Consider the following 72,089-nt stretch of genomic DNA (forward strand, 5'->3'; position numbering starts at 1 on the left):
TCCCGGACTATTCGATCTATCATTAGAGCCTTTAGCACAATATATAAGACAATCCCAATCCATAGAACCAATCATAATCAAGGGCACACTGTAGGAAAGCCCTGCTAATAAGACTACTTTGTTCTGTACTGACCCTTTAAGAGTTCCTCCCCTTTAATGTGAGCGAGCTGGTCTCAGTGTTATTGTCTGACGACTACTTTGTTCTGTACCGGTCCTCTAAGAGTTCCTCCCCTTTAACGTGAGCGAGCCGGTCTCAGTGTTATTGTCTAACGACGTGCTGTAGTAGTTTACCCTGTCCCCATGGGATAACGTGTGCGTCAATGAACGTGAGTACTGTACCTGCGTTTAGTTCGTTCATTCAGTTTACTCTGTACTTAGTGCGTCCCCGCTGATCCATTCCTGTTGACGTCATTCCCCCCGTTACTGAAACACTGCGCCGTTAGCTTAGCTACACGTTAGCCAACTTACGTTGCCCCTCCTATGATATGCTGCTGCGTTGCGTGGCTAGCTTAGACGCACGTTAGCTAGCCTAAGCTATAACTATAACTCACTCATTACCCCTAGTGAACTGAATGTATCTTACACCTGGTTTACAGTCCACCTACCTATACTGTTTACATGCACTGAAGGAGTAATTCCCTACATAGGTTATGTAGGTTATGTATATTAACTCTGGTTAAGTGAATGCTCTAGTTACTATTTGCATTATACTACTAATGGATATTCTTGTTTATGTACATCACTACTGTGTTATTAATGTATACTGTATTGTATTCCTCTGTAGACAACCACACCTGGAAATCTATCAAATAACAACCAGTAACTGCAGCACGCCTCTGTGTAATTCTTTAACGGGTGTTACAACCCCATAGTGTCCGCCAGTTCCATCAAACGCACCCTGTGGAGGCCCTAGCCCTCCGTTTCACACACAACACAAAATTAGTTTATATGCGGACGACGTAATACTGTTCATGCAAAACCCCAACACAGCATTGCCTCAGCTTCTCAAGCTGATTGAGGACTTTGGAGATCTATCGGGATTTAGGATAAATTGGCCGAAGTCGGCCTTCCTCCCACTTAACGCCCCTGCAAAAAGAAATCTAACCCTCCCAAAAGAGATACAGATGGTAAAACAATTTAGATGTTTGGGAGTTGAGATATTCCCCACCATAAGCCAAACGGTGAAGCACAATTACATAAAAATCCAAAACAAAATCAAATACGACCTTGTCAGGTGGTCGAAACTTAAAAACTCAGTACAGGCACGTATATCAATAATCAAGATGGACGTCCTACCTAGAATCAACTTCTTCAGCTCAATGCTACCGTTACCCCCTCCAAAGGGTTACTGGAAAGAATTACACTCCTCCACATACAAATTTATTTGGAATAACAAACCACCACGTATAAAAAGATCCACCGCACAGAGAAACAAAGCAGACGGAGGTATGGCATTTCCAGATTTCTACCACTACTTTAAGGCGTACACTTTAAGACCACTAACAACATGGTTTGATCCCCAAGCATTAGTATCCTGGAGAAATTTAGAAGAAAATATAGTAGCTCCACACAAGCTGAAGGGCATAGTATACACCAAATTACCAATTAAGCAATGCAAATGGAAATTTGGCCCCATAATCACTCATGCAATCCGGATATGGCGCGAAACACAAAAAAAATATTCGACCCTACATAAATGGCATAATCATACTCCCTTATTCAATAACAATGCACTCTGGATAGGAAAACAACCTATAAGATTCCCTAGATGGGAAAAGCAAGGCATACACTCATTAGGAGACGTCTTCAATAAACAGGGTTTTTGTAGTTTCAAGGAAATACGCAAAAAATGTAATCTCACCAAGTCCACATATTACTTTTACGCACAGTTATTGGCATGTTTGAAGGCTCACGGTGTTCCATTAAATATACCAATTGTACACCACAGATACCACAAATTCTTCTATGAAAGAGAGACATCAATAGGTTTTGTTTCAGATTTTTATCATCAATTACTAACGTCCTCATATGAAACCCTCCACCTAGACTCCGTCTGGAGGAGGGATATACCAGACCTGGAAAGTGATTTTGATTGGCAAGAAGCCTGGGCAAATATTCGATTCACATCAAGGAACCCGGACCATCAACAAATCAATCTTAACTATATTCACAGGACATACTTGACTCCTATAAGACTGAAAAAAATGGGTCTTATACAAGACTCCAAATGCTCCTTATGTACAAATGGGGACGAGGGGACATTTATGCACATGTACTGGGACTGCCCACCAGTTAAGATATTCTGGAAAGAGGTGACCCAGCAACTATCAAATCTCTTAACTTGGAATATACCTGTACACCCCTCTGTACTACAGCTGAATGATGTTTTTGAGTGTGCAGTACATCCACAGCTAAAGAGATTGGTTTTATCGGGTATCACAGTGGCTAAAAAGCTGATAGCATCACGATGGTTCCAACCGGAAAAAATTTGCCAAAAGGTCTGGATTATTACATATCTCAATGTGATCTATCAAGAAATATCTACAGCAAGAATTTTGGGTCTCAATGAATCCAAAATGACATTGTGGTTAGAAGTGGTGGAGAAAATAAAAGCTAGCATATAATGGTAATGTCTGGTTAGGAGCGAGGGAAAGTGGATGGATTATCCAATGGGGGGTCCGGAAGGGGGGGGGGTACGAGCTGGAGCATATGTGTGTAGGTTTTTAGATAACAGGTATTAAGGGTATATCCTATATAAGACAATTAACTAAAATGTGATTTCATTGGATGTGCACTGACAACTAATGCTTGTATATCTTATCGTGTGTTGTCATGTTTGTTTATGTGTTTGTTTAAAAAACAAAACAAAAAAAAAAATACTTGGCAGGTCATTGGATCTTCTAAACCATGCCCATAACTGTCAGTAGTTTCTCAAAGGATGCTTGACTTGATTGGTCTGAAGTGAACCACTGTGGTTTGAGCACAAAGGCATGATTTAAAGCAGGGGTAGGAAACCCTAGGCACGCATGCCTGCATAGGCACGCGGGGGCATTTTCATAGGCACAGGGGGCAGCATTAAAAAAAGTATAATAAAAAAAGTATATATATATATATTTTTTTTTTGCTTTGAAATATTATAGTGAAATATTTTGCACTGTTGTCGCATTTATCTTGTTGAAATCCTCCCACAGGTTCTTTTTACTACCACATATTTAATCGAGACCCTTTATTTGTTTATTATTTCAATTTAGCTGGAAATACATTGCTACATCATTCAGTAAAATTTGCAGAGCCTTATAACAAAAACATTATTACGGTCACCATTGTGACCAGTGGGATTAATAAACAAATTTTATTATTTATTTTTCTATTTCATTGAACATTGCACATGTTAAAAGCCATTTTTTTTACTCAAAATGTGAGTATTACCAAGTCAACTTGTGTTCTTAAAACAATGACAATAAACATAGTTTTATTAGGTTGAAATAATGTGGTTGTGTACTTATTTTTCTGTTAACTTATTATGGATTGAAAACTGAAAACCTTAATGCACAGTAACTGAACTCAATATTTGTAAGTTCTGGTAACTTATTATTATTCTTTTTTTACAGTGTAGTCTTGAGATCAATCAAAACTTATTTACAGGATATACCTCACATTCACCCTCCATTCACATCCTGGTGTTCTCCTGGTGTTCTCCATTAGGCCTGTAGGTGGAGCTATGACAGCACACGTACAGTTCGGTGTGTGTGTCCAAAAATGAATGGGCAAATGTGAGTGAAATGGTCGCACTGTATGCAGCTGTTTGTCTGCATTGCATCCCCCCCCCCCCCCCAACTCAGATTTAGGGTTGATACAACCATCATAATAATATTGTTAATAATAACAATAACAATAATGATGTAATAATGTAAATATTATCATTAAAAATACCTGATTATGAGAAAAATAAATTACGGTGCATGGAATATTGTTGAGGCACACTAGTTACAACTATATTTCAAACAGGCACTCCATGTCAAAAAGGTTGCTGACCCCTGATTTAAAGCTGTAAAAAATAAATAAATAAAATCACGGGAAATGCACTGTATTATTTGACAGATTACTTTTGTTTTTCTACTTTAAGTGTAAATGCCATAAAAATACAGTAAATTACCTTTTATCAAAATATTAACCATTAAATAAAGGTTGTAATCTGTAAATGTATTTGATTTTACTGTAATTTGACAGTAAGTATTTGGCAACCATTGATGCCAGACATTTACCGTTTTCTTGCAGCTTTTTTTTTTTTTTTTTTCTTACAGTAATTACCAGAGCTGCGCTCAGAAGACTGTAAAAGAACGGTAAATGTCTGGCAGCAACGGTTTCCAAATACTTACTGTCAAATTACAGTGAAATCAAATACATTTACAGATTACAACCATTATTTAATGGTTAATATTTTTATTACATGTAATTTACTGTATTTTTATGGTATTTACACTTAAAGTAGAAAAACAAAGGTAATCTGTAAAATAATACAGTGAATTTCCTGCGACAAAACAAAAAAAAATTACAGTGTAGGGAACACTGTTGTTGTCTGGTTTGTCCTGTCTGACTTGTTTGTTGGTAGCTCTAGCAACACCAATTGTCCCCACATAGTTTGTGCCCCGGCCGACCTGCTCACTTCTGCTGACATGGACCTCGGTATGTCTGACTCGATGAGGACATTTATGGATTTGAGAAGTTTTATGCAACCTTACAGAAGCTCAGCTGGAAGGGATAGGGTTAACTTTTACAACGTCTGGGCAGAGAACTATGACAAGGTAAGAGCTCTGTGAGATTCCTCACATGAATGCTGCTGTTCTTTTATGGATAATAAAACATAAGCTATTAACCCTAATGATAAGGATACATGTTCAATGAAGAAACTCACTCCCATTGCCAAAAGAAAGTCTAACATGCCTATAAATATTTATGTATAGGCATTACACACTACAACTGTATTATGTGGCCCATAATGTCCCCCAAACAGCATTGCCAACTTCAACAGACTATACATATTTACTGATTACATGTTTTCAAAGGGATTTACTAATCCTAATGAAGTGATTAAAGGTTATTACACATGTACATACCCCTACAACACAACACCATGTAGTGTAGACAACAACGTGGAGGGAATAATATTTTTAGATTTCTTTTCTTGAGTGTTATGAATGAGTTTATTTTTTTTACGTAATCTGAAAGTAGGCTGGTGTTTGTCAAAACAAATTCCAACAGGTAAACAATTTCAAGGTTCAGTATGTGAGTTACGAGCTGAGATAAAGACAGATAAAGTATTTCTATTCTATTCTATTTGACTTCAACAGGATCTGGCCATCCTTGACTCTAATGCTGCAAGTCTGGCAGTAAACCATCTATCCTCCATTTACTGTGGGGATCGTGAGAGGGCACTGGTGCTGGATGTTGCCTGTGGTACAGGACTGGTTGGTCAACTGGTGAGCTTGCAAACATGCCTCATTCTATTTCAACATACCTTCAATGTTGTTTTTTTATTGGATTCTATTATATGTTGTACCACTGTATTGCACATCGATTAAAACTCTTGACTTGACTTGACTTGAACATGATGGTTGAGAGCTCCTCAGGGTAGGAGAGTAGAAGAAATTCAATAAGAAAAAAGGAAAATGACACTTGCCTTATCTTTTAAGCCTATATACATTACTAAAACATAATGCTAATGGAAAGAAAATGATATAAAATAATAATACTATTGTTCTAACTCTATAGCCATGCTGGTTCTGTAGGTGACTTCTATAGTAACTGCTGCGGTAGTAACATTTTATTACAAGACTTCTTGTCAGGCAGGAGGTACAAGTCATGCTGCAAACAGGACCTGTTGGTTTAACACATTGGGTCTCATTCCCCAACGGATTTACGACAAGAAATTTGCTCTCAGGCCGATTTGCAACATATTAGGGCTGGTAGAGAGATTCCCCAAATGTCCCTAAGATTGGATTCGGCCGTGGCTGAGAGCAGAATTTACGAGTGCTGAGGAGCACACTTAACTTGACAGACTGTGTGCTCCATGTTCTTAATGGCTTTATTTGGGAGGAATTATAGTGATTCCTTCATGTCAACCCTACAAGCCTCCTTGGAATTAATTAATTAATCATAATTTCAATAAATATGACAATATTTGTACGATAAAAAATTATGCATTTGATGTCGGAAAAATAAATAATATGGATTCATCTGATCACAGGGCAACTGGATTAACCATATCTGAACCAGCTATTTTGGACAATTGTATAATTACTTTAATTACTCAGATATTCAAACACAATTATGCAATTATTGTGAATGATTGAAAATAAAAATTATTTAATGCCTTCTGTGGAATTTGTATTTCTTATTTGTTACATATCTGTTTTATTGATTAATTTTACATTTGAAATAATGCAGGTTATAGCCAACATGCAATATATCCCATTGATTGGTAATGGGATAGACATTTGTTTTATATAGCTATAACCTGCATTCTTTCAAATATATCATTAATCAATAAAACAGATATTGGAATACACTATGTAGCCTACGTGTCTAATGAATTAACAGTAGGCTTATATTATTCTAATTACTTGTTTAATTAGGATTTAGTAGATAATATATATGCTCTGCCCTAGTAAGTACAGTACACATATTAAGGCCGCCAGAGTCGGGCAGCGGACTGGTGGACTGTACTACTATAGGCAACGCAGTATCTATGTGATTTCCTAATAAAACAAGTCATTAGAATAATATACGCCTACTGCGTTCATTCATTACTATACAGTACTGCGAGCGTGTGTGTGTGTGTGTGTGTGTGTGTGCGCACGCTGCGGCAGGTGGCCACGAGCTGTAGTAGCCTGTATATGATGACAATACATTAATCTAATCTCATTTTGATCGGTCGCAAAGCGCTTCCACCACCATTTTTACACGGCTGCATGCATCAATTGCATTTAATGAGCTGGACAGGTGTGTCTAAACTCTCGACTTTTTGCCACTTAATTTGCACACGACACAGAGCCTGGCTTATAAGGAGCTCTCGGAGGCGTGTCTGACCTAGACGAGAATGCGCGTTCATAGTGACATTCCTCATCGCCGGCATACCAGCTGTGATCGTTTGAGCCACTTAAGACATCTTCCCCATGCGTTGGGGACTCAGAGTGAACTTGTCGTCGATTCTGTCTCAGTCGGTTCCAAGATGGTTGCCCTAAGAGAAGTGTTGAGATCAGAGGTTCTGTGTAGGATTGTTAGTAACTGTCTAACTGTACATATATCTGTTCCCACTAGAGGGCGCACCTTGTGGCGTGTATAAAAGCAATTGTATCCTCCCACTTCGTTCTCTCCCCCAATGTTTCTCAGTGAGAGAAGACCACTATGTTACTGCTGCTCTTTCCATGTGAATAAAAGAAATCACGCCAGTTCAGGCTCAAGATAGAAACCATGCCTCTTGACCACATTATTGTCGCCCTATAGCCGAGTTAACAAGAAGTCTTTGGAAAATATTGAGGAATGAGACCCATTGGGCCTCATTCAACAATACTCACTTATTATTTTTCTTATATTCTTGCTTACCTGTCTGTTAAGAGAACAATAAGAAAAGCCACGCCACATTCATCAAGCCGTTCTTAACGTCCAAATCTGTTCCTACCCAGGTATGTTGCATGATGAATCCCACTCATTCTTAAATTCAAATGCTAGTCCGGCCGTCCGCGCTAAATTAATTTGCATACAGACATGCCCACCATCACCTTATAAGGCGAATGAGGCGTGTGTAAAACAGCCGAGTTTCGGCATCTGATCGCTGTCTGATCCATTCAACAGGAAGTGATTTGCGACTGATCTCAAAATGACACAAACACACACACGTCTCACGACTCGCAACTCGGTGCATGTGTGTGTGTTCCTGTTGGTCACTCATCATCGCATGTGTGTTAATCTGATGACAAATAAAGACTTATACTTGTAATTATACATATACGTACTGTAGGTATAGTGCGAAATAAATCGTTCCAGCAAAGTAGGCTTTGTCAATACTGAATGAACGACTGCGCACTTGTCAACAACCAATCGCGCACTAGGTTGGGAAATACTGGATCTGTCAGCTGTCATCTCTCTCTGAAAGGTCCCTGTGGCTAAAACCCAGAATGCGCTCAGAATTTGTAGGAGCAGAGTTAAGAGAAGAGAGGAGATGTTGTAAATATGCATTCTATGCATACGCCTGGGCAGCCAGCATCTAACTGTTCTGTGCAGAACGTACGCAATAAGTTATAATAATAATAATCATTATTGAAAAGTTCTGGGTTTATAAAGTCGTATTTGGGGGCAATTGGCCAATGGTTTGCTTTCAACCCATGAACTCCTTCCTCTCTCACCTTTTATATATATATTTTTTTTATTGTATCTACTAAAACTATTGTATTGTATTGTTTGTTTTGTAAAGTGTCTTTGAGCATTAGGAAAAGCGCTATATAAATCTGATGTATTATTATTATTAGGAATGGTAGACTTTTTTAAATGTTTCTCATCTGGGTAAGTGTTTCTTATCTGGGTAAGAGTGCTCTTGACCACTCTTAGAATTTGGTCTTGCCTGAGAGAAAAGCAACAATAAGAAAACATTGCTGAATCCCAGGTAAGAACAAAATAAGAGGAAATGCTAGTTAAGAACGAAATCTGTTCTTATATCGCTTCATGAATGAGGCCTATTGTCTTTTCTTCCTGTTTTGCATGTAGATGGAGAAGTTGGGCTTCAGCCATTTTGTGGGAATTGACGGGAGTAAAGCCATGTTGGAACACGGCAGTAAGACAGGCCTCTATCAGGACCTCAGGCTGTGCTTGCTGGGAACAGAACCGATGCCTGCTCAAGCTGGTACAGTTGTACAATACAGGGGTTGAACAACCCACATCCTTTACCCTTAACCCTCGTGTGGTGTTCACATTTTTTTTACTCAATGTTCACGATCTGCTGGACCCACACCATTATTCGAATTTTAAAACAATGCCAAAAAAATTCATGTAAAAATACTTAAAAGATGCTAAATGACAAACAATCTAGACAGCATACATTATAAAATAATAATGTTTATTTACATAAGGCAACACAGGGATCAAGGAGGACTATCAGTGGCACCAAATGAAATACAAAAACAAATGATAACCCACCCCCCTTGACAGGTGCTAGGCACCCATAAAACAGTGGGTGGTGCTCACTCTAACCTATGTAACAGGTCAACTGTGATGCTAGATGTAGACCAGTGGCGTCGTTAGCCCTGGGCTTCCGGGGCTTTAGCCCTGGGCTTCCGGGGCTTTAGCCCCGGATGTTTTTCTCCTAGCCCCGGATAAAAAAAATAAAAATAAATTACATTTTTTATTTGTATTTTTTTTACTTATTTTTTTTAAGGTGTCAGCATCCCCATTGTCTGTGCTGAATGTTTGTTATTGTTTGGTATTTTTGTTTTTAGTACTTTTAAACATCCATTTTTAGTAAGTAGTTTTCATTTGATCCTATAATTTTTTGGCTGGTAGTATGTTCCTCAATCCAAAGGCCATTACATATGGCCTTTGTCCTGTCATACATGTCCACTGCCATCTCTGAGGTGCAATAACCTTTGAGTGTGTCCTGCACTGTGCTTTTAAATAGTACAGATAGGTATTGAAGATGTGCACTTTAACGCAGCAGCACCTGGAGCCATCCATACCCATGTCCAGTGTCCACTGACAAAGACATGCTCATGATACTGTGATAAACTATAATAAGCTTTAATCGAACCCTGGTTCATTTCCTCGGATAGTCCGGTTGGTTTGGGGTGGTGTGAAAGCTCATTCACTCTTGCAAGTGAACCCTGCTGCGGTTCATTTGAGATGTGAATGCAAAGCGTACCAAAGGCAGGAAAATACCCCAAAATCGAATATTTTTTTTATGAGAAGACTGAAACATATGTATGTAATGAAACACACAATACAGTTTTCTTTCGATTGCTTAAGCATGATTTTGAAAAGCATGATAGCACAACCACACACACAATTATCAGAACACCTCAGATCCTTTGCTAAATTAAACACTTGTCAAAACCATACACTAATTTATAAAAACTACATTTTGTTACCATATGAAACACACGTTTCATATGACTTAATTCTGTTTGAACCAGTTACACACACTGCTGTGCTTAACCTAAAACACATTGTTACAACCCCAGTATGTCTAGGGGAAGGGGTGAATAACATAAAAGATGATTGTGTTGTAATTAGTGATAAATGAACCAAATGATAAATAATTCAATGCCCACAACAAGTTTAGGTGAAAGAAAGTAATATATTGTGCCTTTTATATATACAAACAAAACAGACTAATAGACAATGACAATGGTGGATTTGATACACACAACCAAGGGGAAAAAGGGGGGGGGGGGGGGGAGAAGGGAAAAGGAGCTTGAATGATGCCAAAGGAATAAACTAAATAAAACAAAACACAACTAACTCAGTAAGGAATATCTTGTCTACCTATATACAAACACAAAGGTCAAATAAAACCTACTGCTCACTACCTACACTGACTAACCAAACATATGTCCAAAACATACAATGAGTGGCATCACTCCTGACCTAGTGTGTCTAGACAATACTATCACTACGTGTAGCACCAAATGTGTTGGGCCCCTTACCTGCTCCAATTCCCAACCCACACACACACATACACTTGTACCAAGTTGGCTAAATATATCAGTCAAACATTTAACCAACAGCATAGAGACAAAAAGAAGGGGGGAAACAGGAAGTGCTACATGGGTTTTAAAACAAGAGGAGGGCTTCCGATTGGTCAACTGGTGATTTGCTTGATGGCTGGGATGACTGGCTGGTTTCCAATTAGTGTCCTGATGAAGGACAGGAACCTGGATCAGAGTATAGCAGGTGGAGAGAGTGGGAGAGAAGGAGAGATAGAGAGAAAGGGGGGGGCACAAAAGTACAAACAACATACAACAGCCACATGCTGGAACGTAACACCCCCATACACAAAAACAAACCCATTACCCAAAAAATAAAAAGAGTGAGGTTGGTACAACAACCACTCGGGTCGATTACGACGATTCGACAGCAACAGGGAATGAGTCTACGGCAAACGGAACAAGTCGACAGCAACAGAGAACGAATTGACGGCAACAGGAAACTAGTCAGCGGCAACAGAAAACGAGTCGACAGAAACAGATAACGAGTCGACAGCAACAGAAAAAGAAAAGTAACCCAACCAGTAGACACTGGAGCAAACACACTATTTGTTGTGAAGGGCCAGATTAAACCGAATATATATATTTATTTATATATATATATTTAATTGTATTTGTATATTCTCTAATATTCCTTGATATCCCTTGTATATTCCTTGTACAATATGCATTGAATATCCATTCTAGCCTACTGAACATCCCATAATAGTCTCCATTCTACTATTGGTCGAGACCTTGGTGCCAGGCTGCCATACCCCCAGACCCAGTTCAAACGTACCGCTCAACATGTACGAACAAGTCCTGGTTCCGCGTAGGAATCTGGCTACCGCACCACTAATGGGACTATTTGTTCATAGTGCGTATATATACTGCGCTACTAAAGTAGGACTTCCTTTTCAGTCCAGTTTCTTACCCTCCAATAGAGTCACAGACGTAAAGCCTCCCCGCGACGCCACGTGTGGGAGTAAGGCCAAGTTCGGCTTACCATCGGTATTGAGACATCGTGTATATTAATATTTGAATAGTCATATTTGGCACTATATCGTCGAGTTGGACGTAGTCTATTAAGCTAATAATAGTCTGTTAATATATAGTGCTTCGTGCGGTGAGAATACTACCGTAGTCAGTACCCCATCGTTTCGGGCAGAGAACTGGCTGCTTATCCAGGGTGGTTGACCCCACGTGAAGCTGCACCCGAGGAGCCCCAGAGCCGACGAGCGAGTGGACCTGCATACCGGATTATTCTACCGACGACAGCCCGCCTTCCCAGGCACGGATTATGCTTTGTATACGTTGATTATTCCATGGATAAAGACCCCCGACACTGCCGTGTGTTGGAACCCCCCCCCCTGGAGAGGACGCAAGGTGAGGAGACGCTCTGCAAGACGAGGTCGCTTCACGTCTCTCCTCCGTGGACCGGAGGACGCCGGCCCACAAAGAGTCCACCTGCTTTCATCTGTGGTCCAAGGATCGCCGGCGCATTGAACGGCACTACAGTGGGTTCACCTGGGATACCCTTGGCCGGATGAGGCAGCCGGATTCTACCCCCCCCCCCCTTCCTACTCCTGTCGGCTTACAAGCGACCGGATTAACCCCCCCTAGTGTATCCAGCCTATAATCATTGAAGTATCATTGCTGTTATTCCTTAAACTATTCCAGGTCGTATATGTACCACCTGCGCCTTCAGAGATTGGACATTCTCTATTGATATACCGACGAATACTCTTGCCATAAAAGTGCATACTAATTCCCATTCATAAATGTGATTGATTTGATTAAGTGCTTGCTCTACACACCATCGCTGTGTAGAAATAAAGACCTATTTCTAATTCGTACATTTGTGTTGGATCCGTTTCATCTACGTGACAGTGTTCATCATAATATATTTATGCCGTGTACTGGGTGGCCGAATATTAAGTACAAAGGTAGTGGTAGTAAGTATCATATCTAGTAATACAGTCAGGGAATTGTACCCCTCAGTTACACTATTGTTTAGTGGTTTGTCATCAACATCATCAGTAACACCAGAAGCAATCACCTGAACTGAAGCAACTGAGGTGGTTGCCTTTCCCTCTACCTCCTCTGGCTGAGGGTTCCCTCTAAGGTGATACAACTTCAACATGTTAACATGGCAAACACGAGTCTTGTGCTTGCGGTCAGGGGTACTTATCAAAAGGCCTACAACCTTTTCACGAGTCACAGGTAACTGGAATACAGCCACTCTTGGTCTGGTCTGTAGAGTTTGGGTGACCTTTGGTCTCTTCCAGTGGTGGGCACCTGGAGACATCAGGGCTAGCAGTTAGAATATCATCACTAACAAAAAAGGATGTTACCACAGAGTCAGCCAGATTAACCATATCACCCATTTCTTCCCCTTTTCGTAACTGAGCGTGGGTGTCCACGCAGGCAGGGAAGGCCTCAGGGAATAACTGACCAAGGTCTAACACAGGACACTGCTCTGGCTGATCCAATACTTCTAGCACTGGCATCACTTTTCCTCCAGCTATGTCATTACCCATAATGAAGGCAACACCTTCGATTGGCAATGCATGACGCACAGCAATATCAAAGAACCCAGAAGCCAAAGCTGACTGGACGTGGACCTTATGCAACGGCACAGGAATGAAACCCATTTCAATTCCCTGCACTATAACACTAGAGCCACAGGACGTTTGGTCAGAAAATGGCAGAACGTTAGCAAGCAGGAAGGACTGCTTAGCACCAGTGTCCCTTAGGATATGAACAGACTTCTGATCACTCGGATTTCCAGTGAGCGAAATTAACCCATCAAAAATGAATGGCTTAAAACTAGGATCCGGTTCGGTGGGCTGACCTGAGGCAGACGGCCTAATTGTCTTAACAAAGCCTACCCCTTTTGTCTGGCCTGAACTCTGACCTTTCCGGTTACGTTTAAGAATGTGGCAGTCAGCAATGAGATGCCCAGTCTTATGGCAGTAATAACATTCACGTCGGTTTTTGAGTGGGCAGGTGGCAGTGTCATATGGATTGATCAACACAGTGTTTATGCAATTGACCCCCCTCCAACCCCCCCCCCTCCCCCGGGCTGAAGCCCCCAATGTTTTCTAACCCTAAAAACGCCCCTGATGTAGACCCCATGGTATCTTCCTGTCCTCATTTGTCCCTGTGTGCAAAAACAAATGTGAATACACAGAAATATAACCACAGTAGGCTGGGTTAAATTAAATACAAACAATTATACAAATGTTAGCTTTGAAACAAGACTTGGTAAATGGATAACAAAAGTCAAGCTTCACCTAAATAACACAGCACAAAATACCAGAGCTCTGCCACCAGCTCTACACACAACATACCCAAAAAGGAAGAACACAAAGGGGACTATATAAAGGGTGTGGGAATGCTTGATTGTTGATTTGGAAGGAGAACTGAAACTATCTGTGCATCTGAGGAAAGGATAAGTAGAAACAGAAGATGGAGACAAAATCACAAAACAGAACCAAACAAGATATGCCTACATACACAGCATACATAAACCCCATAAATAAACCCCATACATAACACATGCATCTCATTGGATTTATTTGTGTTGTAAAAGTGAGTGAGTGAGGGCGGCCGGGTAGCACAGCGGACTAAGTGTCTGTCTACCACCGCAGAGACACTGGTATCGAATCCGGCTGTCAGCGGTGCCTCCGGCTTGACCGGTCGTCATACTGGCACAATTGGCAGTGTCAGCAGGAGGGAAGCCGGTGGGTGGTAATCTGGTCGTTGTAAACAGCAACTCCTACAGGTCGGTCAGGGCGCCTGCACAGCGAGGGAGGGAAATGGTGAAGGTATGTGACCTCCCACGCGTTACACTTCACCAATGAGAGTCCTCGCTGCCAGGTGAAAAGAGGCTGCTGGCTGTCTCCTATATGTATCGGAGGAAGCATGTGATAGACTTCAGGGCTCCCTAGACTGACCAGTGGGGGGCACATGCGCGCAACGACCAGTAAGGGGAGGGGGGGAATTGGCATAACGACTAAATTGGGATGGGAGGAAAATACAGAAAATAGGAGGGAAAAGTGGATAAAAAAAAAGAAGTGAGTGAGTGACAGCAGTGCTAGTCCTCCAGGCTGCCTGTCAGACCAGGGATAATACAATGTTCAAGATTAAAGTAATCCAGAAGTGTTCATATCGACTTCTCTTTAATTGCATGCATATTTGTATTAACATGAGAACATGTATGAAAAAGTGGAGACAAAATGAATCTCCTTCCTTTTCTTCATCCTCCACATCCTCTCCTCACCATCCTATGCTACTCCCATCCCCCACAGGGTGCTTCGACGTGGTGATGATCGTGGGCGGCCTCTGTGTTGGTCATGTGCCTGTGAGTGTCGTCAGGGAACTGTGCCAAGCCACCAAACCAGGTAATGCTACTATGGGGTGACAGTGGCTTGGGAGGTAGAGCAGTCGTCTGGTTCGATTCCCACTCCTCCCGGGCAGTGTGTCGAAGTGTCCTTGAGCAAATCTAACTGCTCCCAATGAGCAGTTAGATGGTGCATGGTTGCCTCCGCTGTCGGTGTGTGAGTGGGTAAAATGTGAGGAACAAATTGTAAAGCGCTTTGGATAAAAGCTCTATATAAATGCAGTGCATTTACTAATGTAGTAACATGTAGTACGTATTCTAGAAAATAGTTTCTACATGAAACTATAGTTCCTACATGGAACTGCTCACAGCAACAAGGAGTAACAAGGTCATGATTTCTGGAAAGAGACAATATTCCATGTGTCAATATATGATCCGCAGGCGATACATCTGCTACTGTGAACAAAAAAAAATTACTTACTGCTTGTAACTGAGGGGTACAATTCCCTGACTGTATTGAGAGTATGGTATTATTAAACCACTACTTAGTTATGTACTTTAATTACTGGCCATACAGTACATGAATATATCTGGTGAACACCCACACAAGAATACGGCAATGACACATAAAGTTCTATTTGGAGGGATTTATTATTATTAGAGCAACAACGGTAGGTTACAGATTGAGAATTATACTTGCGCTTGTAAGGCGAAGAACACTTAAAGTAGGTCAAGAGCGTAAGTCCATGAGAATAGTAAGATGGGTATAAACTGACGCCACCTGTAGCATAGCAATTACATAAGGCACACTAGTAGTCAGCTGGAGGCACTGGGGGGTTCCCTCCGGTTGTAAGCCGGCAGGGTAGAGGAATGTTCGGGTGCAAAGTCTGGGTCAACGAGGAATAAAGAGGCTCCAGCTACGGGAGTCGATGCATGTACTCCCCTTGATCGGCAGACAAAGCAACAGCTATAATCCAGTATGCTCGACAGCATGGATGAAAGCTAGCCAGCCTCTGGTCCTAGAGGCGGGCTCGAGGGTGCTCCTCACAGGGGTAGATCCCACACGATAGTGGGGTAGACGGTTCTCTGCTCCAGCAGTCACGGTACCAAAGCAATAAAATCCAACCAGAAAATGGTTCTGCATTCGCCGGTGTAGATTCTCCTGTGCACTATCCTTCACATTAAACTAGGTTGAACTTGACGTTACTTCACCAAACTATGACACTTTACTATCCTAGTTCAAGTTTCAAGTTCAAGTTTCAAGTTTCTTTAATAGTTGTCATACAGAAGTACAGAATACTTTCATACAAAATGCTTCTTACTGTTACGCTCCAGAGACTGTGCTAGACAAGATAGTATCAAATAACATAGTATAGCATGTAATTTAGAAGAAGAAAATGTGGTCACAGTGTTCGGTATAGACATATGTACAATGTTCTGAGTTACCATATAATATACAATACTATGCAGTGTACTAATGTACAGTACTATATAGTGCAAAGCAGAAATGGGATGAGGTACAATTTAGGTACAATTTACAGTAAGGTGTACGAGTTGTAGTGCAATCCTTCATCAATAAATATAAAGTGTGGGGAGTGGGTGCTACAGTGTGTTTGTTTAAAGTGGGTGTGTGCTATAAAGTGTGTGGAGTGGGTGCTACAGTGTGTTTGTTTAAAGTGAGTGTGTGCGTGTGGATGTGTGTGCTATGTGCGTTTGGTGGTTGTTGTGTAGTGTTCATTGTTCGTTTAGCAGCCTGATGGCCTGGGGATAGAAGCTTCTTCTGAGTCTTTCTGTGCTCGCCTTGAGACTCCGGTATCGCTTGCCTGACCACAGCAGTTCAAAGAGGCAGTTGTTCGGGTGACTGGAGTCTTTAATGATTCTCTTAGCCTTGCCCTTGCAACGCTTGTTGTAAATGTTCTGGAGGGTGGGGAGCCCCCCTCCAATTGTGCGTTCGGCTGAACGTGTCACTCTTTGTAGTCTGCTTCGGTCTTGTGCAGTGCTATTCCCAAACCAGGAGGTGATGTTGCCGGTCAAGATGCTCTCTATTGTACATGAGTAGAAGTTCTTAAGGATCTTCTGACTGACTTGGAACTTCCTTAGGCGCCTGAGGAAGTAGAGGCGTTGTCGTGCCTTCTTCACAACACTGTCAATGTGTGTGGTCCATGTCAAGTCCTCGGATATGTAGGCTCCGAGGTACTTAAAGCTGTTGACTCTCTCAACCGGTGCCCCGTCGATGCTGAGGGGGCTGTAGTCCTTGACCCCCGACCTCCTGAAGTCGACAATCATCTCCTTTGTTTTGCTGACGTTCAGGGAGAGGCTGTTTTCCTGGCACCATCCCGCCAGGACCTTGACCTCTTCCAGGTAGGCCCTCTCGTCGTTGGCAGAGATCAGGCCCACCACCACTGTGTCATCAGCAAATTTGATGATTGTATTGCTACTCCGCTGAGCCACACAGTCGTGTGTGTACAGGGAGTAGAGGAGGGGACTCAGAACACAGCCCTGGGGGGCCCCTATGTTGAGGGTGATGGATGAGGAGGTGCAGTTGCCTGCTCTCACCACCTGGGGTCTGCCAGTCAGGAAGTCCAAGACCCACTGGCAGAGGTCATAGTTCAAGCCCAGGTCCCTGAGCTTGGCTATGAGTATGGAGGGGACTATGGTATTGAATGCCGAGCTGTAGTCGATGAATAGCATTCTCACATAGTTCCCCTGCCTCTTGTCCAGGTGTGATGCTGCTGTGTGCAGCACATGGGCTATGGCGTCCTCCGTGGACCTGTTGGGGCGGTATGCAAATTGCAGGGGGTCCATGTTGATGGGGAGGGAGGAGCAGATGTAGCCCTTTACTAGCTTCTCAAAGCACTTCATGGCTATGGAGGTGAGAGCTACAGGGCGGTAGTCGTTGAGGCAAGCAGGCTTGGATTTTTTGGGTACAGGGATAATAGTGGACTTCTTCAGGCAGGTGGGGATGACAGCCTGTTCTAAGGACAGGTTAAATATGTCAGTGAATACTGGGGCCAGTTGGTCGGCACAGACTTTTAGGACGCGGCCGGGGATGCCGTCCGGACCTGCTGCCTTCCTGATATTCACTTTTTTAAAGGTCCGCCTCACCTCATGTTCTGTTACCCTGAACACTGCGCCTCCATCAGCAGCCGACCCCCCCCCCCCCCCCCCCCCCCCCATTGCCGTGGCTTGTGAGCTGGTGTTGTTATTACCAGCATCAAACCTCGCATAGAAGGTATTGAGGTCATTTGCTAAGGAGATGTCACTGTTCAGTTTGAGGGAGGCGCCTTTGTAGTCTGTCATCGTTTTGAGCCCCTGCCACATAGCTCTAGAGTCAGCTTGTTCAAACTGGAGTTCAATTTTATCCCTGTAGCGCCGTTTGGCCTCTGACACTGTCCTCCTTACGTTGTATCGCGCCACCTTGTGGTCATTCATGTTGCCTGCCACTAGGCCGTCGTTGTATGCTTTGGTGCGCTCTCTCAGAGCTTCACGGACGGATTTGTCTACCCAGGGTTTTTGATTTGGGTAAACTCTCATTTTGGTAGTGGGGATTGTTTCTTCCACCATAGTACAAACATAGTCCAGCACTGTCTCCGTGTAGACATTAATGTTATCTGTGTCGCGGAACACATTCCAGTCTGTGCAGTCAAACGCAGACTGGAGCGTCTCCTCTGACGTCAAATCCCATTTCTGCACCTCTCGCGAGACTACAGGAGTACTTTTGATTCTCTGTTTGTACATTGGTGAAAGAAAGATGGACGCATGATCTGATTTACCAAAGCCACTATCAGAATGAGCCTTGTAGCCACCTTTAAATTGCGTGTAACAGTGATCTAGGATGTTACCGCCTCTGGTGTTGCAAGTCACATGCTGATAGAAGTCAGGTAATACCTTTCTCAGATTGGCGCTATTGAAATCACCCAGCACTAAAATGGCGGCGTTAACGTTCGCCGCTTGTATTCTATTTACCTCGTCGTGGAGTCTGGAGAGCGCGACGTTGTTACTGGCTTGCGGTGGAATATACACTCCTACAAGGATGATCGCCGTTAACTCCCTCGGGAGGAAGAAAGGACGACACTTGATGGTTATATATTCCAGGTCTGGGCAGCAGTGGTTGGATAGTTCCTTCACGTTAGTTGGATCGCTCCAATTGTTGTTAAACATGAAGGCAATACCTCCTCCACGTTGTTTACCGGACTCTGCTGCACGATCCTTGCGGTGGATAAAGAAGTGTTCGGCTGGTTGGATTGCATGGTCTGGAACGTCTGGCGTGAGCCACGTTTCGGTGAAGCAGAGAACGTTGCAGTCTCTGACGTCTCTTTGGTATTGAATCCTTGCTCGGATGTCATCCAGTTTATTGTCAATTGATTGTACATTGGCTAGCAATATACTGGGCAATGGCGTTCGGTGGCGTCTGGATCTCAGCCTGTTACGGATCCCAGCTCTCTTCCCACGCCGTCTGGTTCCTTTGTTCCTGGGATCAAGGAACAAAGGATCTGGTCCCAATCTCCGGAGAATCTCCTCAGGCCATTGTTGCGGTTCGGAAAGCTGGTCCAGTGAGTAATCCAATCGGTAAATTTCCCGTAATCCGATGTCTATAAGTGACTGACGGTCATACACATTAAATGCACCTACTGTTGGTACAGACAAAACTCTTAAAACTATAAATATTAACAAAAGTAAGCACAGTCTCGACGGAGCGAACAGAAAGGCAGCCGGACGTTGCAGCGCCATTCTCCACCTCCTATTCGCACATGTTCTAAGTGCTCTATTTAGACGCAAAGTTGCCCACTTCACGGCACGTTGTCTCGTGGTGAAGGCTTTACTAGTAATGAACGAATTGCTGCTGTTTCCACCTGCGCCGTATTTATACGTAAGGTGAATTATCTAGTGCCAACCTCAGTTCTGTCTCGTATTACTGCGCAAACCTGGACATGTTGAGACATGCCTTGGCGTTGCCTTTGAACTTGCCATTGGGGGTATGGTCGTTGGCGCCTAGGGGTCGCTGTCCAATAGGAGAACGAATATTATGGTCTGGTTTGTACCCAGGTAAAGGGATATTCCGTGTATATATACAAAGAATATACAAGGGATATCAAACGATATACAAATATTATACAAGGGATCTCAAGCAGTAAATATATATATTCGGTTTAATCTGACCCTTTGTAACACTGCTCGTTCTCAACAGGTGGCTACGTTTGCATAGCGAGAGCCTCATATGACGGGACAGAGGACTTCAAGCGAGCTCTGGAGAGTGAGCTGGAGCTCATGGAGGAAGAGGGGCTCTGGGGTCGTGTAGAGGTCAAAGAGGTGGAAAAGTATATAAGAAACATATCACAACCGGATAAGGGATACGTTAGTGGGACCACTTATCTGTACAGGAGGTCCTTCAAGTAACTCTAAATTACTGTATGATATAGGTACTGTACTACATAGTTACTGTATATACTATAGATATAGTTGCTATATATACTACAGATACAGCTACTGTATACTACAGATATAGGTACGTAAGTACTGTACTACATATAATTACTGTATACATTACAGATATAGTTACTGTATACTACTTAGTTGGAAGCTACTTCTACAACTCAATTGTCTCTTGATTCTGCTCCAAGACAGACAGACTGTTGAACTTTCACCAGCTTCTACATGACGTTCATGTTTCAACCTGCACCAGTGAAATATCACACTCCTCCTGGTTACATCTGCCATAGTAAAAAAAAGAAGAAAAGCACAGTATATATATATTATCCCGCCACCACCACCATATATATATACAATATATATATATTTTTTAATTTAAAGTAGAATTAGAATATAATGGAAATACCATGGTATTTTTTTGTAAAAAGAAAGAGGGGTATATGTGGGAATTTGTTAAGATAATAAATCAATAAAGCGTAGATTTACAACATAATTTGGTTTTACTTGAATTTTCCATGGTTGTGTGTGTGTGTTTACTCTTACATTTGAACTTGCTCTACAAATGTTTCCGACGTCCATCAAACTCCACCATGATGGATTTATTTGTCATTTCCCTAAAGCCTTCTTCAAGCTTTGACCTATCCTCATGGCTGATATAAACCAGTGTCACAACATTCGCCATAATACTTGAAAACTCATCTACATTTAAACAGTTTTGACAGAATTTGGATGAATGATTAATTTGAAAACTAGCAAAAATTTCTATAGCAAAGTTGCAGCAGCTGATGAGTGCCCAAGATGAGACATCTGATTGATTGATTGATTGATTGATTGATTGATTGATTGATTGATGACTTTATTAACAGATTGCAGAATGGATATAATACAGTACGGCTCAATACAAACAATTGTTAAGGGGATGCAGACCAGAAAAATGCTTTCGTGTTGTTTACATCAGGGTCCCCCATTTTCAATTAATCAAGACATTTACGACATACAGATATACAGTACTGTTTCATCAAGACATTTATGACATGCAAGACATACAAATATACAGTACTGTTTAAGAGAAAGAGATCATAAAGAAAATATATACATTCGAAGGGGATAAAACTGTATATTGGAAGGGGTTGGGTGGGGGGGGGGGTTGGACATTTACCGGGGCCAGTTTCTAATTGCAGCCACCCGTAGGTGCTCTTTGAGAGCGGTTTTGAACGAGGGTAGGGATTCACATTTTCTTTACGGCTGTGGGTAGGGCATTCCACATTGTTGTGGCATAATTGCGAAACATGTTTAGTCCCTTGTTTGAGCCGAATCTGGGTTGAACATGATTTGTGGAACTCCCGCTGGTGTTGTGGTCGTGGTATTCACTGACCTTTGGGAAGTATTTCGACATGTAGGCTACATGGGTATCTTAGTGGTGTAGTGTATCTTGTAGACCAGGCCCATTGCAAGTTGCTATAGTCTGTCGTCTACTCTAAGCCATCCTAGGTTGTCAAAATGGGCATTAACACCAGGCAGGAGGCAGTACTGGGTCTGTCTCTCAACTAGGTCTATTTGAAAGGTGTTTGCTCTTTTGGCCTGGGCCACGTTATTATAGAAAAATCATATGTTCACCCTCTTACTGCTTTGTTAACCTTTACTCCATTTCATATGTTCACTCTCTTAATGCTTTGTTACCCTGTATTCCATTTACGAGGAATTAGCTTACTATGCAATGCTCTGACATACAGATAACATGTTTTGTCTTGAACCACTCCACTTCTCTTACTGTATAAAGTTCAGGGTTACCCAGAACCCGGGGCTAACCCAAAGCTGAGGCTAGTGCTACTGATAAAATTATGGATATACTGTCATTATATTCTAATTCAGAGATGCTAGTGCTGGGTGATTTTAACTTGGACTGGCGAAATGCTGCTTCTAGTTACCTGAAGGAGGTGAGTGGTAACCTCTGCCTTACTCAGTTGATTACTGAGAGCACTAGACCAAACCCTAAAGATCATGCTAAATCCACTCTCATTGACTTGATATTTTCTAACAGATGTGACAGGATCTCTGCTAGTGGTGTTTTTGATTTAGGCATTAGTGATCATTGTCCTACGGTCTGTGTTAGATCCACAAAGCTGCTGAAATCAAGACCGCATATTGTTCAAAGGAGAAATCTTAAAATCTTTAACCCCCAAACCTTTTTGGAGGACATTGCTACTAATAATAGTCTATGTTTAGCAGGGTCTGATAATGTGCAAACTGCACTGGATTCTTTTATAAAGACATTTAATTGCTTTGTAGATAAACATGCTCCTTATAAAAGGACTAGGATTAAGGATAGGGTGGCACCGTGGTTCTCAAGTGAGCTGTCAGCATTATTTTCTGAGCGGAACTCTGCATGGTCACGTGCTAGACGCACTGGGGATACGCAAGACTGGCTTTCCTTCAGACAACTTAGAAATAGAACTACTGCAGCTGTGAGGAAGGCTAAATCTGATTACTTTTTAGACTTAGTCTCGAATTCCTACTCTAACCCAGCTAAATTCTGGGGTGCAGTAAACCTGTCAAAAAATAACCCTGCTACATTGCCATTGTGTATTAATGTGGCTGATTGTAAAATCTCTGATCCTCAGGAAATTTGTCTTGCTTTCAATAAACACTTCATTGAGGCTGGGTCCTTATTTGACAGGTTGCCTACTGGGCTGGCTCCACTGGATGTTGACTCTGACCCTAGCCCAATCTTCGATCATGCCTTGTGTGTACCTACATTTTCCTTCCAGCCATTTTCATCTAGTGAAACTCTCAATATCTTGCAATCCATAGACCCTAAGTGTTCTACTGGTGTGGACAATTTAGACTATTTTTTTATAAAACTGGCAGCCCCTGTCATTTGTGAGCCATTGTCACACATCTTTAACCTTTCTATTGCATCTGGCATAGTCCCGCAAGTGTGGAAATCTGCCAAGGTGCTCCCCTTGCATAAAGGGGGGGATAGGGATAAGATGGATAACTATCGTCCTATCTCCAAACTATCATGCCTAGCCAAAGCACTGGAGACCTTGGTAAACAACCAATTAAAAACCTTTTTCTCAAGTTGCTCAGTGCTAAGTACGCACCAATCAGGTTTCAGAGCAAATCATAGTACTATTACAGCTGTTACTTTGGTCACTAATGACATTATTTCAGCCCTGGACAATGGGAAGCATTGTGCAGTTCTCTTTGTAGACCTCTCAAAGGCGTTTGATACAGTAGACCATCACTTGCTTTTGAATAGTCTAGCTAGCATTGGCCTGGATAAAGCCGCTTGTGCTTGGTTTCAGGACTATTTATCTTCAAGGTGTCAATCTGTGAATTCAGGTAACTTTCAATCTGATTTCCTGCCATTGTCTAAGGGTGTACCACAGGGTTCGGTATTGGGGCCGGTCCTCTTTACAATCTATATTAATGATATTGTTTCTAGTCTTTCAGCACTAGCAGGTTGTCAGGCTCATCTTTATGCGGATGATACAGTTGTCTACTGCATTGCGGATACTGTTCAGGAAGCTATTGTGAACCTGCAGCTTGCGTTTGACACTCTCCAAAATGCTCTAGCTAAGCTCAAGTTAGTGCTTAATGCTAGTAAAACCAAGTCTATGATGTTTTCTAGAGCCAGGGTTATAGATTATGACATGCTACACCTAACAACAGCAAATGGTTTGTATATTGAAAGAGTTAGTGAGTATAAATATCTTGGTATATGGCTGGATGATAAACTTTCTTTTAAATTCCATATAGATAACCTAGCTACAAAATTACGGCAAAAGATTGGTTTCTTGTACCGTAACCGCGCTAGTTTTCCTATGTTCTGTAGGAAAATAATTATACAGGCTGTTTTTTTGTCAATATTGGACTATGGTGATGTCATTTACAGGCATGCGTCTGCGTCTACATTAAGGCCTTTGGATTCTGCCTACCACTCCGCCCTAAGATTTATTACGGGTGACAAATATGATACTCACCATTGTCTTTTGTATGAGAGGGTAGGCTGGCCAGCTCTCTCGTTGCGACGTAGTTATCATGGGTATCTTTTTATCTACAAAGCAATTATTGGCAAACTTCCACCTTATATTACATCTTTGTTGGTCTGGAGTGCTGTCACCTACCAAACTCGTTCGAATGATCGGCTTGTGCTCAGGGTGCCTCGAGTTCGGTCTGAGCTTGGAAAGTCTGCCTTCTCCTACGATGCTCCGTACACATGGAATACCCTGCAAAAGACTCTAAAGCTTGGAACATTCCCGTCATTCATGGAGTTTAAAGGCATTGCACTTGACCTATGTACTGAATCATGTAATTGTTTTTAATCCATCATTGTAGTAATTGTAATTCATTGTAATTATTAACTGTTATGATATTTGTGTCCTTTGTTAACTCGTCATCACTGTAAATGAGGGAAACCTCAGTGCTTTCACGAGTATAAATAAAGGTTTGAAATGAAATGAAATGAACTTCTCACATTGTCTTGCACACCCTGCTTTGAACTGAGATTGTGCGCAGAATAAACTATTTTCTTTTCTATCCTTTTGACTGGATCAAAAAATTTCTTAACCCATAAGGACACACTGTGATACAGGTGTCACATGTCCTTTAAATGTTCTTGAAATTTCCATATAAAGCTTTATTCTTGATTTTAACTCATGAAGTCCTAAAGTGACACCGACGGAAAATCCCGGTGGGTCATGGGGCAGCTCCCATAACCACCTTTCCACAATGCTGATTGATGGTGGTGACTGATCTGACAGAAGTAGCTAGATTTCAAAAACTACATTTTTGTTGCTAAAAGGTAAGATTCACCCATTTAAGAATTATAATGCTTACATAACATGTTCTTTATTATATGCAACCTGTTGTGAACAAAAAAAACAATAGATACAAATCATTGTGACATGTACGGGCATTTCACCTTAAAATGGTCATGAAAACCTAATGTGACATATGTCACAATAAGAACAATTATGATCTGCTCAGTATGATGATATTTAGTTAATATGTTATATTGTTCAAAGCATATTAAAACAAAGAGTAATTATTTTTTTTCTATTCAGATCAAATTGTATTGCCTATACTTATATATTTCTACTATTACCTTGCCTCCCCCCCCCCCACCTCCCCCATGCTGCTATTTCGCCCAGATTTTCCCAGGGGGGTCAATAAAGGAATATCTTATCTTATCTTATATTATAAAAAAATACTAAAAACATAACTTGGCATGGGAGGTGACGTTGTGGTCAAATTGTGTGAAACTCACCCATCAAAACACAACTGCAAAGACAACTTGTTTTCTTCAGCACCACTGGAGCTTGAGCTTCTTCAGAGACAGATCTGCTTCACAGGAACACTCTGCAGCAATCGCTTGGCTGGTTGTCAGTTTGAAGATGACAAAAGTCTTGCCAAGAGAGGCAGAGGATCTGTGGATGCCAGGGTGGAAAAAGAGGGATCCATGGCCATTGTCAAGTGGTATGACAACAGATCTGTTACCCTGAACTCTTCCTACTGTGCAGTTGAAGCTTGACGCTGCAAGTCAGACAAAGCATTTGTGGAAGCAGGCCACACATTGTCAAGGAGTAAAACACCTTCATGGGGGGGGGGGGGGGGGGGTAGACCTCCTAGATGCATGCATCGCAACAGAGGTGGTTCTGGCAAACCATAATGCTAGGCCTTGTTAACGCAAGGCTGATCTACCGCCGTGTTGGCAAACTACTTGGTGTCCAAAAGCCACTGAAACAAAGGAGCTTCCAGGCAGAGGTCGCAGCACGCCACATCTCCACCAGCACCTCCCAAGAGAAGTGAAATCGAAATAGTTTGAGGAAATGCAAATGAAAAGAAAGATTTGTCAGCTTATAAACAGGAATACGTTTAATGATTAACGCCCAATGTGACATATATGTAACATTTTTGTTTAACCATTAATGCCCAATGTGACATATGTAACATTTCAGATATTTGCCAGTAGGGGGTGGTATTTTAAAAACAATGTCAGAAATTTGTTCTTTGTGGTCTATTTAATATGTGTTATGCCCCTCATAATTCTCCTTGGAGAAATGGGTTGCGTATGGGTACTTATGGGTTAAACTCACCAGACTTGGTCAAACAACTTTTCCACAACAATGTTTACATTTATTTTCTCAATGAAATAAAGAGCTGTGAATTCCTCTAACAAAGGAGAAAAAAAAATAAAAAAAAGCTCAGAGCGTTTTCCTGAGTCTCGCGACTGCCGCGGCTCCGCCACTTCCTCGATGTTGATTAGTCGGTCGAAAAGAGTTACCTTGATGAAAAGTTGAACTAGTTTCAACTTTATGCCCCAAACGCTGCCGCCGAGGCGTGGCGCTGGGAAAAGGAGCGTGCCTGTCGCATAGAAATGAATGACAGAAAGGAGCTGACAACTCATAAAACGTCCCCGGTCGACACGGGCCATAGGCTTAGGGTGACCAGATCCCAATAAACCAAATGTGGGACAAATGGTATGTTTGTGAGGGACAATGTGGGACCCCCCCTCCCCCCCAGTGCAGCCCCTCCCCTTTTTTTGGTGGACTGTCCCTGTCGCCTCCTTCAAGGCTCATCCACCACTGTCCTCATTAAAATGACCCACAAGCCTAATATGTTTTGCCCTTATTCATATTTTCTTTTTTTCCCCTTTTGTCTCTAATGGGTGTTAAGTACTCAAAATAAATAAAATTACCACCTAGACTTACTATCACTTATGATTATAGGTCTGGACCTGCAGTCTTATCACACACGCACACGCGCACACACACACACACACACACACACAGCTCTCCCCCCTCTCTCTTACTCTGCCCCCCCCCAGATTCTGGACTAACCCCCTCTGACACACAAAGTAAAGTGTCTGTGTGTGTACTGCCACTTTACTTTACTGCCATTAATTAGTTTATTTATTTAGTGTACATCGTATTAGTTTACTGCCATATCCATCATCTCACTGCCACTTTACTGCCATTATTGTATTTTACTGCCATTATTTATTATTCATACTTACTATGTACCACTGCTGCTAAAAGTGTTGCACTAAGTTCTCGTTTACCTCTATTTACATTCACTCATACATTCACTTTTTTTTAGCTACTGTCTACATTGTATATAGTCCTGTATACTGTCCATATGTTACTTTATAGTGTACTATGTTACTTTATGTTTATAGTGTACTATATGTTACTTTATGTTTATATTAGATCTTGTTCTTTATATACACCGTGGGAAGGGGGAAATGCAATTTAATTTATCTGTATGTCTTGCACATTACGAGAGGTGACAATAAAGCTGACTTTGACTTTTGACTAACAAAAGTAACTCACCAAAACAACTCACAAGTCCAGGGATTCACACTGGCACTGCAGTGATGAGAGCAGGAACAGTAATGGCACAATAATAAAGTACAGAATACAATTATCTTCCACCTGCACTGATTTGTGCGGGGGGGGGGGGGGGGTACCGGTTACATGAACGGCTACTCGCATCTTATTTATTGATATCATTAGTTTTCAATCTAAACCCTTTGGGATTGCTTTCCCCTTTTCAAACTTGGACCAAGCGCTATTCTCGCGTGCTGAGCAGCAGAGATACTGTAACAGCAGCGTGTGTAACTGATCTGATCCGTAGCACGCGTGTATCCCTTGCCTGGGTTCCTTGCGCCAGGCTCGAACGGATCCTCCGCGCGCAACAGCGTGTTGTCATGTCGCCTGGATGTCCAGGATGCGGTGTCACTCGCGGTCAGATACTAGTAACGTTACCGCGACGCATAGAGGTTTTTCACATTGGCTGGGGGGGGGGGGGCGTTAGCGCGGATGACAACGAATCACGCGGGACATGGTCTCAATTTGCATGACGCGTGAAAAGAGACAGAAATGCTGTGCAATCACGCGCAATGCGTGACGTCTGGTCACCCTACATAGGCTATAGGTATGAGTATTACAGAACCACACAATCCACACCACACAGGTGTCTAAATACACATGCTCAGATTAATTTACACAAACACACAAATGAACCAATACCGAACAACAAGTCCACGACCAAACACATCGAGTCTAACATTATTATAGTAGGCAAAAAAATTCAACATTATCGCCACCCACCTGTCCTGATGGTCTGCCCAATTCTCAAAATCTGCATGTCACAGAAGTAGTCCCCGCAGCAGGCTGCTTCGCCTTCTTTGTAAAATCAAAATTGGTTAGAAGGCTTACTTCTTTCGACATTATCCTGGATACCTGTATTTATTTATTTTAAACGGCAGGTGAAGTTTGATTTGTGCCTGCAGACTGCAGTGCAGCGCTGCCACGCTCTGAATGGTAAACGCAAGAATAGCATGTAGGGTAGGGTATATCTGCAGTGCCGCAACCCCATAGATTTATGCTATTGTCTATTACAGTGAATTAGTGCGCAAATCATTAATCATACATCAAAATAGCCTAATTGTATTATTATACACGATGATGACGATACAGAAAATTACAGAACATTTTGAAATGCATGGCAAAAATAGCATTTATTGTCAGTATTTTAGAGACCCCCCAAAAATTCACAAATCATGTTTTCAGGGGAGCTGATGTCTGATCTAAGGGAGCCATGGCTCACCGAGCTCCCCCATGGTTCGCACCTTGATAACGCCAGTTTGCTCTCTGACAGGTGTAGCGGTGGTCAGCCCAATATAATCTAAATGTAAATGTTACAGTGGTGTATTGGGCGCCAGACAGGCTAAAACCTGTCAATAAATTAAATAAGCTAAATTAAAGCTTACTGTTGTTACCGGCTAGCTCCAGATAACCTCCACTACAAAAAACAGCATGTGATAAGGTTTGAAATATTGAAATAAGAGGCAGGCAAACAGTATTCAGGCAAATAATATATACTGTATTCAAAATAATCAAGTGCAAAACAGATACATAGAATACAAGTGAAAAGGGGTAATGAGTAAAATAAATAAACAGTCCAGATTGGGGATTGGGTGTGTGCTCAGTGAGTGTGTGTGTGTGTGTGTGTGGGGGGGGGGGGGGGGGGTAGCAGGCTAGGGTAGGCTGAAGTGGTGGCTGAGGACAGCTTGGAGATTGGTAGGGGGAAGCTGGGAGAACAGGGACACTGAAGATCTTGAGTGAAGGTGGTCAAGTCCGGGATAGTTGCTGGTTTGAAGACACGGTTCATGGAAGGGGTTAACTTGCCAGCACTGGTGTCCTCTCTTTACAGGTGATACTCTCTTTGATCGGCCATGTTGTAAGCCACAGGATACATGAGGAGTCTGTCACCGTTTCCTCCAAATCGACTTGTTCTTTGCCTTCTTAACTCACATTTTCTTCTCAGTATTTACCTTGCTCTCACTTCACTCCTCTCTCCTGCTCTGCGTCCTTGTGCTGCTCCACTTGCTCTGCTTCACTCTGCTCTGCTGCCCATGCTGCAATCAACTCAGCTGAGTCCTATATGGCAATTAGACTGCCTGCCTTAAAGGGGCAGTACCAATAGGCTACTCTGCTACACACTTCCCCCCTTGAGAAGATCACCCTTGGAGGTGTGATCCCTGTGTGCGTCTTGGGGCCTTTAACTGTGTGCTGTTGCATCTTACCAGCAGGTTTCCTGTTGTCTGCTTTCAGACTCTGGCATTTGATACAGCGTTTGACGAACTGGCCCACATCTGTCCATATTCTAGGCCAAAAAGCTACTCCATGAAGTCGTTTGTAGGTCTTGAATATCCCAACATGGCCACTTAGAGGGTTGTCATGATAGTTTTGGAGTATCTGTTGAACCAGGCTCTCTGGAATGTAGATGCGATAATGAAACTGCTTGTCCGACATTTGTGTTTTATGGTAGAGTTTGTCCTCCAGGACAACATAACTTGGTTCCACAGTACCATCCCCTTGTGCTAGAGCTTTGAAGATTCTCTCGATCTTGGGGTCTTTGTGCTGTTCTTCCCAAATGAGCTCAAGTGATACAGGGAGACTTACAGCATCCTTTTTGCTTGAGTACAGACGGTATCCTGCACAGGTGGGAATCCTGGAGAGAGCATCTGGGACAACGTTCAATTTGCCTTTTCGATATTCCACAGTGAAATAAAATTGTTGAAGGCGCAGCGCCCACCTTATCAGGCGGCTTGTAGTTTTTGTGGAACTAATGACCCACTGTAAGGCAGCGTGATCTGTGACAACTGTGAAGAGCTTAGGTTCCAGATAGTGTTGCCATTTTTCAAGAGCCCAAATCACTGCCAAACATTCTTTTTCTGTTGCCGAGTAGTTCCTCTCTGCTCAGTTCAAGGTTCTGCTAGCATAGGCAAGTACTTCTTCAGTACCAGGACCTTTTCTCTGGGCCAGTACAGCTCCGAGACCTGTTTCGCTGGCGTCTGTATAGACCAGGGGTGGCCAACCCGCGGCTCGCGAGCCGCATGCGGCTCTTTGCCCGTCAATGTGCGGCTCTTCCATCCATAAAAAAAAAATAAAAAAATATTTTTTATTTTTATTTTTTTTACTTTTTTTTTTTTTATGTCACTCATTCCATAAGGACGTAGAATAAACATTTACAATTTTTTTTAAATGGTCCATTTGCATGTTCTTGGTATCTGAATCTAGGGACATATATGGATCAGTGTCAGAAATAGTGTGTCTGTTACTAGGCTTGAGTAAATTGTAATGAACCAAAGGAGAATATCAATTCTATTTAAAAAAAAAATTATCTTTGACTGTAAATAACACCATGCTAAAATTGACCAGACCTGAAAAATCTAAGCAAATGAATAAAGGGAAGATGATTAAACAGAAGGTTTTGTAGATACAGTACTGAATTCTGCCATCTTTTTTATAATGTAAATTTCTCCACCATTTTTCATCAGCAACACCGTTTTTTGCAAGACGTTCACAGAAAGGTAGAGAAACTAACTGCGTTCTGTTTTATGGCAATAACGTTCAGGTTTGTGGGAGATAATCCCAAAAAATAAGAGAAATTAAAAAGTAAATCCAGAAGTCAGATGATTGACAGGGGCTGGTGTGAGCTGGGTAGGGTAGTTTTTCGAAATTTGAAAGCCCTGAGTCTCTTCCTTCAAAAGACTACACTCACTTTTGGCTGTGCCACTTCCTCCTGTCAATATGCGCCGGTTTCCGACTCAATGCCCTGAGATTTCTATAATCTTATATTTCACTAATAACAGTTAAAATAATTGGTAAACAAACATAATGCTGAAAATATACACTTTTACTGTATATCTCGGGCTTAAGAGGTTAACACTGTGAGGCCCAAATTAAAAAGAAATTAGCAACTTCAGAGGCCAGAGGGTGGGACATATAAACACATTTACTATCAAATAGCATTGTGAGGCTGAACAACAGGACCAATTGACTATACATGTGCTTAAAGGGGAACTATCTTATAAATGGCTTTTTTCAGTGTTTACCATTGTTTCTTAGCTATGTGGACTTATATTAATAGGATATATGTCTCTAATTCTCATATTGGCGAATTCTTCCAATTCTCCTCTCACAATATTCACCCTCACTGAACTGAGTCATCTGAAAATGTGCATATCTGTGATGTCAGAGATTTCTCAGCTGCATAATAATGTGGCAGTTGATGTGGCAGTTGGCACCAGGCCACACAGTGGTTGGAGCCCAGCCTCAAAACGGCTTAAGATCTTGAGGTAGAAAAATGCGGTTTTTAGTACTTGATTAGAAATACAAAACAATGCATTTAAAAAAAAAAAAAACCTAGGTGTTCCATAGACTCACAGGAATTGTGTAAAAGTGCCCAAATAGTGAAAGAAATAGTAAAATAGTTCCCCTTTAACATTTTTTAAATAAACATTATTTTTTTAAATGGCTAAAAGTGATTTTGTAATTTTGCAACCGTGGGTCTCACAGGGTACTTTTAACCCTGTGAGGCCCAAATAAAAAAGACATTAGCAACTTCAGAGGCCAGAGGGTGAGACCTATAAACACATGAAGGGTGCCATGACTGAAAAAAAAGTTGAGAAACGCTGGTATGGTGTGGCTCTTTGTGGTACCACAGTCATTTTTTGTGGCTCTTAGTCTCTGACTGGTTGGCCACCCCTGGTATAGACGATGAAAGGAAGGTTGTGGTTTGGATGACCTAATATAGGAGGAGACGGCAAACATGTCTTTAACTGTTCAAATGCACTCGGACACTCAGGACTCCAGATGAAAGGCCTTCCTTTCTTCTTCAGTGCATTAATAGGCTGAGCTATCTTGGAGAACCCTGGCACAAACATGTGATACCATCCAGCGAAACCTAGAAAATGCTAAACTTCTTTCACATTATTCGGGATTGGGTAGGACTGGACAGCCTCGACTTTGTCAGGATCTGCACAGACTCCATTGACATTGACAATATGCCCTAGGAACTTTATTTCCTGACGACAGAAGCTGGACTTCTTGAGGTTGATTGTCAGATTGGCTTTGCAAAGTCTATCAATTACACATTGGAGGTGTTGGAAGTGTAAAGACACAGATGGGGAGTAGACAATGATATCATCCAGATACACCAAGCATATCTGGCCACGAAGGTCTCTGATAGATTTAGTTCATTGATGATGCCTGGTAATATCTGATATCTGTGCTTAGGCTGCACACGGCTCTCTGTGTCTCTCTCCCCCTGCATGTGGCGTGACCTGATGACCTCTGCCTGAAGGCCCCTTCAACACACAGGGCCGGCTCCCTCCTCACACACATGCAAAATCATGTAGCAGAACATGCAAAATCCCACACACACACCAGCACACACACACACAAGCACACACCACACAAACACCCATACATACACACACAGAGACATACACACACCCCCTCCCCTTTCTCAAGAGTGTCAGTTATACATGCAAAATCATGTCCCTCCCTTTCAGCACACACACACTCTAGCACACACACACCAACACACACTCTAGCACACACACACACCAGCACACACACACACCAGCACCCACACACCAACACACACGCACACACACAAATTATATGATGTGCCGTTGAGAGGGGTGAAAGAACGGAGGAAGGGGACCAGGGGACTGCTTTTCCATATTGAAAACAGCCCCTCCTTCTACTCCGCTTCCCGCCTAAGATCCTTTGTCCTCAAACTATGACGCGACAATCATCAAGTCAGGAAAGAGGTTGGTCTATGTGCTACTGTATAAACAGGGTTTGTACACCTTTTCCAAGGCAAAATGCAAGCACTTTTCAAGCATTTTCAAGGTGCATTTTCAAGATTTTCCAGCATCTTATGCGGCTGTGGTAAATTAAATATTTACTCAAAATGATTATTTCACTTCTTCCATCACATTAAATCAGATGTTATTGTGCTAAACAACCAAAATTATGTAGACTTGGCATCATATATAACTGATATATAGCTGAGCCGATGTGTTATGCAGTATGTCGTGTATGTCATAAATGTCATGATGAATTGAACATGGGGGACCCTGATGTAAACAAGACGAAAGTATTGCTCTGGTCTGCATCCCCTTAATAATTGTGTGTATTGAGCCGTACTGTATTGTACCCATTCTGCAATCTGTTAATAAAGTTTTCAGGGAAGAGAAATGAGGAGCTATCCCAAATGTGGTGAGGTATGCCACTTTATTCTCCCCACAAGTAAATTGCTTTGCTATCTCACTGTCAGGAAACATTGTTTGAAACATGGCCCCCATGTCATTACATGAATGGTAGGAATAGTGGCTGGTTACAGCTTTTGTTGCCCAGCATATTTCAGCTTGAAGTGTTGGATTAGAGGTAACAAATGATTTAATGGTGCCTGTGGTGTTGCTGGTTGACTGGTTATTGGATGAGCCTGGGGATGGTAGAGGGGCAACTCCACTGCAAGCTCCTCCACTGGCTGCTCTGGCTCTCACTACACTGCTGGTTGTTGATGTGGATGTAGCTGTGCTGCTTGATGCATTGCTTGTCTGCTGGAAATAATCCACTAATGCAGGACCTGGATTTAGACGTGCTTTCATCAGAATTTGATGCTTCTTCCCTAAATAAAAAGGAGCAGCATGTTATAAATAAAACAAAGTGTTTTATTAATTTAATCTCACTGGTTGCACTTAACTTTAAGAGTATTTATTGTTTAATGTTGACATCTAATCTAAATGGATCATTATGATATTATAAATGTATATTTCATTTTCATTTATAGGCTACTGCCTATGAATTTTAGACTGAGCCTAATGATGGCCTGGAATGAACCAACTACCTTAACATTATTATCCATGTAATTAACTGTAAAGGTCACGTTAGCTGTTAGATTGCATATTCCATAAATAAACATGCTAAAATTGGCCTGGCTCGTCACGTTTGATTGAAAACGTTATTAACAGATTGCAGAATGGGTACAATACACTATGGCTCAATACACACAATTGTTAAGGGGATGCAGACCAGAGAAATACTTTCGTCTGGTTTACATCAGGGTCCGCCATTTTCAATTCATCATAACATTTATGACATACACGACATACAGGTAGACAGTACGTTACTGCGTTCCAGACTACAACTGCTCCACACCAGTTCCACACCAGTCTCCGTAAATGTTCCGTTATAAAAATAAAATACCATTTCAATACACAACAAGTTTTCGTGTTTTGAAATACATGAAAGGAAATTAGCTAACGTTGATTTGCCTAACGTTACATGCTACAACACTGCGGTGAAAAACAGAGTCCGGTAAACACGAGTTTGTAATTCCATTAGTGTATTTTGCCTGTTACTTGACTATTTCGATTATTGAAGTGGTATTTTTATAACAAACATTTACGGAGACAGGTGTGGACTGTGGAGCACTTGTAGTCTCGAACTTAGTTACCTGGCGAGCCAGGCCGAGACACGTTAATAACACCCATGGCTCAGTGGCTCACCTTTCAACGTGGCTCGAACGTGCAGACTCCCCCAATCCCCATGGTAAAAATCTTCAAGTCCTTTCTGCATATTTTGCACACGGCTACTCGAGGATGTTCTCCTCTGAATTATATTTGATATCTCCGAGCCAGAGCTCATTAAAACGGCAGCCTCCCGGCATTTTGGCCACACACCCACGCGCGCTGTTCTCATGGCACAGGTAAAAACACTACGGGGTGGGGCCGAGCCACATTTCATTTTGCATGAAAGGCGAACGCAAAATAGGCTCGCGAGTCGCTCCGACTTATTTTATTTCTTTGTCTAAAAACCAAACTATTCAGTCAGATAGCGATTTATTATTAAAGTATAAAATGCAATTACAATTTCAATAACTTTCCAGCACTTTATACACAATTCAAGCACATTTAAAACCTTGAAAACAGCACATTGAAATACAAGCATTTTCAAGGATTTCCAGCACCCGTACGAACCCTGTATAAAAGTGTGTCGTTGTCTGTCGTCAAGGGCCAGTCTGCGGTTGTATTCAAGCAGGTGGTCCGGATTGAGAATTATCCTTCTTGTGTTCTCTGTGTACTTTGAGGTATAGGAGGAGGCCCGTGATAGAATTTCCTTTCATCTCCCAAGACAGTTTCCATCAGCCTTTGGAAAGTAGCCGGAGCATTCTTCAGACCAAGAGGCATAACATTGAAGTGGTACAGACCTGATGGAGTAATGAAAGCACTCTTGGATTTGCTGTCTGGGTCCATGGCTACTTGCCAGTATCCGCTGTCCAAGTCAATAGTAGAGAAGATGGCTGCCACCGAGAGGGACTGAAGAATTTCATTGATGTTGGGAAGGGGATATGCATCAGTTTCAGTGATGGCATTGACTTTTCTAAAGTCAACACAAAATCTGTGGCCACCATGTTGCTTTGGTGCCAAGACGACTGGTGATGCCCATCCTGAGTGTGACGGCTCAACTATACCAGTACTTAACATTTCTTTCAGTTGTTCCTCGACAATGGCTTGTTTGCCAGGAGACATCCTGTATGGCCTTTGTTTGATGGGCACACTGCTGGAGGTATATATGTAGTGTTGCAGAACATCCGTTCTTCCAGGTTGGTGGGTACACACTTGGGGGTTAGACTCCATGAGTTGTCGTAGTTGTGGCTTTTCTTTTTCCTGCAAGTGAGCCGTAGACACAGCAAGATGAATGTAGTCTTTGACTTCCATTCGTTCAGGTTCCATGGTCAATACAGGAGGAGGAATGGCACTTATCAATGATAAACTCTTGGCTGGGGTAGTGGTTAAAGTTGTTGTGGGAGGTGTATGTTGTTGACATACCTGAGTAGGAGATAGTGAGGGAAGAGTGGAAGGTCGTTGGATTGTTACTGATTCAAGTTTCTCTTCCAAGTATGTTATTTTTTGTTCCTGCTCATCAGTCTGTTTCTTCATCTCTGTTCTCATCTCTTCCAGGTTGGTGTACAGTTTGTTAAGCTGTGCATTACTGCAATCAACAGCTTTGTGTAAATTGGCAATGCCTTCTTGTGTGTTTTTTTTTAGAAGCTTGGATTTCCTGTTGTACTTCAACTTGGAGCTTCTCCACCATGAAGCGGATCTCTTGTTTCTCCATTGCTTCATTTATTTTCACCCAATTGTCCTGGGTTTTGACAGCGAGTTGACTCAACTCCCTTGCAGGAGTTGCAATTACTCCTGGTAGTTCACACTGGGATTCAGATCCAGAAGTGGAGGAAGGTGTGGGGGGATGTCTGGCCTCCCCTGGCACAGTGAAGGACTGTACAGTTGGGAGAACATGGGCTTCATCTCCCCATGTTAGAGACCGTGTAGGGGTATAGAGGGGATTACCTTGTGGCAGGTAAAAGGATTGCACATGGCTTCCATGTGTTCCTGTAGGATGATGAGTTGGAGTTTGGAAGTAGGTTTGAATTTGCACACCAGGTGCACCTCTGCCATCATGAGTTTGCATGGGTGTTTGGATGTCTGGACCCTCAATCTCCAGAGAGACCGATGGGGAATGCTTGTGTTGGTTATTTCCAGAATCAGACATTATGTGTGTTTATCAGGGGTAATTATATATGTGGAGTTTTGAGTGTTCCACTTAATAAAATGAAATACAGTAGCACATTACTACATGAATAAATGTAAGCCTCCTAAAAAAAAACTGAACGCATAGGTTCCTCTGTGGCAAACACAATAATCAGAATAATCAAAACCTTATCACAATCTAAGTTTACCTTTAAATTAAAGTTACACCTGTATAGCAGGTTTGAGTACACTTACAACATTAAACTTACTGACAATATATCGACCCCACGTTGGGCGCCACATCTGAAAAATTTGAAATTTGAAAAATAGCATTTATTGTCAGTATTTTAGAGACCCCCCAAAAATTCACAAATCTTGTTTTCAGGTAGCCCCTTTCGTGACTTTCGGTTTGCAAGCCTGGGGCTTTTGTGACCGGAGTCACTTGCTTTTACGCCCCGATTACCCAGTAAGGAAACGACCAAGCGTCATCAAGGGGCTCGCGGTGTGTCAAGAATACATCAGATCTGAATTTCAAAGATACCCAGCGTACAATATGGGTCTAACACAGCTTCACGATGGGGTCTGGAAGCTCGGAGTTGCTAATAAACAGTTTAAAACATTGTTACTCGACGAGTGGTATTTACAGACCGAACGTCCATCTCCGCCGTTGGTGTCACAGCGCATGCGCACCAGGCAGCTAATGCCGCATTCACGTTACATGGGAAGAAGCGGAAGAACCAGAGGACATCTCGTTGCTACAACTAGGAAGCCTTCACGCTTTGACTATATATATCTATGGATGAAACGCCCACATCCATACTTCCGCAATTAGTAACACGAAGTGGGAGATATCGGGTCTATAAAAGAATCCCATATGTCCTAGTAGGAATTACCACTAGGAGGCTGACGTGAATGGTTTTTCCCAGTCGGAAGCTGGTTCTTCCGCTTCTTCCCAGTAACGTGAACGCGGCATTAGCTGCCTGGTGCGCATGCGCTGTGACACCAACGGCGGAGATGGACGTTCGGTCTGTAAATACCACTCGTCGAGTAACAATGTTTTAAACTGTTTATTAGCAACTCCGAGCTTCCAGACCCCATCGTGAAGCTGTGTTAGACCCATATTGTACGCTGGGTATCTTTGAAATTCAGATCTGATGTATTCTTGACACACCGCGAGCCCCTTGATGACGCTTGGTCGTTTCCTTACTGGGTAATCGGGGCGTAAAAGCAAGTGACTCCGGTCACAAAAGCCCCAGGCTTGCAAACCAAAAGTCACGAAAGAGGCTAGTTTTCAGGGGAGCTGATGTCTGATCTAAGGGAGCCATGGCTCACCGAGCTCCCCCATGGTTCGCACCCTGATAACGCCACGGTTTGCTCTCTGACAGGTGTAGCGGTGGTCAGCCCAATATAATCTAAATGTAAATGTTACAGTGGTGTATTGGGCGCCAGACAGGCTAAAACCTGTCAATAAATTAAATAAGCTAAATTAAAGCTTACTGTTGTTACCGGCTAGCTCCAGGTAACCTCCACTACAAAAAACAGCATGTGATAAGGTTTGAAATATTGAAATAAGAGGCAGGCAAACAGTATTCAGGCAAATAATATATACTGTATTCAAAATAATCAAGTGCAAAACAGATACATAGAATACAAGTGAAAAGGGGTAATGAGTAAAATAAATAAACAGTCCAGATTGGGGATTGGGTGTGTCCTCAGTGAGTGTGTGTGAGTGTGTGTGGGGGGGGGGGGGGGTAGCAGGCTAGGGTAGGCTGAAGTGGTGGCTGAGGACAGCTTGGAGATTGGTAGGGGGAAGCTGGGAGAACAGGGACACTGGAGATCTTGAGTGAAGGTGGTCAAGTCCGGGATAGTTGGTGGTTTGAAGAGACGGTTCATGGAAGGGGTTAACTTGCCAGCACTGGTGTCCTCTCTTTACAGGTGATACTCTCTTTGATCGGCCATGTTGTAGGCCACAGGATACATGAGGAGTCTGTCACCGTTTCCTCCAAATCGACTTGTTCTTTGCCTTCTTAACTCACATTTTCTTCTCAGTATTTCCCTTGCTCTCACTTCACTCCTCTCTCTAGCCCCTTTCGTGACTTTCGGTTTGCAAGCCTGTGGCTTTTGTGACCGGAGTCACTTGCCCACCCGCCCCGATCACCCAGTAGCGAAACGACCAAGCGTCGTCAAGGGGCTCGCGGTGTGTCAAGAATACATCAGATCTGAATTTCAAAGATACCCAGCGTACAATATGGGTCTAACACAGCTTCACGATGGGGTCTGGAAGCTCGGAGTTGCTAATAAACAGTTTAAAACATTGTTACTCGACGAGTGGTATTTACAGACCGAACGTCCATCTCCGCCGTTGGTGTCACAGCGCATGCGCACCATGCCGCGTTCACGTTACTGGGAAGAAGCGGAAGAACCAGAGGACATCTCGTTGCTACCATAGATATATATATATATCTATGGTTGCTACAACTAGGAAGCCTTCATGCTTTGACTCTATATATATCTATGGATGAAACGCCCACATCCATACTTCCGCAATTCGTGACGCGAAGTGGGAGATATGGGGTCTATAAAAGAATCCCATATGTCCTAGTAGGAATTACCACTAGGAGGCTGACGTGAATGGTTTTTCCCAGTCGGAAACTGGTTCTTCCGCTTCTTCCCAGTAACGTGAAGGCGGCATGGTGCGCATGCGCTGTGACACCAACGGCGGAGATGGACGTTCGGTCTGTAAATACCACTCGTCGAGTAACAATGTTTTAAACTGTTTATTAGCAACTCCGAGCTTCCAGACCCCATCGTGAAGCTGTGTTAGACCCATATTGTACGCTGGGTATCTTTGAAATTCAGATCTGATGTATTCTTGACACACCGCGAGCCCCTTGACGACGCTTGGTCGTTTCGCTACTGGGTGATCGGGGCGGGTGGGCAAGTGACTCCGGTCACAAAAGCCACAGGCTTGCAAACCGAAAGTCACGAAAGGGGCTATCCTCTCTCCTGCTCTGCATCCTTGTGCTGCTCCACTTGCTCTGCTTCACTCTGCTCTGCTGCAATCAACTCAGCTGAGTCCTATATGGCAATTAGACTGCCTGCCTTAAAGGGGCAGTGCCAATAGGCTACTCTGCTAGGGGCTCAAGCTGGAGTTTCCTATAGCGTTTTTGGATCCAACAATTCATCCGTTGCTTGAATGTGATTGGCACGTATATCTGCATGATAAGAAAGGGGTTGGTAACCGATTTGATCACATTTATTACTGTAGATCCAAGTCCTGTTCCACTGTAATCCGTAACAGTTCAACCCAGTCCAGGTGATCATACGACGTGATCATATGATAATGCAATTATAAAAAGAAAAATGGAAACAATTCTTTGACCAAGATTACCCATGCAACAAAGAGGTGTAAAGTAACTCTAAAGTAAAGTCTTCAGTTTTAGGATAGGGCTGAGGGAACCCTGGTCAAGTATTGGAATTATGTTTACACAGGAAAATATTTAGTTTACTCAGTTTATTTGATCAGGGACAGTGCATATCAATCAACAGTTATACATTTATAAATTAATACAAATTAAATATGCCAACATTAGCAGGGTTACTAGTTTTCAGTTGTAGTCCCTAGGCTAGATGTTTAAGCCAGAAAAGAAACAGAAAAATAGAAGGACATTAAAGCTAATATAAAAACAGTTTAAAACATATTCTGTACATTCACTCACTAGGCATTCGTGCATCTATATAAAAAAATAAAAACAGTGTACAGGGACAAATCAAAGCCCATACATGTATAAGCACCGTGCATAACGTTACATGTCAATATCAGATATTCATTCAGAATCCTTTCTTCAACTAAGAGTTAGGGCTCGCGTCCACCTGCCTCATATTTATGACCGCACGCATCTTTTTTCAATGTATCCCAATGGGGAGAGAGCGTATGCGGCCGCATGCGCCGCCTATAGAAAGTGCGCTGCAGTCGGCTTCTTTTTTCAGCTTTTTTGTGCGGCCGAATGTTGAAACTTTCTTAACTTTTCAGAGCGATGCGCTGAGCTCATTTTCAGACAACCAATCACAGCCATTCATATCTACCACTCTGTTTGTAACCTGACACCGGAGCTGCCTGCCTGTCTTGGCTGTCTCCCACAGTAGACGGGCCATTGAGATTCGCGACAAAACACAAATACACTAATAATAATAACTACACGAATACACTACTAAAAAGCTAATAAAAAGCAAAGGGCGAACTGTGGTGTCAGGCAATAACTATATATATAATTAATATACAATAAAGTTATTAAAATATGCTATAATATGTGCAAAACCGCGGCATGAAAAAACGATAAAAGGATGGCTGTAGATTTCTTTCCGTCATCTACAAGATGCGCTTCATGCCAGCGCTGCCGGCGCACTATCAGTGTTTTTGTGAGCCAGGTGGACGCGGGCCCTTTGTTAGTTTTTATATTAAAATGTTTTATCTTATGTAATATGAAGCTTAGCTGCTGGTAGATCTAGTTAACAATTGTATTTATTTAATATAAAAACATAGCTGCTGGTAGATCTAGATACCATGGTATTTAGCCTGTTTAATATTAAGCCAAATACCACATTTCCTATTCCTTTCCAAGTGACATTTGCAGCCAAAACAAGACATGGGACACTCAGATGAGCAATTCACCAACAAAAGTAACATTTCAACATTGATTCTGTCAATCATGGGTCATAGAAACGGTGCTACTGTGTGTCATGGTTAGAGATTAGAGATGATTAGAGAGAAAAATAAATGCAGGAACCTTGCTAGTGTGATATTCCTCATTAAAATGCATCCTTCAATACTTGTGATGGTAGGAGATGAAGGGAGAGGTGTGGCAGTTCTCCAGCAAGGTGATGTGTTTTGCCAGTGGGCACCGCCTCCTCTGTGACGAGAAGGACCTGGCCTGCTGGGCTGAGAAGCAGTGGCAGTTCACTTTTCGTCCAGCCGCACGCTGTATACCTGGTCCTCACCGAAGACCACTACTACAAACATCTCCAAAGCACAGGGGCAAGTCAACAGTACAGCCACAACGTGTAGATAGCATTGTGGGAAGCAAATAATTTACATGAATAATTTTCTCAAAGGAACACACCAACATCATGGGAAATGCTCTTACCGTCTTCTCCAGAGAGAGACAAGAAGATACAGTATAGATTTTCAATTTTCTCTATGTGCGTTCAGTACAGTGGCGGCCGGCCGATAGGGGGCGCTGGGGCGCTGCCCCCCCTGGTTGAGAGAGAAGGAGAAGAAGAACTTGTGTTTTTTATTTTAGATATTTTGACGCCCTAAAAATAAACTAAACATGTTTAAAATAAATAAGAATTACTATTAAACTCCCTAAACTTTCAGAGGATGACGCTAAACAGTTAGAAACACCGATCACACTAGAGGAACTCAAGAAGGCCATATCCGAAATGCAAAGTGGTAAGGCTCCCGGAAGAGACGGTATCCCACCAGAAATGTACCTTTCTTGTTGGGACATAATTGGACCCTTATTACTAAATATGATCTTATACTCAGTCAAGGAGGGGAACTTCCATAAAAACGACAATATTGCACTCATAACAGTCCTTCTCAAAAAAGACAAAGACCCCACCGAGTGCGGTAGTTACAGACCCTTAAGCCTCCTCGGAACTGATATCAAACTGTACTCTAAGGTATTAGCCATCAGATTACAAAAGCATATGACGTCTTTAGTTCATCCGGACCAAACTGGCTTCATAAGAGGCCGCCTGATCACTGATAACATAAGACGAATACTGCACGTACTAGATGCCGACAAGGACGACACCATACCTAAGGCGATGCTGTCCCTGGATGCAATGAAAGCTTTTGACAGGCTGGAATGGTCGTATCTATGGGCAGTATTAGAGAAGATGGGGTTAGGTAAAGGTTTCATTGATATGATTAAAGTAGTATACAAAGACCCATCGGCCATGATTACTACAGGTATAATCACCTCCGGAATATTTCCGGTATCACGCTCAGCTAGACAGGGTTGCCCTCTTAGTCCCGGACTATTCGATCTATCATTAGAACCTTTAGCACAATATATAAGACAATCCCAATCCATACAACCAATCGTAATCAAGGGCACACAACATAAAATTTGTTTATATGCGGACAACATAATACTGTTCATGCAAAACCCCAACACCACACTGCCTCATCTGCTCAAGTTGATTGAGAACTTTGGTGATTTATCGGGATTCAAGATAAATTGGCCGGCTTTCCTTCCACTTAACACCCCTGCAAAAATATTCCCCACCATAAGACAAACGGTGAAGCACAATTACACAATAATCCAAAACAAAATCAAAGACGACCTTGATAGGTGGGCAAAACTTAAACGGATATCAATAGTTAAGATGGACGTACTACCTAGAATCAACTTCTTCAGTTCAATGCTACCGTTACCCCCTCCAGAGGGTTACTGGAAAAGATTACACTCCTCCCCATACAAATTTATTTGGAATAACAAACCACCACGTATAAAAAGATCCACTGCACAGAGAAATAAAGCAGACGGTGGCATGGCATTTCCAGATTTTTTCCACTATTTTAAGGCGTACACATTAAGACCATTGACAACATGGTTTGATCCCCAAGCATTAGTATCCTGGAGAAAATTTGAAGAAAACATAGTAGCCCCACATAGAGTGAAGGACATAGCATACACTAAACTACCAATCAAGCATTGTGAACGGAAATTTGGCCCCATAATTACTCATGCGATCCGGATATGGCGTGAAACACAAAAGAAATATCCTAACCCACATAAATGGCACAATCATACTCCCTTATTCAATAACAATGCACTCTTGATTGAAAAACGACCTATAAGATTCCCTATATGGGAAGAGCAAGGCATACACTCATTAGGGGATGTTTTTAACAAACAGGGTTTTTGTAGTTATGGAGAAATATGCAAAAGATTTTATCTCACCAATCCACATGGCTTTTTTACATACAGTTACGGCTATGTTTGAAGTCTCACGGTGTTCCATTAGACATACCAATTGAACACCACAGATACCACAAATTCTTCTATGAAAGAGAGACATCGAGAGGTTTTGTTTCAGATTTTTATCATCAATTACTAACGTCCTCGTATGAAACCCTCCAACTAGACTCTGTCTGGAGGAGGGATATACCAGACCTGGAAAGTGACTTTGATTGGCAAGAAGCCTGGGCAAATGTCCGACTTACATCAAGGAACCCGGACCATCAACAAATCAATCTTAACTATATTCACAGGACATACTTGACTCCTATAAGACTGAACAGAATGGGTCTTAAACAAGACTCCAAATGCTCCCAATGTACAAATGGGGATGAAGGGACATTTATGCACATGTACTGGGACTGCCCACCAGTTAAGATATTCTGGAAAGATGTGACCCAACAATTATCAAAACTCTTATCTTGGAATATACCTGTACACCCCTCTGTATTACTATTGAATGATGTTTTTGAGTTTGCAGTACATCCACAGCTAAAGAGATTGGTTTTATCGGGTATCACAGTAGCTAAAAAGCTGATCGCATCACGCTGGTTTCAACCGGAAAAAATGTGCCGGAAAGTTTGGTTACTTACATATCTCGATGTGATTTATCAAGAAATATCTACAGCAAGAATTCTGGGTCTCAATGAATCCAAAATGACAATGTGGTTAGAAGTGGTGGAGAGAATAAAAGCTAGCTTATAATGGTAGTGTCTGGTTAGGAGCGAGGGATAATGGAGGTACTATCCAAAGAGGGGTCCGGGAGGGGGGGGTTCGAGCTGGAGCATATGTGTGTAGGTTTTTAGATAACAGGTATTAGGGGTATATCCTGTATAAGACATTGGTATAAATGATAATTTCGTTGGATATACACTGTGTATTAATGCTTGTGTATCTTATCGTGTGTTGTCATGTTTGTTTATATGTGTGTTTAAAAAATAATAAAAAAATTAAATACAAAAAAAAGAATTACTATTAAAATGCACAATAACATTAATATAGCAAGTATAAATCATTGTTTTGTGCATGCTATTCTCCCCCCTTGTTTGTGATTGCCGTCACTCTCAGAAATCTACCTACCTCCAAACTTGGGCGCTTGTCTTAACGCACACTGACTCGGCGTCACTGCGCGCAAGCGGCCAATGTAAATGAATCAAGCAAATAAATTTAGCCTATCAAGGGTCATAAATATGATATGTGGGGGCGCGGCTTTCTAGCGCTCAAAGCAAGCAGGGTCACTGGTGTGTTCGTCACTCCCTCATCGCACAGAACGGAGAGTTTGCTAGCTTACTAGCTACCATGGATGATAGAAAGAAAATTCCAACCTCGAAAATTCAAGTAAATCCCTCAAAACAATACCTTTTGAGAGATGAAGTGAACACTGCAAGAAAAACTCAAGAGTGAAAGAGTTTCGACCTTATCAGCCTGATATCTCAATTCAGAAACAATCAACAGACAGAGGAAGACAATAATACTATATGGCTACTAGCTGGATGCAGTCATGTAAATGCCGTATTTTGCTTTCCATTCCTGCTTTTTAAAACGACAGGGACAGATACAACATGCCCATGGACTGTTACTGGAGTTTCTTTTTAAGTGGATTTAAAAATAAAATAAGTGGATTAAGGCTTGTGGACAGTTGAATATGTCGCCCCCTTCAACTCTTGTGATGGTAAGTCATTATGTTTCATTTATGCAAGCCAGCCTTGGCTCTTTTAACAATATGCAAAATATGCTGTACTCATACTGAAGTTATTCTTGGTATATACTGTATACTAGTGTCGGGTCTGGAACCTTTTGAGAACCCGATCGGTAATAAGATTTAAAAAGAAGTAAAGAATGAAACACTTTTGAGGTAGTTTTATTATATAAAAATGAATGAACAAGGTATAAAATTAGATAAGATATAAAAAGTGGAATAAACAATAATACTAGTAGTTTGAACACAAAGTATTGACCGGCCGGCAACAGTGTGTTCCTCTCAAGAAAAAAGAAGAAGTGTCCTGGCTTCCTCCCCCGATCCCTTTTTCACCCCTCTTCATGGCACGTCATATAATTGGTGTGTGTGTGCCTGCGTGTGTGTTGGTGTGTGTGTGTGTGCATGCTGGTGTGTGTGTTGGTGTGTGTGTGTGCATGCTGGTGTGTGTGTGTGCTATTGTGTGTTGGTGTGTGTGTGTCTGCATGCTGGTGTGTGTGTGTGTGTGCTATTGTGTGTTGGTGTGTGTGTGTGCATGCTGGTGTGTGTGTGTGTGCTTGCTGGTGTGTGTGTTGGTGTGTGTGTGCATGCTGGTGTGTGTGTGTGTGTGCTATTGTGTGTTGGTGTGTGTGTGTTGGTGTGTGTGTTGGAAAGGGAGGGAAAAAGATTTATTGATATGTGTCTTATCGTTTAGTACTTAAACTCTACTTGGCCCCGTCCCCTAATCTCGGGGTAATCTTAGTCAAGTCATAATTTAGTTACTTGTGGCATTTCGTGTCAAATTAATTGAGTTAAAGCTATTGCTCCAACTCTGCGTCTTGGGAGAATGAATGTGCCTTTTGTATTTAGGCCATCGTGTGTGTGTGAGTATTTATGGTCTTTGATTAAGATCTTGGTGCTCTGTTGTGCCACAGAGAGAGAGGGGGAGAGAGCCAAGAAACCAGGGCCTGCTTATATGATTATACATGTACCCATAGAATGTTTCTGCTATTATTTCCATGATTATACATGTCATAATCCGACACTAGGTCTGATCTTTTGCAGTTTCTTCTAATTTGTGTAGTGCATGGGTTGGGATTCCATGTGAGGTACTTAATGCTGTGTGTGTGAGAGAGAGAGATAGAGGAGGGGGATACTAATTAATTTCACCGCAGGGGGCATAATCCCACGGGACAATGCATTGGTAACTTGTTTCAAATGACAATATATACCGCTGTGATTATTATTGTACGGATCTGAATACGGGCGTGCGTGTGGGAGCGTGCACAAAGATATTACAGTGATATGCTCAAGTCAAGTCAAGAGTTTTATTTGTCACGGCATACAATTATACAATGAAATGCCTGCAACGATTGTGCATAATACAATAATAATAATATAATAAGAATCCAATAGAACGACATTGTGCAATAATACAAGTAATCAAAGTAGGGCATATCGGTATATCTACATGAGTTTTTACAGAGCATGGTAGGACATGCTAGGTCCCCCGAGTCGAGAGAGAGAGAGAGAGAGAGAGAGAGAAGGCGCTATTGGAAACGTTGCTGCATTGACTGATCATATATTGATTGATGGCAATGGTGATAGTTGTACTGTACCTACTTAAATATTCGTACCTTGTGGTTTCGCCGAAGCTTCTTGTCTGACAGTAAGAGTAATTTTCCATGATGTTGATGTGTTTGTTTAAAGGGAAGTCCATGTAATATGTGTGTGTGTGTGTGTGTGTGGGTGTGCCAGACAACCCAGTGATAAACTGGCCAACTGGTTCGGTCGTGAGCTGGAGCCCCCACTGCCACGCAACCTGCCTACAGTCTGCTCGGCCGCCACTGGAGGTCGCTGGTTCTCACGTTCCCAACGAACCCATTGACCTTTCCGCTATCCCTCCAATTTATCATGATCTAGATTCTAGAGTTTTCTTTTAGTAAACAGCATGCTCTCTCCTTGCCACCCCATCGCCTGTACAACTGTGCCATTGACCTGCTCCCGGGAGCCCCGCTTTTTTAATACTTTATTTCTCAGTTTACTATAGACAAGAACAGACAAACAAAAAGGAGAAGACAGAACAAAAATAAACAGACATAACAAAACAAAAAAACTAAAAAGACTGCCAGACAGGAAAATAAAATAACAGTGTGACTTAACTCAAAGCATTACAGTGTGTTGTATAGCCAGGTGTTACAAGGTGCAGGTCAAACATGAGATATACAGGGGTGAGTCTCTGCAGAATGCAGTTATTTGTCCTTCAGATAGTCAATGAATGGGCTCCATATGTCCAAAAACCTGTTGTGCTCTTTGGATCTGTAATAGCGGATCCTCTCCATCTGTATGATTGTGATCATTTCATTGAGCCATTTCTGGAAACACGGGGTGTAGGTGATTTCCAATCGGTTAGAATATTTTTTTTTTTCGGCTACCATGCCGAGCATTAGTGTCTGTTGTTCCTACCTTGTGTACATTAAGGCAGTCTCTGAACACCCAAAGAGTGCCAACTCTGGATCAGGGGGAATGTCCTTTCCATAGACCCTGGAAAACCACTGGAATATTTCACCCCAGAATTTTTGTAAATGAGGACAGAGCCAAAAGAGATGTGTTAAAGAGCCCTCTGCAACTTTACACCTGTCACATAATGGAGAAAGAGATGGATACATTCTGTGTAGTTTGGTCTTTGAATAGTGGAGTCTATGGATGACTTTAAATTGAATCAATTTGTACCTAGCATTGATCGAGCAAGTTTGGATTCTAGTCAAACCTTCATTCCAGGTGCTCTCAGACACCTCGAGATTCAACTCAGTGGGTCCACCTGTCCCTGGACCTTTCTCCCCTCTCTGTACTCCTCAAGAGCCCCCTCCTTTTCACATTCTCTCCCATGGTCTCCCTCCACTCATGAACAATATTCCTCTGCCTATTCTAGGACCCTTCCCCCCTGCCTGTACTCTTCAACAACCCCCACATTTACCCCCACCTTTGCACAGACATTTCCCATCTGTACCTCCCCCTGCTGGACATTCATCTGAACTTCCCCTTGTCTCCCTCATGCATACCCTCCTGGTGCACTGGTGTATATTCAATGTCTACATGTCTCTGTGCCCTTCCCCTGCTACATTGTCTCTTGTTCCCTTGTTAATTGTTATTTATTATTTCCTTGTATGTTGTTTTGTTTACTCTGTCTAGTGTTCAGTCTTCTTGTGTAGTTAGTTCTGTGTGCTTCCCTGTTTATATTCCCCATTGTGTTTGGTCTGGTGTTTTCCTGTAGCCCTGTTAGTTCTGCCTTTCCCTCATGTGTGTCGTTTTGCTAATTGCCCTGCTGTCTCTTTAGTGTTGATTGTTCCCCCTATATCTGGTGTGTTTCCCTACTCTTGTTGTCGGTTCATTGTTGGAGTTCCTTGTTTTGAGATCCCTGTCTTGATGTTCCTGAGTATCCTGTCCTTGCTGTTACCCTCGTCCTTGCGCATTCGTTCCTTGTCTCCCTATTTTTCAGTAAGTCTAGTTTTTCAGTTTGTATTGTCATCTTTGTTTTCGTTTTTACAGTCTCGTTTTCTTAGTGTTTGTTTTGTAGATTAGTTGTGCCTTCCCCTACCAGCTCTGCTGTGGTTCCTCTGTTGTTTTTGTACCTGCTCTCATTTATGAGATTCCTTGTTTTGGTTGCTACCCTTTTTTGAAGTAAAGACAATTTTTGTAATATCTTTGTTGCTGCCCTTGTTTGCAATTGGATTATTTTTGGTCACACTTCACCCCTGGCTCGAAGTGTTCAAATTAAAGGAGCAGTGCTCACTTTTGACAATCCATATCTACCTCTCCCTCGTATCTGTTTGCGCCTGGGCCCTCTGCTAACACATCCATAACAGAATGAACCGACCCTGTTTGGACCCAGCGAACGGAACGAGGGAGGCCCTGAGCACCCTGGCAACCCTAGCCATGAGTGATGTCCGATCCTTCTCATTGATGGAGAAGGGGGCTGCCCAGCAGCTAATCCACTCAGTCATGGATTGGAACCCTGAGCCGGCCCCACAGCTGGACATTTACCTAAGGACCTGGTTGGAGTGCCTATTCCCAGTTTCAGTCTCCAGCCAGGCCTCTACTGCCAGCCCAGTCTCCAGTCAAGCCCCTACTGCTGGTAAGGCCTCTACCACCAGCATAGCCTCACCTGCTAGGGTACCTACTGCTAGCACCACGGTGTGTGTAGCAGTTAGCTTAGGCCCCGCAGCTCTCACTTCTCAGGCAGCTAGCACTAGCCTTATAGCTAACCCTGCCCCTGTGGTTAGCCTAGCCCTTGTAGCCTCGACAGCTACCCCGTTAGCTCCTACTGCTACCGAGTCACGGAGAGCTAGAAGATCTAGGAAGGCTAGCTTAGGCCCCGCAGCTCTCACTGCTCAGGCAGCTAGCACTGGCCCGATGGCTAACCCTGCCCCTGTGGTTAGCCTAGCCCTTGTAGCTTCGTCAGCTAGCCTGTTCCCTACTGCTAGTTCAGTCCCTACTGCTAGTGTAGCTTCGTCAGCTAGCCTGTTCCCTACTGCTAGTTCAGTCCCTACTGCCCCTGTGGTTAGCCTAGCCCTTGTAGCTTCGTCAGCTAGCCTGTTCCCTACTGCTAGTTCAGTCCCTACTGCTAGTGTAGCTTCGTCAGCTAGCCTGTTCCCTACTGCTAGTTCAGTCCCTACTGCTAGCGTAGCTTCATCAGCTAGCCTGTTCCCTACTGCTAGTTCAGTCCCTACTGCTAGCGTAGCTTCGTCAGCTAGCCTGTTCCCTACTGCTAGTTCAGTCCCTACTGCTAGCGTAGCTTCGTCAGCTAGCCTGTTCCCTACTGCTAGTACCTACTGCTAGCGTAGCCTCGTCAGCCAGCCTGTTCCCCACTGCTAGGACTGCCCCTTCAGCTAGCAAGGTCAGTTTCCCTGGAGTCGCCCTGTCGGCTAAACTCTTGGTTTCCACGGCTAGCCCAGCCCCTACTGCTACTACAGTTCCTACTGCTAGCGTAGCTTCGTCAGATAGCCCGTTTCCCACTGCTAGGACTGCCCCTTCAGCTAGCAAGGTCAGTTTCCCTGGAGCCGCCCTGTCGGCTAATCTCTTGGTTTCCACAGCTAGTCCAGCCCCGTCTGCTAGCTTAGCCCCTGCAGCTAACCAGGCTTCCACAGCTAGTCCAGCCCTATCTGCTAGCTTAGCCCATGCAGCTAACCAGGCCTCAACAGCTAGTACAGCCCCGTCTGATAGCTTAGCCTCTGCAGCTAACCAGGCCTCAACAGCTAGTACAGCCCCGTCTGATAGCTTAGCCTCTGCAGCTAACCAGGCCACAACAGCTAGTACAGCCCTGTCTGATAGCTTAGCCTCGGCAGCAAACCAGGCCTCAACAGCTAGTACAGCCCCGTCTGATAGCTTAGCCTCTGCAGCTAACCAGGCCTCAACAGCTAGTACAGCCCCGTCTGAGAGCTTAGCCTCTGCAGCTAACCAGGCCTCAAAAGCTAGGACTGCCCCGTCAGCCAGCTCGTTCCCTATGGCCCCAGTTTCTCTGGTCTCAGTTCCTTGGTCTGGCCCTCCAGCCAGTGTTAACTATCCTGCTAGAACTGCCCCTTCAGTTATCAGGATGGGTTATACCCATGTTACTCCGACTAACACTTTAGCCACGTCTGCTAGCGTAGCACGGACAGCTAGCAGGTCTCAGAAGGCTAGCAAGGCTAAGAAGACTAGCATGGTCTCAGCAGCTAGAGTAGCCCCGTCAACTAGTTCAGCCCAGGCTACTCGCACAGCCCCCACTGCTAGCTCAGCCCCTGCTAGCTTACTCCGGAATGCTAATATCGCCTCTGCTGTTAGCTCCTCAGCCTCGTTTGCTAGAGCCCCTGCTGTTAGCATCTCTGTCTCGTCTGCTAGAGCCCCTGCTGCTAGCATCTCTGTCTCGTCTGCTAGAGCCCCTGCTGCTAGCACCCCAGTCTCGTTTGCTAGAGCCCCTGCTGCTAGCATCTCTGTCTCGTCTGCTAGAGCCCCTGCTGCTAGCACCTTTGTCTTGTCCGCTAGAGCCCCTGCTGCTAGCACCTCAGTCTCGTCCGCTAGAGCCCCTGCTGCTAGCACCTCAGTCTCGTCCGCTAGAGCCCCTGCTGCTAGTACTACAGTCTCGTCCGCTAGAGCCCCTGCTGCTAGCCCTTCGGTTGCGTCCGCTAGAGCCCCTGCTGCTAGCACCTTAGCCTCGCCGGCTAGTGTAGCACCTACAGCTAGCACCCGAACCCTCTTGGCTAGTGCACCCTCCGCAGCTTGTACTGGCCCTGCAGCTAGCACTGCCAGGGCAGCTAACCCAGCCGCTACTGCCAGCCTAGCCCCCGCTAGTGTAGCCCTAGCAGCTAGCTTTACCCAGGTAGCTAACCCAGTCTATACTGCCAGTTTAGCCCCTGCGCTGCCCCTGTTCCTCCGGCTCCCGGGAAGACCCTGACGTCTAGTCCGGGTCATGCTCCTATCCCCGGGGAGTCTCCTGGTCCCGGCTCCTCGTCTGGTCCAGCCCTGCACCGTGGTCTACGCCGTGGTCTGCACCGAGGTTGATCTGCACCTGGAGAGTCGTCTGGTCCAGCCCTGCGCCGTGGTTGACGCTGTGGTCTACGCCGTGGTCAACGCCGAGGTCTGCACTGAGGTCGATTTGCACCTGGAGAGTCGTCTGGTCCCGGCTCCTCATCTGGTCCCGTCTCCTCATCTGGTCCCGTCTCCTCGTCTGGTCCCGTCTCCTCATCTGGTCCCGTCTCCTCGTCTGGTCCCGGCTCCTCATCTGGTCCCGTCTCGTCATCTGGTCCCGGCTCGTCATCTGGTCCCGGCTCGTTGTCTGGTCCCGGCTCTTCATCTGCTCCCGACTCCTCTTCTGGTCCTGTCCGACTCCGTGGTCTACGCCGTGGTTGTCGTCTGCAGAGACCCCCATCCGGGGTTCTGCGCCCGGTCCCGAGGTCTGCGCCTGGGGTGGTCCCCGTCCGGGGTCCTGCTCCAAGGTCGTCGCCTACGCACCTCTGCTCCGGCTCGTCTGGTCCGGTCCCGAGTCCGGCGCCTGGAGGGTCCCCTGTCTGGGGTCCTACTCCGGGCCTGTCACCCTCGCCCCTTTGCTCCAGAACCCCTCATCGGCCCTTTGTCCCTGTTTCCAGTTCCCCTCGACCCCCTCATTGGCCCTCTGTCCCCGTTTCGAGCTCCCCTCACCGGGTCTCTGTTCCCATCTCTAGCCCCCCTCTCCTGGCCTCTGTCCCCGTCTCCAGTCCTCCTGATCCCGTTCTCCCTTCTCCAGCCCCCTCTCCGGCCCTTTTCCTCTGCCCCACTTCTCCTATGCCCCTCCTGGGTTTCTGTCGCCGCCCCCCTGCCCCATTGTCGCTCGTCCCGGCCTTGTCCGTCCTGACTTTTCCCCCCGGACTCTCCCCGTGTTCACCTTCCCTGGTTCCCGGCCCCCTGTCTTGCCCGTTCCCAGATGGTCCTTTTTGCCGTCTGGAAGCCGTCCCTGGAGGGGGGGGGGGGATACTGTAAGGGTCCACCTGTCCCTGGACCTTTCTCCCCTCTCTGTACTCCTCAAGAGCCCCCTCCTTTTCACATTCTCTCCCATGGTCTCCCTCCACTCATGAACAATATTCCTCTGCCTATTCTAGGACCCTTCCCCCCTGCCTGTACTCTTCAACAACCCCACATTTACCCCCACCTTTGCACAGACATTTCCCATCTGTACCTCCCCCTGCTGGACATTCATCTGAACTTCCCCTTGTCTCCCTCATGCATACCCTCCTGGTGCACTGGTGTATATTCAATGTCTACATGTCTCTCTGTGCCCTTCCTCTGCTACATTGTCTCTTGTTCCCTTGTTAATTGTTATTTATTATTTCCTTGTATGTTGTTTTGTTTACTCTGTCTAGTGTTCAGTCTTCTTGTGTAGTTAGTTCTGTGTGCTTCCTTGTTTATATTCCCCATTGTGTTTGGTCTGGTGTTTTCCTGTAGCCCTGTTAGTTCTGCCTTTCCCTCATGTGTGTCTCGTTTTGCTAATTGCCCTGCTGTCTCTTTAGTGTTGATTGTTCCCCCTATATCTGGTGTGTTTCCCTACTCTTGTTGTCCGTTCATTGTTGGAGTTCCTTGTTTTGATATCCCTGTCTTGATGTTCCTGAGTATCCTGTCCTTGCTGTTACCCTCGTCCTTGCGCTGTCATTCGTTCCTTGTCTCCCTATTTTTCAGTAAGTCTAGTTTTTCAGTTTGTATTGTCATCTTTGTTTTCGTTTTTACAGTCTCGTTTTCTTAGTGTTTGTTTTGTAGATTAGTTGTGCCTTCCCCTACCAGCTCTGCTGTGGTTCCTCTGTTGTTTTTGTACCTGCTCTCATTTATGAGATTCCTTGTTTTGGTTGCTACCCTTTTTGAAGTAAAGACAATTTTTGTAATATCTTTGTTGCTGCCCTTGTTTGCAATTGGATTATTTTTGGTCACACTTCACCCCTGGCTCGAAGTGTTCAAATGAAAGGAGCAGTGCTCACTTTTGACAATCCATATCTACCTCTCCCTTGTATCTGTTTGCGCCTGGGCCCTCTGCTAACACATCCATAACAGGACCAGGCATCTCTCAGATGGTCAGTGGACACAGAGGTGGAAAACAGGGACACAAAGCGAGATATCAGGAGTCTGGAGGAAGCTTCAGGAGATCATAGAATGGGCAATTCTCTGGCATGGTTTCAAAATGTGGAATTTTTTCTTTGACTGATTTGGAGATATCGAAAAAAGTGGGAGTTAGGGATGTTAAATTTTGCTTTCAGTTGGTCGAATGGTGCAAACTGTTTGTCTATGTACAAGTCTCCAAGGGTCGTGAGTCCCTTGTCCCTCCAAACAGCAAACGCCCCATCTGTCCGATAGTGGTTATGACATATAGGGGTATACATACAGACATTTGGCGGCTTGTGAACACCTCTTATCTGATTCAAAAAGTGAGTTCCTTAAGATAAAATTGTCACCAATTAGCTTTTTTTTCCTTTCTTTTTTTTTAAGATTTATTTTTTGGTGTTTTATCGCTTTATTGCTACTCGGCAGTCTAGTAGAGAGAGACAGAGGAGGAATGGGAGACAGAGTGGGGGGAAGACATTCGGCAAATAACGACGGGTTCGGGAGTCGAACCCGGGTCGGCCGTGTCGCGGCTGAGCGCGCTATGTGATTCGCCACTGGGGCTCCCCACCAATTAGCTTTTGAGGGGATTCTGTTTTAGAAAAAAGTTAAGTACAGAGAGAGGAGCCTTTTACTGCTGTGGCTTCAATGTTTAGCCACAGAGGGTAATTATTAGATGGTGTCTCACCCGAGAGTCCCCTCTGCCTGTAGGTCAAGGCTCTAGCATTAGTTGCCCAATAATAATTCCTGAATACAGGGAGGCCTTGTCCATCTTGTTATTCCCCGCTTACAAACAAAGATCACGTGACGCCGTCGTGTGACAAAAATGTTTACCGACCAATCAGAGGCCATGCTCCAGGATGCGCTCGAGGACACGGACTGGAATATGTTTCAAGGAAGCGCCAGTGACGTCCGCGAGTTCGCGGACAGCGTTTTGTGCTTTATAACAACACTCGCTGACAGTATTGTCCCCATGAAAAAGGTGCGGGTCTTCCCAAACCAGAAACCGTGGGTGGACAGTACTATCAGAGCAGCTCTGATCTCTCGCACCACTGCTTACAACCTGGGCAGAGAGTCAGGAAACATGGAGGAGTACAAGGCTACAGTCTATACTCTGCGCAAGGCTGTAAAACTTGCAAAACGGACATATGCTGATAAACTGGAGACACAAATGGCACAAAATGACACAAGAGGCTTATGGCGGGGACTGAGGACAATAACTGACTACAAAGTCAGCGCCCCCTCAATGGGGAGCGACGACGCCTCTCTCGCGGACAAACTCAACTCTTTCTACGCTCGGTTTGGTGTAGACAGTGGCGCCGCTAGCTCAACGGCTAGTGACGTCACTGGCGCGCCGGCTGTTGTGGAGGGGGGGGGGGGGGGGGGGGGGGGCGCTCTCTCGTTGTCGGAACACAGTGTGAGAAGAGCATTTATGCAGGTAAACACCAGAAAAGCGGCTGGCCCAGATGGTATAACAGGACGCATACTTAAGTCCTGTGCCAACCAGCTAGCCCCTGGTGTGTTTCCCTACTCTTGTTGTCCGTTCATTGTTGGAGTTCCTTGTTTTGATATCCCTGTCTTGATGTTCCTGAGTATCCTGTCCTTGCTGTTACCCTCGTCCTTGCGCTGTCATTCGTTCCTTGTCTCCCTATTTTTCAGTAAGTCTAGTTTTTCAGTTTGTATTGTCATCTTTGTTTTCGTTTTTACAGTCTCGTTTTCTTAGTGTTTGTTTTGTAGATTAGTTGTGCCTTCCCCTACCAGCTCTGCTGTGGTTCCTCTGTTGTTTTTGTACCTGCTCTCATTTATGAGATTCCTTGTTTTGGTTGCTACCCTTTTTGAAGTAAAGACAATTTTTGTAATATCTTTGTTGCTGCCCTTGTTTGCAATTGGATTATTTTTGGTCACACTTCACCCCTGGCTCGAAGTGTTCAAATGAAAGGAGCAGTGCTCACTTTTGACAATCCATATCTACCTCTCCCTTGTATCTGTTTGCGCCTGGGCCCTCTGCTAACACATCCATAACAGGACCAGGCATCTCTCAGATGGTCAGTGGACACAGAGGTGGAAAACAGGGACACAAAGCGAGATATCAGGTGTCTGGAGGAAGCTTCAGGAGATCATAGAATGGGCAATTCTCTGGCATGGTTTCAAAATGTGGAATTTTTTCTTTGACTGATTTGGAGATATCGAAAAAAGTGGGAGTTAGGGATGTTAAATTTTGCTTTCAGTTGGTCGAATGGTGCAAACTGTTTGTCTATGTACAAGTCTCCAAGGGTCGTGAGTCCCTTGTCCCTCCAAACAGCAAACGCCCCATCTGTCCGATAGTGGTTATGACATATAGGGGTATACATACAGACATTTGGCGGCTTGTGAACACCTCTTATCTGATTCAAAAAGTGAGTTCCTTAAGATAAAATTGTCACCAATTAGCTTTTTTTTCCTTTCTTTTTTTTTAAGATTTATTTTTTGGTGTTTTATCGCTTTATTGCTACTCGGCAGTCTAGTAGAGAGAGACAGAGGAGGAATGGGAGACAGAGTGGGGGGAAGACATTCGGCAAATAACGACGGGTTCGGGAGTCGAACCCGGGTCGGCCGTGTCGCGGCTGAGCGCGCTATGTGATTCGCCACTGGGGCTCCCCACCAATTAGCTTTTGAGGGGATTCTGTTTTAGAAAAAAGTTAAGTACAGAGAGAGGAGCCTTTTACTGCTGTGGCTTCAATGTTTAGCCACAGAGGGTAATTATTAGATGGTGTCTCACCCGAGAGTCCCCTCTGCCTGTAGGTCAAGGCTCTAGCATTAGTTGCCCAATAATAATTCCTGAATACAGGGAGGCCTTGTCCATCTTGTTATTCCCCGCTTACAAACAAAGATCACGTGACGCCGTCGTGTGACAAAAATGTTTACCGACCAATCAGAGGCCATGCTCCAGGATGCGCTCGAGGACACGGACTGGAATATGTTTCAAGGAAGCGCCAGTGACGTCCGCGAGTTCGCGGACAGCGTTTTGTGCTTTATAACAACACTCGCTGACAGTATTGTCCCCATGAAAAAGGTGCGGGTCTTCCCAAACCAGAAACCGTGGGTGGACAGTACTATCAGAGCAGCTCTGATCTCTCGCACCACTGCTTACAACCTGGGCAGAGAGTCAGGAAACATGGAGGAGTACAAGGCTACAGTCTATACTCTGCGCAAGGCTGTAAAACTTGCAAAACGGACATATGCTGATAAACTGGAGACACAAATGGCACAAAATGACACAAGAGGCTTATGGCGGGGACTGAGGACAATAACTGACTACAAAGTCAGCGCCCCCTCAATGGGGAGCGACGACGCCTCTCGCGGACAAACTCAACTCTTTCTACGCTCGGTTTGGTGTAGACAGTGGCGCCGCTAGCTCAACGGCTAGTGACGTCACTGGCGCGCCGGCTGTTGTGGAGGGGGGGGGGGGGGGGGGGGGCGCTCTCTCGTTGTCGGAACACAGTGTGAGAAGAGCATTTATGCAGGTAAACACCAGAAAAGCGGCTGGCCCAGATGGTATAACAGGACGCATACTTAAGTCCTGTGCCAACCAGCTAGCCCCTGTGTTCACCGCCATATTTAATCAATCCCTGGCGGTGTCAGTGGTCCCTGCCTGCTTCAAGATGTCTACCATCATCCCTGTACCGAAGAAACCCTCCCCAACATGTCTCAATGACTACAGACCGGTGGCACTCACCTCTGTGGCCATGAAATGTTTCGAGAGGCTGGTCAAGGAGCACATTCGTGCCTCCCTCCCCAGTGATATGGACCCTATGCAATTTGCATACAGGACAAACAGCTCCACTGACGACGCGGTCTCCCAGGTACTGCACAGCACCCTCTCTCACCTTGACCGCCAGAAGGGTGGCTATGTGAGACTGTTGTTCATTGACTACAGCTCAGCGTTCAACACCATAGTCCCCACCAAACTGGTGGACAAGCTGATCGAGCTGGGTCTGAGCTCCGCCCTGAGCGCCTGGGTACTGGACTTTCTGAGTGAAAGACCCCAGGCGGTCAGGGTGGGGGGTCAGACCTCCAACACCATCACCCTGAGCATCGGGTCCCCCCAGGGCTGTGTTCTGAGCCCCCTGCTGTACTCACTCTACACACACGATTGTGTGGCCAAGTTCAGCTCCAACTCCATAGTGAAGTTTGCAGACGACACGTGGTGGTGGGGCTGATCTCGGACAACGACGAGAAGGCCTACCGGGAGGAGGTTGAGGTACTGGAACGCTGGTGCCAGGACAACAGCCTGCTCCTGAACATTGGTAAAACAAAGGAGCTGATCGTGGATTATAGGAGAGGACAGCAGGAGACACACACATCACTGAGGATAAACGGGGCTACCGTGGACAGGGTGAGCAACTTTAAGTACCTGGGGGTCCACATCTCAGAGGATCTGACATGGACAACACACATAGACTCAGTCGTAAAAAAAGCGAAGCAGCGCCTCTACCACCTGAGACAGTTAAGGAAGTTCAGAGTATCTGGGAAGATACTCCAGTCCTTCTACTCCGGAGCTGTAGAGAGCATCTTGACTGGAAACATCACTGCCTGGTATGGAAACAGCACGGCACAGGACAAGAAGGCCCTACAGAGAGTGGTGCGCTCAGCCGAGCGTACCACAGGTATTGCACTACCTCCCCTGCAGGTTCTATACAACAAGAGGTGCAAATCCAGAGCCTGCAAAATAATGAAAGACCCTCACCACCCCAACAACAGCCTGTTCCAGCTGCTGAGGTCAGGCAGACGCCTGCAAACCCCAGCTACTAGGACAGAGAGACTTCGGCTCAGCTTCTTCCCCCAGGCCATCAGAGCCCTGAACACTGAACTCTCCACACACAAGCACACATGAGCACACACACGACATGCACGCTGTACACGCTCGCACACTAGCAGCCACTTTAACATGAGCAAGTGTAACTGGTCTAAAGGCCACCCTCTGTGTCGTCGTCGTGTATTGGAAGTGATGAGACAGTTGTAGCCAGTCATTGTGTTTTATTTCACCTGAGAAGACATTCCACAGGCACATATCAACACTTGGCCAGCAGATGGCGTCAATAACTTGCATAGGCCCTGTCAGCATTCCAGATAGTCTGAACATTTTGAATGGTATATTGAAATATCACATTTACAATGAAATACACCATGAAATAATACAAAATAAACAATAAGATATCTCAAATTACCTGAGAAGACATTCCACAGGCACATATCAACACTTGGCCACAGTGGGGGAGAAATGTCACGCTATCAGAACGAGGCCTACACGCATTGTTCAGCCATTACCACAAACTCAGTCAGCATGTGTCATACAATAGTTCGCCACCACAGCTAAACCACGTTACAAAAGGTGCAGAATTGTTCACATTAACACAGTTACCACTATATACAACTCCGGTTCATTGCCCGGCAACTTATTTACAATAGTGCGTCCTTTTAGACCTGATATATTTACAGACACTGAAAGCACGTCTTACCCCTGTCAGCATTCCAGATAGTCTGGCGCGAGAGGGGAAGTGCAAGGGGAAAGACGTCACTTCGGCAGGAAGTGACGATTTCAAAGTAAAAGGCTACGAGTAAAAGATAATAATAAACAATTTAAAATAAAACGTTAGGGAGGGATCTTTGTGGAATACAACATTAGTATATTTTATATACCTGCTACATACTCCCCCCCTGAATTCCGCTAAAATCCCGAACCACAGGACACACTAACTGGGACCTCCAACACTACGTCAGAACCGGCACGGGTTTACCTGAAGATACACATCTTCAAAATCAACTATAAGTCACCTGTCACACAGGTTCAGAGAAAACAAAAAGATGATCGGTCCTATGTTTCTCCTAGAATCACTCGGTGCCTTGTACACCAAACCACCCGGCCTACTCGAATCCCATACCTCATCTGTGAGCACATGTGGTAAATACGCCACTTACAGTGTCACAGTGCAAGATAAAATAAAAATCAATAAAACAAAAAAAACTGAAAGAGATAGCACAGAAAGCCTAGGACAGAGTTAGAAGAGACTGGGAACTCCTACCAACCGAACGGCCTCTGAACCATCGTCTCTATCAAACGGTTGACTCCTCTAACCACCCTGCCAGCCCGTGTCCTGACTACACCCTCTGTGCCCCTCAGTGCAGGTGCACGGCAGTCTCGGTCCCGCTCTACAATAGCCGGAATGACTACCGGAATAATGGTCGGGGCCCTTGGCACTGTGTCTGAAGTGTCAACTGTAGACACTGGTCTGGAGGACTGGGCACTACTCGCATCAACCACCGACACTGTCTCTATATCAGACTGATCTTCGTCCACATCAGCTACGTCACAGGAGCCATGACTGGTAGCCTCTTCAGCCCCACTCAACACCCAAGCCTCCGTCCTATCCTCTGAACCCCTCTCGCCCTCCAGAGAGTTGACGAGACCCATCTGAGACCCGTCCTCTGATCCTCTCTCTTCCTCCAGAGAGTTGATGAGGCCCATCTGAGACCCATCCTCTGATCCTCTCTCTTCCTCCAGAGAGTTGATGAGGCCCATCTGAGACCCATCCTCTGATCCTCTCTCTTCCTCCAGAGAGTTGATGAGGCCCATCTGAGACCCATCCTCTGATCCTCTCTCTTCCTCCAGAGAGTTGATGAGGCCCATCTGAGACCCATCCTCTGATCCTCCAAGACTGTCTTCAGTCCCCGGCGCGTTCCCATCAGCAGTCTCTATGGGTAGAAAGCTGATATCCAGAATCAGGTTGCGATGCACCACTCTCGTCCTCCCCTTGTCATCTTCCAACTTGTAGACATGAGTCTGTGGGTTGCTGTCCATGACAGTATAGACTGTTGGTTCCCACTTGTCCGCAAGTTTCTTCTTCCCCCTCTCACCTTTGTTTGCGAGGAGCACCCTGTCTCCCACGTTCAAGCAGATCCCCTTGACTTTACGGTTGTAACCCCTGGCTTGCTTGTCTTGCTCCTTGACAGCATGTCTCCGAGCAACGTCTGCAGCTTCATGGAGGTGGGACATAAGCGTTGTCGCGTAACTGCTGTAGTCAACAACCACTGGGTCGTGCAGAACCTGTCTGAACATCACATCAACAGGGAGCCTTGGAACCCGCCCAAACATTAGATGGAAAGGTGCATACCCAGTCGTCTCATGCACCGTCGCATTGTATGCAAATGTCAGAGTCTGTATTTGCTGAGGCCACCTGGCCTTCTCCCTCAGCGGCAGCGAACGGATCATGCCTCCCAGGGTTCTGTTAAACCTCTCAGTCCCTCCGTTCCCCATGGGATGGTAGGCGGTAGTGTGTGACTTGGAGACTCCCGACAGTCTAAGCAGTTCCGCAATGAGCTCGCTCTCGAAGTTGGCTCCTTGATCCGTATGTATGCGCTTCGCAAATCCATACACACAGAACACGTGATCCCACAACTTCCTCGCAACTTGCTTCGCTTGTTGATTCGAGCAGGGAAAGGCATGTGCCAACTTCGTGAAATGATCCGTCAAGACAAGGACATCTACTGAACGCTGATTGTTATCCTCTGCACTCCAGAAGTCCAAACACACTAGTTCCATGGGAGCGGAGGTCCTTATACTCTCTAGTGGAGCCCTGGCAGCTGGATCTGGTGTCTTGGCCAAAATGCACCTCTGGCAGCACTTCACATAGTCCTTGACTTGGCGCTCCATCCTCGGCCAAAAGAAGCGTTGTCTTATCAGGTAGATCGTCCTTGCCTGCCCTTGATGTCCGGCCAGGTCATGCACGCCCCGCAAGGCCTTGTCCACTAGACTCCGGGGTAAGACGAACTGAAGCCTCCTCTGCTTGCTCAACGGATCTTTGGTGACTCTATAGAGCACTCCGTCAGTGACCTTCAGTCTCTCCCATTGTCTGATCAGCACCAGAGCACTCGCGCCCAGACCGTCTCTCTCTCGCCTCGATGGCCTCCTCTGTCGAGTCAGAAAAGACGTGACCTTTGAGATGTCAGGGTCACTCTCTTGGCTCCTCTGAAGCTCTGTCAGGGAAAAGGCAGGCAGCGAATCCTGTCCCGGCGGAGCAAGGTGTTGAACGGTCTGGACCAACTCTGTTGCCCTGGACTCTGCAGCTGCATCCCAATGGTCATGAGAATCAAGGACCGCCTTCACAGCGCTGTTACACAGGGGCGGCGAACACTGGGACTGCATCACAGCGACGCTCTCTGACCTCTCCGCCCTTTGACACTGGACCCTCAAACGGAAGGCATCTTGAACTCCGTTCACTCCAACCTCACCCGCTTCGGCGAGCAGATTGCCGTAGGACTCAGTGACCAGCCGGCGCCCAACCGTCTTGGCAAACGGATCCCGACTGAGAGCATCAGCCACCACATTCTTGACTCCTGCGATGTGCTTCAGGCTGAACGTATAAGGAGCGAGCTTCGCGACCCACCGTTGTTCACAAGCGTCGAGCTTAGGCTTTGTCATTATATAGGTGAGTGGATTGTTGTCCGTCCATACAGTGAAGGAGTTGCCCTTCAGCCAATGGCTGAACTTGTCACACACACTCCACTTCAGTGCCAAAAACTCGAGCCGATGGGCTCAGGGTCTTGCTTGCGAAAGCTATGGGGCGCGCTTTACTTTCACCAGCTGGTACTTGTGACAACACCGCCCCGAGCCCGTCCAATGAAGCATCGGTCGACAGAATCAAGGGATGTGAGAAATCAGGATGCGCCAGAACCACACAGTCCAGCAGACTCTCTCTTAGACTGACGAAGGCGACGTCACACTCTGAAGTCCAGTCATCGGGTCCCAGTCTCCTGAATGTTCCTGCCTTCACCTTCACCTTCGTCCTTCCTTTCCTCTTCTGTCCCCCAGTCAGGGCGAACAGCGGTTTGGCGATGGAAGAGCAATTAGGGATGAAGTGCTGATAGAAGAAGACCATTCCCAGATAGGACTTGATCCTCCGTACTGAGGGCGTGCACCCGTCTTCTTCCATCAGATCTGTGCTAGACATGCTGGATATGACCTCCACCTTCGCAGGATCCACAGCCACTCCGTCACCATCTATGATATGGCCCAGAAACTTGACAGACGACCTCATCAGATGACACTTTTTCGGGCTCAACTTGAGGTTGTGGTCTCGCAGTCGCTGGAAGACGACCTCCAGTCTTTGTAACGCCTCCTCTTCCGTCGATCCGAAGACCAGTAGGTCGTCCAGATAGCATAACAGGCTGCTGAAGTTCATGTCCCCGAATATACTCAGCATCATGCGCATAAATGAGGCAGGACTATTGCACAGTCCCTGCGGCATTCTATTATACTCATGCAGGCCTATCGGTGTAGTGAACGCCGTGTATCTCTTATCCTCTTCAGCCATGGGAACGTTGTAGAAGCCGGACGTCAAGTCCATCGTGCTGAAGAAGGTGTTCCCCCCCAAGGCGGCCAGACAGTCCGACTGATGTGGAAGAGGATGGGCGTCTTTCAGTGTTCTTGCATTCAACCATCGGAAATCGGTGCAGATCCTCAGATTACCGTCCTTTTTCCATACCATCACCAGCGGTGAAGCATAATCACTCACTGATTTTCGGATTATCCCTTGCTGCTCCATGTCTGTCAAGACCTGTCGTAGTTTCTGGTAGTGAGCAGGGGATACTCTCCGGTAAGGAAGGCGGAATGGACGATCGTCGGTCAGTCGAATGCGGTGGACGAAGCCCTTTGCCTCACCACAGTCCATCTCATGCTTGGAGAAGATGTCGGTGTAAGACTCGAGCAGCTGGACCAACTTCTCCTTTCCTGCGTTGCTGGTATGACAGGGTTGGATATCGAGTTTGTCAAGACCAACATCACGTAGCCTCTGCTCGAAGTCAGAGGGACTGGTTGCCGTATGGTGCTCAGTCGGGGGAGCGCTGTCGATCCGACTACAGCCTTGGAGTAGCTCCAAATCCTCCACAGCTAAGCAGGGAGACACATCTGCCAGCTTACAGTTCCTCTTCAGCGTAACAGGTCTATCAGACAGGTTGGTGACCTTCATGGGGACCCACCCATCACCCCACAGAGGTGTCACGACCCGACCAACCATGATATTACGTGGCATGGACCTTGACGAAGTCGGCTCCACTATCACAGTGCTTCCCGGCGACATGACGGTATTCTTGGGTAGTTTACCCCAGACGAGGTGTTCTTGCATCGCCAGAAGAGTGATCGACTGCTTGAGCTTGACCGTGCCGATCTTATCCGGTACCTTTTCACCCCTCCATCGGGACGTATTCGCCATGAGGTCCAAGAACTGTTCACACCCTGGGGATGAGGATGGGCTACAGACTGAGATGAGCCGCCAGTAATCGTCACTGTCCTTCAACTTGTGCATGAGGAACTTGATCACATTCGTGCCGATGATGAGATCATCCCTCTGGCCCGGCACCACAAGGACTGGTACGATGCAGCTCACTCCATATACTTTCAGTTCAACTTCGTACACACACTTCGGTTTAGTGAGTTTTCCTCCACACCCCACTAAAACCACGTCCTCAGTCATCAGTCTTTGTTCTTGCAATACTTTTCCTTTCAACATCCTTCCCTCTGCATCTTCACTGAAAGTACAGGCCATGGAGCCTGAGTCGAGCATTCCTTGCATCTGAAACATATTATTCACGTTGACTGGAGCATAGAACAGCTCATCATACGGCTCAACTCTTTGTGTGTTCTGTGCTATGATCTTCACACCAGCCGGTGCTGCACTGCACTCCTTCACATAACACTGTTCATGTTCACTTTCAGCACTGAGGGTCTGACTGTCCTCACCCACACGTTCCCTCCTCCAATGCGGGTTAGTCAGTTTAAAGACTGCTGCTCTCTGGGTGAGCGCGCGCCCTGGCCTCTCTGTCTGGGAGGGGAACTGCGACAGTCTCTGTGGATATGGCCAGGTTTAAAGCAACCCAAACACAGGTGCTCCCGCATGCAGTGTGCCACAGTGGAGTGCTCCGCCGATCTGCATATCTTGCAGTCAAACTGTCGTCGTCCATACATTGGCTGGTTGTTCTGAGCCATCGGCTGGTAGCTCTGAGGGATCGGCAGAATGTTCTGAGCCATCGGCTGGTAGCTCTGAGGGATCGGCAGAATGTTCTGAGCCATCGGCTGGTAGCTCTGAGGGATCGGCAGAATGTTCTGAGCCATCGGCTGGTAGCTCTGAGAGATCGGCTGATTGTTCTGAGCCATCGGTCGGTTGTTCTGAGCCATTACTTGGCTATTCTGCGCCATCGCTTGACTGTTCTGGGAGAGTGTCCGGTCAAGCAGGCCAATCAAAGTCATCAGACAGTTCCCATCTATCTGAGGAGCAGACGTGACACTCGCTCCCACCTGGACAGGGGGCGACTCTGGAAGGTTAGGCGTAGACAACCCCTCGAACACAGGTGTCTGGACATGAACTGCTAAAGGTCTCCCCAGACCTGCACGGTTTGTTCTGGCGTCCCGCTGTCCTCTCATGCTGATCTGATGACGGTCAACATGCTCCTGTATTTCACCCGCTGTCCACTTCTCTGGCGCTTTGAACCGCAAGATTGCAGCAAGGGAAGGATCAGGGCAATACTTTACGAACATCATGGTCACCTCTCGACGGGGGTCATCAATATGTCGCCCATGCCTGCTCAGGCCCTCCTCTGCTGCATCAACAGCCTTGTTAAGTCGGATCCAATACTCGACAGGGTCCTCCCCTGACACAGGCACAGTGTTATAGAAATCCTTAAGAGGCATACTTGAGCATGACACGCCACCGAAATGTTGTTTCAGTATGTCAGTCACAACCCTCGGGTTCTCTTGAGGCTTTAGTAACGGGTTGCTACGGAGCGTTATCTTTACAATGTCTCTGGCTCTGCCCATCAGTCTGGACAACATCTCCTGATGCTGCTCGTCCACTCCTATACCTCTCTTCCTCAGGTAGGTGTCCATGAGCTCCTCCCACTCATGCACTGAGAGCTTGTCAGACCCATCTCCTCTGTACACTGGAGGCTCCCTCACATCCGACTGCATGACCAGCTTTACACCAGTCAGGTTGAGTGTGGAGTCGACGCGTGGTTGGCTCCCACCCGGGTATCGAACCCGCTCTTGACTGCCTTCATTCGCCCGGCTCTCTCCCCTCATCTGAGCCGATATTGACTGTCCCACCTGCTGGGCGATGTGTGATATCAGGTCACTCAATGCTGGGTCGTTCCTGTCGGGGATGGCCGTAGGTGAAAAGGTAGGCCTGTGGGCAAAGGGTGTGTGGCTCGGTAGATGGGTTGAGGTGAAGACTGGGGAACCTTCATTGCCCGGGGCACTAACCTGCTGGGTCTGACTGGGCGCTCGTGACCTCCCTTCACCACCCTGCCAGCCCAGCGAGTTAAATCGAGCCAACAGCTGTGCCCCCCTCCCGGACGCAAAATCACTAGGGCCATGAACCACCCTCTCCTCAATGGCTCCCCCCTCTACAACAGACCCGCCCTCTGAAACGGCCCCCACCTCTACATTATCGTGATCCATTCTATTTTATTTTCTAAAATGGGCTATCAACAAAGAAGGGGAAAAAAATTAAATATTCTCCGTGGATCACAATATGTTTACCTTGGCCATTACCAATACTATGCCAAAAGAGTGGAGAAATATTTGATTATAATATTTTTCTTGGCTATTCCACTACAAAAGAGGAGAAGAAAATATATAATTAGGTCACTATATTTTTCAATTGGCTATTCCACCACAAAAGGAGAAGAAAAATATATTATCAGGTCACTATATTTTTCAATTGGCTATTTTACCACAAAAGAGGAGAAGAAAAATATTTAATCAGGTCACTATATTTTTCAATTGGCTATTCCACCACAAAAGAGGAGAAGAAAAATATTTAATCAGGTCACTATATTTTTCAATTGGCTATCCCTATACCAGGAAAAAGAAGAAAAATGTATAATTAGGTCACTATATTTTTCTGTTGGCTATTCCTATACCAGGAAAAAGAAGAAAAATATATATATACGTTGGTCACAATATTTTTCAATAAACCAGAAATCAGAAATTAAAGAAAGAAGAAAAAAAATTCACTTCGACGACTCTTCCCGGCGACCAATCTGGCGTTGGTTCTTGTGTTGTCCTGGTCATCGGCACCACTGTAACTGGTCTAAAGGCCACCCTCTGTGTCGTCGTCGTGTATTGGAAGTGATGAGACAGTTGTAGCCAGTCATTGTGTTTTATTTCACCTGAGAAGACATTCCACAGGCACATATCAACACTTGGCCAGCAGATGGCGTCAATAACTTGCATAGGCCCTGTCAGCATTCCAGATAGTCTGAACATTTTGAATGGTATATTGAAATATCACATTTACAATGAAATACACCATGAAATAATACAAAATAAACAATAAGATATCTCAAATTACCTGAGAAGACATTCCACAGGCACATATCAACACTTGGCCAGCAGATGGCGTCAATAACTTGCATAGGCTACAGTGGGGGAGAAATGTCACGCTATCAGAACGAGGCCTACACGCATTGTTCAGCCATTACCACAAACTCAGTCAGCATGTGTCATACAATAGTTCGCCACCACAGCTAAACCACGTTACAAAAGGTGCAGAATTGTTCACATTAACACAGTTACCACTATATACAACTCCGGTTCATTGCCCGGCAACTTATTTACAATAGTGCGTTCTTTTAGACCTGATATATTTACAGACACTGAAAGCACGTCTTACCCCTGTCAGCATTCCAGATAGTCTGGCGCGAGAGGGGAAGTGCAAGGGGAAAGACGTCACTTCGGCAGGAAGTGACGATTTCAAAGTAAAAGGCTACGAGTAAAAGATAATAATAAACAATTTAAAATAAAACGTTAGGGAGGGATCTTTGTGGAATACAACATTAGTATATTTTATATACCTGCTACACAAGCACACACTCATGCTGCACACGCCCACACTTATGGCCACTAAGGAAAGGTCACTTTAAAAATAGTATAGTAACAGTAACAGTGTATTGCACTACCAAAGGACCTAGCATGTCCTCCATGCTCTGTAAATAACTTATGTACAAATACCGATATGCCCTACTATGTTACCTGTTTATTGCACAATGTTGTTTTATTGGATTCTATTATATGTTGTTACTACTGTATTGCACATCGTTGCGGCCAAGACCACCCACATTTCATTGTATACTTGTATGCCGTGACAAATAAAAACTCTTGACTCTCTTGACTCTCTTGGCCTGTTGGCTTCTGCAGATGCCCTTTTGATATGCGATGGGTTTTATACCCCCATACAAATGGGAAAATAATAGAGTCTAGTTTCTTAAAGAATGCTGCAGTGAGGAAGATTGGCAGATTTTGAAATAGATACAAGAATCTAGGAAGAGACACCATCTTGATTGCGTTAATACGCCCCACCATAGATAAAGGTAGGGTCCTCCACTTCTCTATGTTGAGTTTTAACTTTGTGACCATGTCAGCATAGTTAAGTTTAAATAAGAGTATGGGATTTCTAGATATTCTGAGTCCTAAATATGAAAATTTTTCATTTACTACTTTAAATGGTAGAGCCTTAAGAAAGTCTGAGTTCAGGCCGCCTGAGAGAGGCATGAACTCACTCTTACCCCAATTGATTGTGTAGCCAGAAAGCTTACCAAATGATTCAATGACATCTAACAAGGGAGGAACAGAGGTTTCTGGGTCTGAGAAATATAACAATGTGTCATCAGTGTAAAGGCTCACCCGGCTTTCCAGGTCCCCTATCTTAATGCCTCTAATATTGGGGTGGCTCCTGATTCCTATCGCAAGGGGCTCCAGAGCAATGTCGAATAGTAAGGGAGAAAGCAGATCGCCCTATCTGACCCCACGTTGCAAGTCAAAAGGTCCAGATTTATCATTATTAGTGAGGATGGAGGATGTCGGGCAGAGATACAGTATTTTGACCCATGCAATAAAAGAGTCTCCAAATCCAAATCTTTTAAGTGCCTCGAGCATGTAGGGCACGCTTTGGCTGCATCTAGGGACAAAATGGCCACTCTGGAGTTGTCCTCGTGATTGGTATAAACATTGTTCAGGAGCCGACGCACATTACAAAATGAAAATCTGCCTGGGATAAACCCTGTTTGGTCAGGGTGTATGATTGATGGAATATGTCTCCCTAATCTATTGGCTAATACTTTTGTGATAGATTTTTTATCAGAATTAAGGAGGGCGATGGGCCGGTAGCTCCCAGGCTCCGTTTCCTCCTTGCCCTTCTTCAGTAAGATACATATATTTGCTTCGTACAGAGAGTTCGGAAATCTGTTATTCTTAATGGAGTCATTGATCATTCTGAGTAGGATTGGGGCAAGTGTCTTAAGAAATGTCTTGTAAAATTCACAGCCAAATCCGTTGGCCTGCTTAATTGCCTCAACTAGCTCACTCTCTGAAAAATCTGAATCGAGTTCTAACCTGGATGACTCATCCAGTTTTGGCAGGTTGAGGGAGTCAAAAAAAATTGAAGTCTGCTTTAGTGGCCTGGGACTTTGTTGTATAATTCTGAATACAATTCTTTAAAGCTGTTGTTTATTTCCTTAGGGTTAGTTAACAAATCACCTGTTTTTTGTGTGGATTGCACAGCTCGCCTGTGCTCCTTTCAACTGTCTGGCCAGCAGCCTCTCTGGTTTGTCGTTCAGTTCGAAGTGTCTCTGTTTGAGCTTCAATAAGAGTTTACCGATGTTTCCACTAAGAAGGCAGTTATATTCATACTTTAAATTCAAGATCTTATTATACTCTTCTTGCAAAAGAGAGTTCCTGTAAGTCTGTTCAAAGGTCGGGAGTGTGTTTTCGATTTCCGCCAGACGATGGCGCTGTTCTGTTTTTTACTTTCAAAGGAAATTCTATGACCTCTCATTACCAGTGATGGGAATAACGGCACTATAAGTAACTTCGTTACTAACGGCGTTCGTTTTTTCAGTAACGAGTAATCTAACGGATTACTCTTCCAATCTTAATAACGTCGTTACCGTTACTACAAAAAAATGCGGCGCGTTACTATGAATGAACCTGTTTCTTTCATCAGACATATCTCTGCGCCGAGAGGCAATAATAATGTTCTTCCTTGTTTAGTGGACAGTGCGCGAGCCAAGCATACATGCTGACGATTGGCTGAGGTTGAATACAATGTCATGGTAAGCCAATCGGAGGTGGAGGTGGGCGGGTGTCTAAAGCATCCAGAGTCTGACACACAGCGCGACAAGACAAGCGATCACTGATCAGTCAGCATGAGACCGCGGTCCGTGTAGTGTACGTTTTGAGCTCAAAAACGAATCCAACGAACAACACAATGTCAACATGAGACCGCGGGTCCTTGAGCGTTTTGTGTTCAGTGTTCACTCTTTGCAGCGCAGGGCACTGAGTGGCTATACTGCAGTGCTGACAGCCTTATCAACAGTGCTGCACTTCCTGGTTTAATAGCACAGGCTTCAGCTGCTCAGAGATATATATATATCTGTATGTCATGCATGTCTTAAATGTAATGATTAGATTAGTTTAGATGATTCGATTAGATTCTTATATATGTTGTGTATGTCATTGATTGATTGATTGAAAAGTTTATTAACAGATTGCAGAATGGGTACAGTACAGTACAGCTCAATACATACAATTGTTAAGGGGATGCAGACCAGAGAAAGACTTTCGTCATAAATGTCATGAATTGAAAATGGGGGACCCTGATGTAAACAAGACGAAACTCTTTCTCTGGTCTGCATCCCCTTAACAATTGTGTGTATTGAGCCGTACTGTATTGTACCCATTCTGAAATCTGTTAATTAAAATGTTCAATCAATCAGTATATTGTTATTTATTTTTGGTATAGTGCTTAACAAGCATAATTTAATGTTGCCCAGTTGTGGCCTGTTGAGGGGCAATACATATCAAAAGTTCCAAAACATCTATTCTGTTTGTATTTGTATGATCCACTATATAAACAGTAATTATAATATCTACATAGCCTACACATGGCATTTGATTGGAGGCTAGTCTCACTTTGTCCCACAGCAACATTAAAATAGTTTAGATTTGTGTATGTTGTTTATGTAAAAAAAAATCTTGAAAGTAACGCAATAGTTACTTTCTGAAGTAACTAGTTACTTTTATAATTTGTAACTGAGTAAGTAATTTAGTTACTTTTTGGAAGAAGTAACTAGTAACTGTAACTAGTTACTTTTTTAAAGTAAACACTGCTCATTACTGCTTTAAGAGTCTCCCAGAGTATGGAGTCTGAGACCTCCCCTGTGTCATTGAACTCAAGGAACTCCTCCAAGTGAGCTGTCATACAATTAATAAACTCTTGGTCTGTGAGCAACCACGGGTTAAAGTGCCAACAGTAGCTTTGTTTGGGCAAAGCAAGCTTTATTTCTAGTG

At 44.5% G+C, this 72,089-nt stretch overlaps 1 protein-coding gene across 1 annotated transcript; it reads left to right on the forward strand.

The window, feature by feature from the left end:
• Positions 1–5,379: 5,379 nt before the first annotated feature.
• On the forward strand, positions 5,380–53,355 carry LOC311235608 (methyltransferase-like protein 27; the record flags this gene model as incomplete). The annotated part of the gene is made up of 5 exons (XM_084323072.1): positions 5,380–5,480; positions 8,764–8,899; positions 15,047–15,139; positions 20,267–20,388; positions 53,347–53,355. The coding sequence occupies exons 2-5, from the start codon at positions 8,764–8,766 to the stop codon at positions 53,353–53,355; spliced, it is 360 nt and encodes a 119-aa protein (XP_084179198.1). The 5' UTR covers positions 5,380–5,480.
• Positions 53,356–72,089: the final 18,734 nt, after the last annotated feature.

Source organism: Notolepis coatsorum (assembly GCF_963971535.1).
Source record: "Notolepis coatsorum genome assembly, chromosome: 10".
Lineage (NCBI taxonomy): Eukaryota > Metazoa > Chordata > Actinopteri > Aulopiformes > Paralepididae > Notolepis > Notolepis coatsorum.